The 72,089-nt window shown below is 38.9% G+C and overlaps 2 protein-coding genes and 1 long non-coding RNA gene across 6 annotated transcripts; all 3 read left to right on the forward strand.

Annotated features, from left to right (window-relative positions):
- The first annotated feature begins 21,463 nt into the window (after positions 1–21,463).
- Positions 21,464–22,460, forward strand: LOC133816385 (uncharacterized). Its single transcript, XR_009885201.1, has 2 exons — positions 21,464–21,545; positions 21,804–22,460. It is a non-coding gene; the product is annotated as an uncharacterized LOC133816385 (long non-coding RNA).
- A 3,139-nt stretch (positions 22,461–25,599) lies between these two features.
- LOC133818659 (SUPPRESSOR OF ABI3-5) lies at positions 25,600–42,580 on the forward strand. 4 transcript variants are annotated; one of them, XM_062251673.1, is made up of 17 exons: positions 25,600–25,770; positions 26,181–26,314; positions 26,524–26,564; positions 26,759–27,536; positions 27,621–27,692; positions 27,768–27,860; positions 27,955–28,034; positions 28,626–28,652; positions 30,037–30,184; positions 31,679–31,766; positions 31,853–31,944; positions 32,056–32,124; positions 38,637–38,816; positions 39,493–39,685; positions 40,324–41,268; positions 41,565–41,749; positions 42,182–42,580. In XM_062251673.1, the coding sequence occupies exons 2-17, from the start codon at positions 26,267–26,269 to the stop codon at positions 42,362–42,364; spliced, it is 3,222 nt and encodes a 1,073-aa protein (XP_062107657.1). In that variant the 5' UTR covers positions 25,600–25,770; positions 26,181–26,266; the 3' UTR covers positions 42,365–42,580. The 4 variants fall into 4 exon arrangements, with proteins under 4 accessions (XP_062107657.1, XP_062107658.1, XP_062107659.1 ...); XM_062251674.1 differs by lacking the exon at positions 28,626–28,652; XM_062251675.1 differs by lacking the exon at positions 28,626–28,652 and having other exon boundaries at positions 30,040–30,184.
- A 4,463-nt stretch (positions 42,581–47,043) lies between these two features.
- LOC133814884 (uncharacterized) lies at positions 47,044–49,330 on the forward strand. The gene is made up of 6 exons (XM_062247789.1): positions 47,044–47,281; positions 47,417–47,485; positions 47,569–48,019; positions 48,329–48,428; positions 48,767–48,829; positions 48,905–49,330. Exons 1-6 carry the CDS (start codon positions 47,044–47,046, stop codon positions 49,328–49,330), a joined length of 1,347 nt encoding a protein of 448 aa, XP_062103773.1.
- Positions 49,331–72,089: the final 22,759 nt, after the last annotated feature.

Here is a 72,089-nt window from a genome sequence, read left to right on the forward strand (position 1 = left end):
ATAAAAATCAAGAATTTTAATTCATCAAATAGAACAATAAATTAATTGACTGGTAATTGATAAATCAGTCCTTGAGGACGATACTTGGTTTTACCATTTTATTACGAGTTTGCGACTGTGTGCACTTGCATAGCTATAAATTTCGCAACAGCAGGCATGGACCCCGGAGACTTCTTTGCACACTACCAAGCTGCTGTCGAAGCTTCTGTCCCGAAGAAGGACAGCAAAAGAGCCCGTGGGGAAAGTAGCAGGGCCCCTTCGAAGAAGGCCCGAACAGAAGATGCTCCCACCGACGCCCCCTCCAAAGAGAACTTAACACATCCGCCTGCCCCCGAGCAGCAAACTCCCACGCCTGCCGATCCTCGGTCTTCCTCAAAGTCCGTAGACAAAGAGACCACGGACCACTTGTCTGAAGGCTCCCTGCCTAGCCACATAGTTGGCATGGCCAAGGAGAGATTATATCGGCTCTCCAAGCATAAGCGCTCTCAGGTCGCCATCACCGACACTGCCACGATGGACATTAACGAAATCATTAACAGAGGGCTGAACGAGATAGCCAGTGTAAGTCGTCTTTCGCTGCTTTGTCATTTATGCTAAATTTCCTTTCTTAACTCATTTTTTTTCAGGGGTTTTTGTCCTTGACTGCTAGCTGGCGCCGAGCTGGGGCGATGGTTTCTCGAGAGAGGAACTTTGACTCCAGGCTTGCCCAGGCTACGCAGGCGCTTAAGGATGAGAAGACCAAGCTGCTCGAGGAGAACCAGGAGCTGGTTAAACTGAACGAGCAGCTATGCGAGGATCAATCCACTCTTACCCGAGAGCTTCAGGAGAGTGAAGCGGCCCGGAACAAAGCTATCGACGAGCGGCACAAATGGAAGGAGAACTGCAAACTCAACACCCAAGAGTGCAAGCAGCTCACACTCGACCTGACCGCCAGCAGGGATGAGGTAAAGAAGCTTGAGGAACGGGTGCGCGAGCTCGAGGAGGACAGAGTTAAAACTCTGAAGAAGTATAAGGAAGCCACCTTCCTCTGCTTTTACGACTTCTGGAAGCACAATGGGAGGCAGACATTAGCTATCTCTCCGAGCAGTTGCAAGAGACGCTGATGACGCAGTGTGTTGCTCGGCTGGAAGCAAAAGATAAAGCCAAGGCCCAAACTCCTGCTGCTACTGCTGTGGCTAAACCTCCGGTTGATCAAAATGCTCCTAATCCAGAAGACCTTCCTGCCCCCCAGCAAAATTGATATTTTTTTTTCTTTTTTCGCTTTATGGCCCACGGGTCTTTTTGTAAAGAAAATCCCTTTTTTTTTTTTATTTATTGCTGCGAGGGCAGTTCTTTTGCTTATGCTTGAACAATTACATCCGAGCAGTACTGCTCGCGGTGTAAAGGTTTTTATTCCTTTTAATTCTATTTTTACATCCGAGCGCTAATGCTCGTGGTGTAAACGTTTTCCTTTGATATTATAATCTTTTATTATAATACCTGTTCGCATGACCGAACTTAGCATAATACTTTGGTTTGATTTAACAAAATCATAAATTTTGAAAAATACGCTAAGTACTATAGCATGCTTTCACTTATTTTGTTCATGTGTTTACATACCTTGTGGTATGCTTTGCTATCGATGTACTTTATATGCCCCCCAAGTGATCGAGGAGCTTTAGGTCCTTGGTCACTTGCCTTGACCACGACCTGTGCGAACATTACTGCTCGTTGCAAAATTTAACACTTGTAATACAGTAAAACAACACACGTAATGAACAAATACTTGTAAAAATAAATTTACAATAGTTGGCAAGAATGACTGGCTGCGCACAGTCCCTTATAATCTCGTATTAAAAATGGACTAAACATGTCTTTACGAGTGATCTTAAAAAAGATCTTACATTTATAAGCGATTAGCCATACAACGTGGCTAACCCTTTTTGCAAAACTTGTAAAAAGTGGAATTTAATACAAGCCAGTCCTTTAAAAAGGACTGTTCACTGATAATACTTGCGCAGGTGTTCTCCATTCCAATAAGGTGGAACGAGATCTCCGTTTAGGCGTGCAAGTTTGTAGGTGCATAGGTGAAGGACTTCTTCAATCTGGTAAGGTCCTTCCCAATTAGGTCCGAGTACTCCAGCAGTGGGGTCGCGGGTATTCAAGAAAACTCGTCGTAGCACCAAGTCACCAATGTTGAATTTTCTTTCTCTTACTTTTGAGTTAAAGTACCGGGCGACCTTTTGCTGGTATGCAGCAACTCAGAGTTGGGCTTTTTCCCGTATCTCATCAATTGAGTCTAGGGACTCCATCATCAGTTGGCTGTTTCGGTCCTGGTCGTATGTTAAGCGTCGATGTGAGGGGGGATCTAACTCGACAGGTAACATAGCCTCACATCCGTAGGCTAAGGAAAATGGGGTATGACTTGTCGCTGTTCGGTGAGACGTTCTATACGACCAGAGGACTTCAGGCAGCTGCTCTGGCCATGCTCCTTTAACGTCTTCAAGCCTCTTTTTCAGGGTGTCCTTAAGATTTTTATTCAGGGCCTCGACCTGCCCGTTTGCTTGGGGACGCGCAACTGAAGAAAAGCTTTTAATAACTCCGTGCCTTTGGTAGAAGTCAGAGAATAAGTCGCTGTCAAATTGGGTTCCATTTTCTGAAACTATCTTTCGGGGCAAACCATACCGACAAACAATGTTCTTGATGACAAAGTCAAGAACTTTCTTGGTCGTTATGGTAGCGAGTGGTTCAGCCTCGGCCCATTTGGTGAAGTAATCAACTGCCATGACTGCGTACTTTACTCCGCCTTTTCCCATTGGCAGGGATCCAATCAAATCTATCCCCCATACCGCAAAAGGCCACGGACTCTGCATCTGTTTCAACTCGTTTGGAGCTGCTCGTGGAATTTTGGAGAACCTTTGACATTTATCACATCTTCGTACAAATTCCATCGAATCCTCGTTCATAGTTGGCCAGAAGTAACCTTGCCTTAGAATCTTTTTTGCCAAACTCTGCCCCCCAACGTGATCTCCACAGAAGCCTTCATGCACCTCTTTCATTAGTTCCTTAGCTTTTTCTGGTGTAACGCATCTGAGTAGTGGCATTGAATACCCTCTCCGGTACATAACTCCATCGACCAATATGTACCTAGCGGCCTGCCTTTGTAGAGTTCTGGCTTTGTTTCTATCTGTTGGTAGCACACCATTTGTCAGATACTCCAAGTAAGGTGCCATCCATGTATCCTCCATTCGAATTTCCATACTGGCTTCAACCGCTTGTATGCTTGGCTCACTCAATCTTTATACTGGCACAATGTTCAAAGTGTCAGCATCTTTCGTGCTCGCGAGTTTGGCTAAGGCGTCTGCGTTTGAATTTTGATCCCACGGTATTTGTTGGAGGGTATACTTCGTGAGCTGGGCTAGCAGGTTTTTAGTTTTATTCAAGTAGGCCACCATTTTTAAGCCTCGCGCTTGATATTCCCCTAGAACTTGATTCACCACCAGCTGTGAATCGCTGTAAATATCAAGCGTCTTTATGCCCATGTCTTTGGCCATTCTCAGTCCAGCGAGGAGGGCTTCGTATTCTGCTTCATTATTTGACGCAGTGAAGTCGAACCTAATGGTGCAGTGAAATCGATGTTGGGGTTTTATGCCCTAATTAAAACCCAAATTCTTTGTAATCTCATTTTATTATCAATAAAAGAATAGAAATCATTTTTTGACTTGGTCAATCACTTTGCTCACATGTTTTATTTTCATGATTATTTATTTAATATAAACTTCTATTAAATCCCGAGCATATAGCTAATCTTATTTATAGTGACGTAATCACAGTGGAATATAAATATGATTATATGTTCAAAAATAAGTTAGTCCTAAGATTAGTCAGTGCACCGGATTTACACTGACTTGCCAATCTACGATATGATCTACTTACACATTACAGTGTTATGTTCTTTCTAGAACATTAGCAAAGTAGATAAGATCGGATGTATTTGTTACATCGGACAGGACCGATATTGACAGTTGATAAGATAAGTAAACATACCGTTATTATCTATTCTAGTCATATCATATAGTTGACCATAGGTCAATTCAATCTCAATTCTGAGTGGTTAGTATTCTAACTGATTGTATTATTTGAGTTCTTTGACTTGTTCGTTACCAGCTTACCCTACGGACTAGCCCATACTTACATCTTGGGAACTCGGTAGTATAATTGAGTGGGAGTGTTAATCATAGATATGAACATCTATAGCTTCTGATGAAGAAGTGAAACGATGGTTTCCTTTTAGTTTGGTTCAAGGTGTTAAATGATAGAGATCTCATTTCAGTAATTAAATTAGTTTACTGAAATATCATTTACAAGGAACTAAGTGTTTTAAGGATAAAATACAATGAGGGGTAAAACGGTATTTTAGTCCTATCTCATTGTAGACCGTCTATAGAGGATTGAGTGACAATTATGGTTGTAACAATAGATAATTAATAGTGTATCTATATTTGTTATAGAGCATTCTATGAATTCAAGAGTGCAATTCCAAGTCTATAGTGGAGTCACGAGGAATTAATAAGTTAGTAAATTTATTTGTTAGATTTATAATAACTTATTGGAGCTTGATTTCATAGGCCCATGGTCCCCATTGTACCTTGGATAAAATCATCTAGATAGTCTCAATTAATTGATTTAATCATCAATTAGAATTATCAAAGTTGACCAAGTCAATTTTGGATAGTTTCACAGAGTTGTGTAATTTTGAGAAGAAAAGAGAAATTATGGCAGATTTATTAATTAAGATAAATTGGTATCTAAATTAATAAATAAATTTAAATCAAGGTTCAAATTATAAATAATTAATTTGATAAAGGATTTAAATAATTATTTAATTAATTAAATCAATAGAAAATAATACAGGCCTTGATTTTAAGTCCAATGGGCTTATAATCAAATGGGAAATTTTACGGGCCTATAGCCCATGATAATTTCGACCTAGGGCTTCAAAATGGCTGCTATTATATTGATTTTTTAATTAAATTAAATGGCCTAATTGAGTCTATAAAAGGAGTGCTTATAGAGAAGTCAAAAAAAGAAGGGTTTTTTGATAAGTCAGATTTTCTGATAGTTTTATGTTCTCTCTAAACACAAGTCCTTTTCTAAGCCACTTTGTTATTTTCTCTTCTTCTCTCTATATCTATCTCATGTGTTGAGAATTTCCCACACTAGTCTAGGTGGTTCTAAGGATACATTGGAAGATCGTGAAGAAAATAGAAGATCGGTTCAGTTTCTTGATAATACTCTGCGACAGAGAGGATACAAGAGTTAGAGAAACTGAAGGAAGGACTCTTAATTCCGATGCGTATACTGTAAGTATTATATTATTTGTTTCTCTTTGAATTCAATTTTAGAAACATGTTTTAGGCTATCTCGTATTAATTTATTTAATATTATATATACATGAAAATAAATAAAGATCCTGTATAAGTTTTTCCTACAATCGATGCCCTTCCGGCGTTATCAATATCACTCCCGCTCCTGCGTGGGATTCATTGGATGACCCATCCATGAATAACTTCCATGAAGGAGCTTTCTCTTGAGGCTCAGGCGCACTATGATGTTCGCACTGTTCGCTGTCTGGGAGTTCGGTGAACTCTGCAATAAGGTCAGCCAAGACTTGTCCTTTTACTGCTGCTCGCGGTGAATATGTGATATCGAACTATCCTAGTTCGACTGCCCATTTTAATAAGCCCCCAGCCGCCTTTGGTTTTTGGAGGACTTGCCGAAGGGGCTGGTCTGTTAAAACTGTGATGGCATGGGCTTGGAAGTAAGGACGTAGCTTCCTTGAGGCCAGGATTAAGCAATATGCTAACCTTTCAATGGGTGGATATCTTAGTTCTGCCCCGATCAGCCTCTTGCTAACATAGTAGACCGCTTTTTGTACGCCTTCTTCCTCTCGTACTAATACCGCACTAGCAGCAACTTCAGTGATCGCCAGGTAAATGAACAAAGCTTCTCCTTCGATTGGCTTTGATAAAATGGGAGGTTATGCCATATGCGCCTTCAAGGCCTGAAAAGCTTGTTCGCAATCTCCTATCCATTCAAACTTCTTATTGCCCCTAAGTAGATTGAAAAAAGGGACACATTTGTCCATTGACTTCGAAATAAATCTACTCAGGGCTGCGATTCTCCCGGTTAAACTTTGTACATCTTTAATTCTCTCTGGCGATTTCATGTCGATCAGGGCTTTTATCTTGTCGGGGTTCGCCTCGATTCCTCTCAAATTTACAATGAACCCCAAAAACTTCCCTGATTCAACTCCGAAGGAACATTTGAGGGGATTTAACTTCATCTGGTATTTGTTCAATACATCAAAACATTCTTGTAAATCCTTCACATGTCCTTCGGCCTTTTTAGACTTTACCAGCATGTCGTCCACGTATACCTCTATGTTTACTCCGATCAGCTCTTTAAACATGTGGTTGACTAGCCGCTGGTAAGTCGCACCTGCATTTTTCAGTCCAAGGGCATCACTTTATAACAATATAAGCCCATATCGGTCCGAAAGCTGGTGTGATCCTCGTCAGGGGGATGCATGCTAATTTGATTGTAGCCCGAATATGCATCCATGAACGAGAGGATCTCGTGTCCTGCAGTAGCATCGACCAACTGGTCAATTCTTGGGAGTGGGAAGCAGTCTTTTAGGCAGGCTTTATTGAGGTCTGTAAAATCCACGCAGGTTCGCCATTTGCCGTTAGGCTTGGGAACCAGCACTGGATTGGAGACCCACGAAGGATAAAATGCCACCCTGATGAACCCATTCTCCTTTAATCTTTCGACTTCTTCTTTTAAGGCTCTCGACCGATCCTTATCGAGCAGCCTTCTTTTTTGTTGCACGGGTGGAAAAGTCCTATCTATGTTTAGGACAGGGCTGATAACTGCAGGGTCTATCCCAGCCATGTCTTTGTGCGACCAGGCAAAGACTTCCTGGTTCCTCCGCAAAAATTCCACAAGTGTATGCTTCGTGGTTGGTTCTAAGTTTTTCCCGACCTTCACGACTCTGGTCGAGTCTTTTTCGTCGAGTTGGACCTGTTCCAGGTACTCGACGGGTCCAACATTCTCTTCAAAATCCCCAAAGCGAGGATCTAGATCTCTATCCTCCCTTTGGGCAACACCCTATTTGGTGACCTCATCACCGGATTGGGCTTGTGTATCAATTGCCATTTACAACCTATCTGAGGAAGTGCTCTTTGATGTTCTCTTTTTCGCCTTCGTGACTGAGGCGTTGTAGCACTCTCTGGCTTCCCTCTGGTTCCCCAACACGCGTCCTACCCCTGCGTCTGTCGGGAACTTCATGGCTAAGTGCCACATAGAGATGACGACCCGTAGATCAACCAGTATAGGCCTCCCAATAACGGCATTGTACGCCAAAGGACAATCGACTACCACAAAAGTAGCGAGTAATGTCCTGGTAGCAGGCGTTGTACCTGTCGTCACTGGTAGTTTGATTGATCCGGCGGGGCAAGTCCCTCACCAGAGAAGTCGTATATTGTTTGGTTGCAAGGCTCCAGGTCCTTAACGAACAATTTCATGCGTTCCAACGAAGACTTATATAGGATATTCACCGAACTTCCTGTATCGACCAACACTCTCTTCACCATCATGTTGCCCATTTGGATATCCACGACCAGTGGATCGGAATGTGGGAACCGGACATGCTGGGCATCGCTATCAGAGAAGGTTATTTCGCCCTCTTCTGACCGAGTCTTTTTTGGTGCACGGTCCTCCACAGTCGTCATCTCGATGTCCTGGTCGTGGCGCAGAGTCCGAGCGTATCGTTCTCTGGCCTTGCCGCTATTTCCTGCGAGGTGCGGGCCTCCACAAATGGTTAACAGTGTGCCAGTCACGGGGGCAGGCTGCAAAGGTGGCGAGCGCTGGCGTATGGGCGCTTGCACGTTGCCACTTGGAGCTTCTCGTTGGGAATTTCCCGAGGCCTGTACGTATCTTCTCAAGTGTCCTTGTCTAATAAGGAACTTGATTTCATCCTTCAGCTGGTTGCATTCGTTGGTGTCATGTCAGTAGTCGTTATGATAACGACAGAACTTGGTAGTGTCTCTTTTCGAAATATCCTTTCGAATGGGGGCAGGCTTCTTATAAGGCACACTGGAACTCGTGGCCTGATAAACCTCTCCCCGAGACTCAACTAAGGTAGTGTAGTTAGTGAACCGAGGTTCATAACGGTTACCCTTGGCTCGTTTATTGTCGAAGGTGGAAGGCTCATTGTGTGGCCGTTTTCCACCATTCTTGCCATTGCCATTACCATTCCCATTGCCTTTGCCATTGCCGTTAGGTTTAGACCCATTGGCGGCTTTGGCGGGCTCGGCAGCCTTCTTATCCTTGCCTGAAGGCTTTCCATCGTCGATTATGGAATCTTTGAGCTTGATGTAACGATCAGCCCGATCCCAGAATTCCTGGGTGGTTCTAACCCCATCTTTGTGGAGACTTTTCCAGAGGGGGGAGCGACGCCTAACCCCTGCGGTTATGGCCATCATTTTGCCTTCGTCCCCCACTGTTTTAGCTCCAGCTGCTGCTCGCATAAAGCGCTGGATGTAGTCCTTCAGCGGTTCTCCATCTTGCTGGCGAATTTCAACCAGCTGGTTTGCCTCGGTCGGATGCACACGACCTGCATAGAACTGTCCGTAGAATTCTCTTACGAACATCTCCCAGGAAACTATGCTCGCAGGAGGGAATTTAAAAAACCACTCTTGTGCGGCATCAGAAAGTGTTGCAGGGAAGATCCTACACCGAGCATCTTCGGACACTTCCTTTATGTCCATTTGTATCTCAAACTTATTGACGTGAGATATCGGGTCACCGTACCCATCAAAGTTCGGAAGCGTAGGCATTTTAAACTTGCTAGGAGTCTCTGCCATAGCTATCCTCTGGATGAAAGGAGTGCATTTCCTTCTGTTGTGGTCGATATGAGATGTTCTTCCCCCGACCAGCTGTTGTACCGCCTGGTTGAGGGCATTTATCTGGGCCTGTACGGCGACAGGAATCATCGTGGCCTCTGTCGCTGGGGGGATGTTCTCGCCATGTCGCTCACGGCGATCGTTGAGTACATCTCTCAAGTCCTCATCTCTTCTCCGCTGCTCGCTAGCTCCAAGCCAGTTGAAGACATTATTTTGCCTGGGCTGCCCCCCAGCATCCCGTCTATTGGGTTGGTCATCGTGAGGTATCTGGCTCCTGCCTCCACCTCTTTCTTCATTCCTCCGACCGGCATTTCCTTTGCCTGAGTCGGCTTCATTATACCCATGGCCATCTCTGAATCTTGATTGGCTATGGTGGGATCGACTGTTCCCTCGATTTCCACCCTGGGCTAAAGCGTCCCGAGCGTTAGAGGGTGGCCTGCGCTGGTCGTTGTGTCCCCATGCATTGTCATGCCGTGGGGGACCCCGGACTGCAGATCCTAACTCTGAGTTCCTCCTATTACCAGGAGGATTCTGACCTCTGTTCAGAAGGTTCGGCTCGTCGCCCCTATGGCGTCTAGGACTACGAGGCTGACGCTCGGTCCTATTCTGCCTCTGATGCGGGGGATTGCCGCGATCAGCTTGGGATGGAGGCTATGCCTCTGGGTCTAGTGGGATATCGTCATGAGGCATCTGAGGCTGCTCGGGCCTTTGCGGGCTTGAAGGTTGGATTGGCGGGCTAGGATTGGGACCCCTGTGGGGTGGTCCATTCACAGGTTGATCAGGCTGCGAGACAGGTGCGGCCTGATTCCTAGCCAATTGCACTAGGGCTGCCATGGCTTCGCTCTGGCGACGGTCCATCTCCGCCTGCCTTTCGCTTAATTATGCACGCTGCCGTTCAATCTCTTGTTGTTGCCGCGACATGATTTCGGCAACACTTTCTTGACTGGCCCTCAGATTGGCCAGCTCTTCATGCAACTCCCCCAGAGTACTCTTTAGCGTCGCATCATCCATTTCTTCCTCCTCAAAGTCCAAATGTGGCTCATCCTCAGCCACGCTTGCAGGAGGAGGAGGCGGGTTTGATGGTGCAGCAGCAGCCGCCTGTCCAGTTTTCCTTGCAGTTTTCGCCATTGGTTTTTTCAACAGTGACAAATCAAGCTCTCAATGAAAGCACCAGAATGTTGACCCTGATTTTGGGCAACTGACACGGAGTCAAAATACGCTTGACGTGGATGAATGCATTGAAAAGAACGTAATAGCAAAAATAATAAGAACACGATATTTTATAGTGGTTTGGCCCCAGAATCTGGTAATAACCTACGTCCACTTAGATTGTTATTGATGTGAGAGTCAAAGGAGTGATCAAAGAACTAGGGTTCAATGAGTTTCACCAACCTTTGAAGAACAATAAAATGTGATTAATATGATAACTCTAAACTCCAGTGATTTAGAAGTTAGAAAAAGAGAAAAAGATCGGGGGTCCCCTTCCCTGAGCCCTCTTCTTCTATTTATAAGCTCAGGGAAGATTTACATGGATTTGTTACAGATATTATTTCCTAAATAATCGGATACTCAGGAAATCATGGGAGAGAATTTCGGATTCCATCATAACTACCTAAGATTTCCTCCGCGTGTTACGTGCGTACGACCAGACTGGTCGTATGAAGAGACCGATCGTGTAACTCCGAACATCCTCCTGGTCGATAGTCGAGCACAGGTTTTGCCAGGTGTCAGCCACGTGCAATTAATTCATGCCATGTCATTCACTTCTGATTTTTGGGATAACACATGTTTATATGCTTAAATGAATGGAAAGAAATATGAATGCTGATATCTGATTGATTAATAAGGAGCATGAGATATTGATAGGGCCTGGCCCTTGACTGTTGTGTGTTGATATCGAGGCATGCTTATTAGCATTGTTGTGTATGTGAATGAATATTTGAATAAACTGTTATATCTTGATTGCTTGTGAATGATTGAGTTCCAATGGTGGATTATGGAAGGATTATTACCCTGTCATCATAGTCTGACCGTTGAGTCGTTGATTGCAGATTAACTTGGATAGCTATGCATCTAAGATGATCTGTACGACTTACCGGTAGTAGGTTTGAGGCAAGGGATGATGACCAAGGCCAGACCCCTCCGCTAGTCCCTGAGAACTAGCAGCAGATTATGGCAGACATGCAAGCTCGGCTTTTGAGCCAGGAAGAGCAGATCTGACTTTTGAGACAGCAGGCTCCGTCAGGGAGTGCTGCCCCTATTGTGCCACCTGCAGTGGTACCAGTAGTACAACCAGCAGAGGTTGGGAATAGATGGGAGCCATTGTATGAGTGGTTCAAGAGACAGCATCCTCCAACTTTTGAAGGGGGACCAGATCCACTAAAAGTTGAACAGTGGATGAGCATGATCACCACTATCTTGGACTTTATGAAGGTAGAGGGTCATGACAGAGTGGCTTGTGCTGCATATATGTTGAGAAAGGATGCCTGCATCTGGTGGGAAGTGGCATCACAGACTATGGATGTTACTACTTTGAGTTGGGAAGGATTTAAGGATTTGTTCAGCCAGAAGTATTACAATGTTGCCACCAGGGTAGCGAAGGTTAATGAATTTGTGGTATTGGTTCAGGGCAATATGACATTACAGAATATGCCCTGAAGTTCGACAGACTTGCGAAGTTCGCACCAGATCTTGTGCCTACTGATGCAACTAGGCAGGACAAATTTATCAGAGGGCTTAATGCTATGATAGTTTGAGATGTGAGGATTACAATAGTTCCTGGGGGGGACAACTTATGCCCAGGCTGTTGAGAAGGCTCTTACCGCTGAGGAAGCACAGAACAAGATCTGGAGGGAGAGTGCGGCAAGGCGGGAGGGTCGCAGGGTAGTGCCTCCATACTCTAGATCTGGTAGGTGCGGAGGCCCCAGTGATCTGAAGAGGAAGACCCCTGATGCTTCGACCGCTCCTGGTCTTGATAGGAGAGGTCGGGGTACTCAGGGTGGCCGTCAGGGAGGCGGTGATTCATGGAGGAGCTATCCTGAGTGCACGAGGTGCAGAAGACGCCAGCCGGGTGAATGTCGGGCTAAGGCCTGTTATGTGTGCGGGGTGGTAGGACACCTCAAGAAAGACTACCCAACAATGAAGAAAGGGGAAGCAAGGAAGGTGAACAGCTTGACTCCAGCTCAAGTGTTCACCCTGACGCAGGCAAATGCCGAGGCTAGTCCCTTAGTGGTGACAGGTCAACTTTCTACCGCTGGCTCTCCTTTTACTGTATTGATTGATTCTGGTGCTACACATTCATTCGTTTCTAGTAAGGTGATTGATAGACTATGTAGACATGGTGAGTATCATACCGCGGGGTTTGGGACTATATTGCCTACAGGAGAACTGGTAGTTTCTAGGAGGTGGATTAGAGCACTGCCAGTGATGGTTGATGGTAGGGAATTGTCAGTAAACTTGATTGAGTTGGGTATGGAGGACTTTGACATAATTTTGGGGATGGATTAGTTGGTTATATACGGAGCTACTATTGACTGTAGGAAGACGATGGTGACTTTTGAACCAGAGGGCGAGGATCCCTTTGTTTTCGTGGGTACGTTATGTGGACCCGCATACCCATGATATCAGCGCTGAGAGCCAGGGACTTATTACAGGGAGGATGTATAGGCTTTCTGGCTAGTGTTGTGGATATTACAAGGATGTTGCCAGCAGGGCCAAAGGAGACTAGATTGGTTTGTGAATTCTTAGATATATTCCCTGAGGATTTACCAGGACTGCCACCGCACATGGAGATTCAGTTCGTCATTGAGTTGGCACCGGGAACAGAACCAGTGTCGAGAGCACCGTATAGAATGGCACCAGCAGAATTGAAGGAATTGAAGATACAGTTATAGGAGCTTTTAGATTTGGGGTTCATCAGGCCAAGCTACTCTCCATGGGGTGCTCCAGTGTTATTTGTGAAGAAGAAGGACGGGACTCTGAGGATGTGTATAGACTATAGGGAATTGAACAAGTTGACTATCAAGAACAAATATCCTTTACCAAGGACTGACAACTTGTTTGATCAGCTGCAGGGAAAGACGGTATTCTCGAAGATTGATCTTCGATCTAGTTATCACCAGATGAGGATCAAGGACGAGAATATACCGAAGACGGCCTTCCGAACGAGGTATGGGCACTATGAGTTTCTGGTCATGTCGTTTGGTTTGACCAATGCTCCACCAGCCTTCATGGACTTAATGAACAGGGTGTTCAAGGACTTCTTGGATCAGTTTGTTATTGTTTTCATCAATGACATTTTAGTGTACTCTAGTTCAGAGGCAGAGCACGAGTTTCACCTTCGATAGGTTCTACAAAGGTTGAGAGAGCATCAGTTGTACGCCGAGTTTAAGAAGTGTGAATTTTGGCTACCAGAAGTGACATTCCTTGGACATATTGTTGGTGTGGGTGGAATTAAGGTGGAGGGAGTTAAAGTTTGGCCGAGGCCAAGGAACGCCTCGGAGGTTCGGGGTTTTCTTAATTTAGCGGGTTACTATAGACAGTTTGTGGAAGGCTTCTCGAAGATTGCGGCACTGATGACAGAATTGACACGGAAGAATTTGAAGTTTGTCTGGTCAGACAAGTGTGAGAACAGTTTTCAAGAATTGAAGTGGCGACTTATTACTGCAACTGTGCTGAGTCTTCCTTCAGAGGAAGGAAAGTTTGTGGTTTATTGCGATGCGTCGAGGTTGGGTTTAGGCTGTGTCTTGATGTAGAACAAGAAGGTTATAGCCTATGCATCATGATAGCTGAAGGAGTATGAGCAGCGGTATCCTACCCATGATTTGGAGTTAACAGCGGTGGTATTTGCACTAAAGGTTTGGCGACATTATCTGTACGGGGAGAAGTGCGAGATATACACCGATCACAAGAGTTTGAAGTACTTCTTCACACAAAAGGACCTGAACATGAGACAAAGGCATTGGCTAGAGTTGGTAAAAGACTATGACTGTGACATTCTTTATCACCCAGGGAAAGCCAATGTAGTGGCAGATGCATTGAGCTGGAGGGGCCCGAGAAGTATTTGGGGCCGGACATGGTTCAGAAGACCAGTGAGGCTATTGAGAAGATCTGAGCTGGAATGCTCGCCTCACAGAGCAGGCATAAAAGCTACACTGACCCTAAGCGTAGGGACGTGGAGTTCCAGGTTGGATATCACGTGTTTCTGCGAGTCTCACCACTGCGAGGGTGAGGAGGTTTGGGAAGAAGGGCAAGTTGAGCCCTAGATTCATCAGACTTTTTGAGATCCTGGGAAGGATCGGACAAGTGGCTTACAGGTTAGCTTTGCCACCGTCGTTGTCAGGAGTTCATGACGTATTCCATGTTTCTATGCTCCAGAAGTACATCTCAAATACGACACATGTGTTGAAGTATGAAGACTTGTAATTGTAGACAGATTTTTCTTATGAGGAACGATCGGTTCAGATTTTAGACCGGAAGGATCAAGTTCTACGGAATAAGAAGATTCCTCTAGTTAAGGTATTATGGAGGAATAGTAGAGTCGAGGAGGCGACCTGGGAGCTTGAGTCAGCGATGCGAGATCAGTATCCCGAATTATTCAGGTAAATTTCGAGGACGAAATTCTCATTAGGAGGGGATAATTGTAACGACCCAAAATTACTATTAAGGCTTAAGAGCCTTGAATAGTGTGTCGAGAGGGCATAATTGGTTTATGTGTGATTTAAATGATTAAATGCATGATTATGTGATGAGCATGCTTAAATGATTATATGGACATATGAGATGCATGATTATGAGTATTAGTATTAGTATGCATGTAGACCCTGCTTAGCTTATAGGGGCATATTTGTAATTTTGGCCCGTTGAGGGCATAAATGTAATTATTTGTGATAAATTGTTGAGAACACATTACTATGTGGATATATTTGCAGCTGGTGACTCGAGGCGATCCTAGTGAGCGATTTAGCGAAATAGTCACAGCGGGGACTTATACCCGGCTCGGGGGAGCCTGGGGGTATTTCTGGGAACTTGGGAAATATATTGGAGACTATTTGACATTGAGGAAAATAATTGGTGATTAATTAAGTGATGGGGTTTAAGCGGTAATTATTAGGGACACTCAAGGAGTTAGCGGGAATTGGGAACACATGACCAAAATGCCCTTGGAATGTTTAAAGGCGTAGGTTTTAATGGGAGGGAAAAATGGTCTTTTGGATGGTTTAAAGAGGATAAGTGTTATTCTACCATTTATCCTTAGTGGAAGTTGTAGAAAATAGTAGAAACTGAAGGAAATAAAGAAAGAAGAAAAACAGGGACTCTTTGCTCTCCCACACAATTTCCTCTCCCTTCACCATTTCTTCTGGAATTTGAAGCTATAAACTCAGAGGAGGCTTAGGCTAGAGTTTGGAACTTGGGTCCTTGGTAAAGCTAGGAAGTTCTGCTTGAATTAAAGTTCAATTAAGGTAAAGCTTAAAGAGTTTGGTCTGAATTTTCTGACTTTGATGAGTTGTTTCTGAATTTGAGTTTTTGGATGGGAATTCAAGGATTTGAGCTTGGGGAATTGAGGAGCTAAAGGCTGGAAGGGTACTAAGGGCAACCTAGGATCGAATTCTCCATTAAAGGTAAGGATTTATGGGTTTGATCATTTGAATTTCTGGGTAGTTTCTGGTTTTTCTAATGAAGTTCTTGAGCTTCAAGCTCAACTCTTGTTTTTTTTTGTGTTTGATGGTGCATGTGGCCAAGTTTGATGTTGTTGGGCCATGTGGGGTGAGATGTAGTGGATGGTAGGCTTAATTTGAAGTGTGGTTGAGGTTTGGAGGGGTTTTAGGGAGTTTTGGCTCGGGAAAATTCGAAGGAAGAACCCAGAAAAATGTTGCATGCTGGTTGTAGCGCTAGCATTGGAGCGCTACAGCGCTAAGCCTCATTTCCGGGGGGTTTTTGTCTCTGTCTGTAGTTCTGTAGCGCCCACCTTATGGCGCTGTAGCGATACCCTGCCTTCAGAAATAGATTTTTGGGTATTTTCTTAGGGTTTTCGCCCGGGGGCTCGGGATTGGTCCCGAGGTTAGGTTACGAGATTGAATGCTAATGAGGGTTCTATGTTACGTTTGTGACTAGGTGTACACTAGGGCTCGGACGGGATCGTGCTCGAGGAGCATTTCAATTAAGCAAAGCACTCGGAATCAAAGGTAAGAAACTGCACCCAGTTATGTGGTTATGTTAGCACTAAGAGTTCCCTATATTTGTATGTGATGTCATGAGATGGTATTATGCCATGGGGACATGTGATAAACGATCTATGAGTGTTGGAATTAATATTTGCGCACAGGGCGCGGTTTTGCCACTGGTAGCTGAGGTTAAGTTTATAATCACTGAGCTCGGCCTAAGCGAGCCGGAGTCAGTGGGATAATCAGAGGGTGCGGCCTAAGGGCGTCGACCCTGGATATTATGTGATATATTTATTGTTGTTTAACTGATGATTGTGACAAGTTTGTTATCTGGATGACTGATTATTGGCTTGTAGGTTGGTATCATTGTTTATGTGAGCAATATGACCTGTTGTATATCTAATTGATGATTTGTGAATTATCTATCTGTTGGTTGTTGCTTATGCTATGCATTATAGTTTTCTTGCTGGACCTTGGCTCACTGGCGCTACGTGGTGTAGGTAAAGGCAAGGGCAAGGTGAACCAGTCCTGAGTAGGAGAGCTCTGGGGCTGAATGTACATATTCAGTTGATCGGCCGCCACGGCCGAGGATTGGAACAGGGACAAGAGGACCTAAAATGTCTATTTTTCCCTTAGAGTGGCAAGTAGTTATATATTTCCTGGAATTTTGTAAATTCTTCTTAAAATTTATTTCTTTTGGGATCCCATATATGAAATGTTTATTTAAATGAAAATGTATCTTTGACGACCAATATCTTTTAACCTTAGTCCAATTATAGTTTCAGTAACACGTTTCTAACTAAATGACTTGATTAGCAAGTCTTGCACCTTTATAAACACACAGTGTAACAGTCTTGGCTACCCAGGGCATTACAAATTAGATAAAATTGAATCCATCTCATTATTTATTGTCTCTTTCCAAAAGTTAGAGTCCCATGAAGATATCGATTCTTGGAAAGTTTTAGGATCATCCTCCACTTGAAGTACCATAGGATACTTCCAAGTGTCTCCCTTTTGGTTTCCCTGTACTAGGTAAAGACTCTCCACTTAAGAGGTTTTATTTTGTAATCTACAAAATGAAACATTTGGCTTCTTCTAGGCAATATCAGTTGCTTTACAACCCTTGAAGGTAACTCCTCTTGAGTTCCTTATAATGAGATCGGTTCTTGAGGCTTATTGTCGCTATACAACAAATTCTCAAAGAACTCAACTTCTCTTGATTCAATTATCAAATTAGACTCAAAGTCAAATAGCCTATAGGCCTTGCTATTTGAGGCAAATCCTACAAATACATATTTGATGGCTGTTGGACCCAACTTGGTCTTTTTAGGCTTTGTGCTCTTGCAATAAGCAAGACACCTCCATACTTTGAGATACCCTAAGTTGGGCCTCTTTCCTTTCCATATCTCATATGGTAAAATTTGATTATTCTTTAGAGGAATTCGGTTTAGAATATGACAAGCGGTAAGCAAGACTTCTCCCCATAACGCAAAACTCAAATTTGCATGTAATAACATAACATTGATCATTTCAACATACATTTTATTCTTTTTTTCTGCTATACCATTTTGTTGGGGTGTATAAGGGGTTGTACATTCATGTATTATACCATGCTTCTTACAAAACACATTGAATTCATTGAAAAAGTATTCACCACCCCTATCATTTCAAATCATTTAAAATTTCTTTTCCTATTGATTTTCAACTTCGACTTTATAGATTTTAAACATGCTAAATGATTATGTGAATCTAGAACAATCATCAATAAAGGTAATAAAATACATATGTCCACCTCTAGTAATTATTCCATTCAGTTCACATAAATCACTATCTCTCAAATCTAACAAGTTAGTTTTCCTTTCAACACTTGGAAAATATTTCTTTACCATCTTATATTTAACACATAATTCACATTTATCATGCTCAACATCACTGCATACAATTAAACCACATTTGATAACTCTTTTAATTGTACTATAGCCTATATGAGAAAGTTTATTATGCCACAAAATAATAGAATTAAAGTCAAGCATATAAGAGGAAGATGAGCATGCATTATTATCAAACACAATTGTCTTTGGTACACAACTTTATCATTCCATCACAAACATATCATTTCCCCACATGTAGTAGTTGCCCTTGGATAGAATTAGCTTGCCAGACTCAAACACCGCTTTGATGCCCGGTTTACTCAACAAATGCCCACTCACAAGATTCCTACTTATATCTAGAACATACAACGCATTGGTCAATAAAACCTTCTTTTCAGATGTGAAGCAAAGATCAAAATTCTCCTTGCCCAACACCTTGGATCTATGCTCATTTCCCATTTGGATCTCATTCCCATCTCTTGATTCTTCAAAAGTTTTGAAGACCTCTCTATCATAAGTTACATGAATGGTAGCACAAGTGTCATACCACCATCCTTGCACTTTCCCTTGGATGGAATTCACCTCACTCAAGGTAGCAACCAACTCTTCTTCGGTTGTGTTGACCTTGGATCCATGGTTGTGGGCTTTTGATACTTGCACTCCCTAGCCATGTGGCCACTCTTGCCACAAACAAAACAAAGACCTCTCACACCCTTGGATTTCCCTTCATTCTTCTTAGGGGCTAGGTAAGTATCCTTCTTTGATTGGGGCTTCTTGAAAGTCTTCCCTTTGGATTGAGAGGTTTTCTCTATGGCATTAGCCTTGGATGTCCCAACATTGGACTCTGCCATACACTTGCCTCTAGATGAGACTCATCTTCAATCCTTAGGTGCTTCAAGATCTCTTCCAAATATATCTCTTCATTCTTATGGAGGATCTTCTTTTTATAACTTCTCCAAGATGGAGGTAACTTAGCCATAATATCTCCCACAATGAAGGGCTCCAACAATATTATCTTAAGTGTTAAGAACTTATTCACAATAACTTGAAGCTCATGTACTTGGGGGAGTAAGAGTTTATCATCAAATAATTTAAATTTCATGTATTGAGTTATGAGGAATTTCTTGGTACCTTCTCTTTCGGTTTTGTACTTCTTGTTAAGAGTTTCTCATATCACCTTTGTCGATGTAGTGTTTGTGTAGATATCATAGAAACGATCCAATAGAGCATTGAGTATGTGACCTCTACAAATGTGTTCATCTTCTTCCCTAAACAACTCGCTTAACGAGTTAAGCACAACATTAAACATATAGGGTAACGACTCTGGCTTAGCAAAGCATTACAGAAACTATCAACCAAATTCCAAAAATAACTTTAGAATTAATTAACAAAAAATAAAGTTTTTTGCAGAAGAGTAACTGATCAGTATCTAATTGGTATCATAAGTAACCAAATGGTTGCTTTTGATTTCGGTGACGACGAGAGAACATGTGACTCACATCAAAATGATCACCTTGAAGAGTAGGTCACGATGATAACACTCTTGAGCCCAAATGACCAGTGATGTAACATGAACTTTATTTTTAAATTATGGAGAAGTGAGAAAAAAGAGAGAGAAATAAGTAATATAATGTTATATTGTTTGTAAAAAATAGTAAGAACAATAGTATTTTTGAAATTAAGATGAGTCAAGACATTTTTGGAATTAAAATGATAAAAAATATGTTAAATTTTTCTCTCTCTCTCTCAATATTTTTTTTTATATCTCTTTATCTTTATATAAAAAATGTGTAGATAATAGAGATTATTGGTTTTCACGATTTTTTGTTAACTTTAATGCAATATTCTAAATATTTAACGAAATATACCTTTAAAACTAATTAAAAATAGATATTTATTAATTATATTAATATAAATTCAAATTCAAATTTAAATGTTATAAAATATTATTATTATAATAATTGTTATCCAAAAACAGGCATGGATGACATGACAGACATTTGGTACACGTGGCTGACACCTGGCGAAAGTCTTGTTCAATCATCGACCAGAAAGATTTCCGTGGCACAACGCTCAACCATTATATAAGACCAGCTTGGTCGTATACTTGTTATATTTGGAGAAAATCTTATGCAGTTATGATCATATCCGAAATTATCTCCCATGATTTCCTGAGTATCCGATTATTTAGGAAAGAATATCTGTAACAAATTAGTGTAATCTTCCTTGAGCCTATAAATAGAGAAAAATAGCTCAAGGAATGGCCTCTTTTTTGAGACACTTTTGGCCTTCTAATTACTAGAGATTTAAGGATTTACAAGCGAATTAGAGCTATCACATTCGATATATTGTTTTGTTCTTCAGAGGTTGGTGAAACTCATTGAACCCTAGTTCTTTGATCACTCCTTTGAAATATTATATCAATAATAGTTCAAGTGGACGTAGGTTATTACCAGATTCTGGGGCCGAACCACTATAAATTCTTGTGTGCTTTACTGTTTTTATCATTATCTTCATTTCAACATATTTGTCCACATCAAGCATTTTTGACTCCGTGTCAGTTGACCAAAATCTGGGTCAACAATAATATATAATACAAGATTAGATTTTTAATAATTATATTAATATAAATTAAAATATTTTTATGATAATGATATATAATTCTAATTTTTTATTAAATATATTAATATGAATTCAAATATTATAAAATATTATAATTATAAAAATCTTTAATACAAGACTAAATGTCTAATAATTATATTAATATAAATTTAAATATTATAAAATATTATTTTAATAATATATAATACATAATCTTATTTTTTATTAAAAATTATTAATTATATTTAAAAAGAAAACATGTTTTTTTTAATTGATCTAGTTTATATAAATATATATATGAGAAATTACCCAACATACTGTTTTTTATCATTTATTTTCTATTTTTACGTTATTTTTTCATTCTTTTCATTTTTATAAATTTTGTACGACTTCCACTATAATCATATACTAACTTTTAATAAAAAAAAAATGTTGTGCAAATCACATTAAAGGAATAAATTACCCTTCCCTGACCCTTAACACTCGTTTGGACGACCGCCACTCAGCTCCACAATGTTGACGTCCTCCGTGTCCTAGCCACCGCCGCTCACCTCCGCAACGTCGACGTCCTCCGCCTATTTCTTTGAACTACTTTAGCTGGTTAAGATCCTAGTTGATTTGTCTAATGAAAAATAATGGTTGATTTGTTTGTCAAACTAGCGTACAGGGAGAACAACTTCTTGCAAAGCTATCCATCTTGTAGTTATATAGGCATATTTATATATATGATTAACTAATGTGTAATAAATACTGTTGTGATTGCCTTTGTTCAGAAGGTTGCTTAATACAATGTTATATCATTTATGAAAGTTTTTGATGATTTTCTTCTTCTCTTTTTTTTATTCCCTTATTGATGCAGAGTATGTGTTATAGTTGGGAACATTTCTCCTATTGATGTCATCACTCATGTTCCAATTTTGTGCGAAGAAATTGAAATTCCCTATGTTTACGTTCCCTCAAAAGAAGTAAGTTTATGAATAATACATTATTTTTTTCATTTTCATATTCGAGTTTGACATTTTGGGTTTTTCTTCCTTTCTTTGAGTGGTTTTTTAGAGTATGTTATGACTTTGTTCTAATTATGATATATAGATAGTACATTAGCTTGCCCAGATGATTGTTGTCTTTGTTAGACTCTCTCTAGGATGTGAAACCTCTCTGTTCTTCTAATTTCCACAGTCCACATTATGTATCTTTGTCTCTGATCAATGGTGTTTCTTCAGGATCTAGCAAATGCAGGGGCCACAAAGAGGCCAACTTGCTGTGTTTTGGTAATGACCAAGCCTGCCAAGGGAGAACTGAGCCCAAAGGAACTGGAAAAACGAAAGTCAGAATATGACTAGGTTAAAGCAGAGGTTTCAGAACTTGCAGCCACACTTTTCTAAGAGAAGTAATTTTGTTGCCCTTCTTGTACTCGTAGCTGTTTAACTTAGCTTCTTTTATGCTTCTTCCTTGATGTAATACTTTCAATTGCACTGTGGCTCAGTTTTGTATCATAATGTTTTCTTTCCCAGTCATCTTTATTTTATTTTTTATTGGAAACTTTGAATGTCTGTTTTAAGGGGTAGCGACTAGTGAATTTGCATATCCCAATTTTAGTAGGGACATCAATTTATACTACTGGCCAAAAGAATGAAATCATTATGGTAAAATTGTATGTTTAGTCATTATATGGGGTTTGACATTTTTTTCTCTTAATTGTCTATATGGTTTCCATTTGTGGCTCCATGTAAATGTTATGTCGAGTCATTTAGTGCATGTAATGTATGTATCAAAATCAAGACTAATTAATCTTGACTTATGTCTCATCAAAGAGGTGATCAGGATGTGATGGTCTTCAGAAATCCATTTGTGACCTTGAGTTTCTTGACACTTCTCAATCGCGTTTATGTTCAAGTCTCCGTGACTGATAAAGGAGTGGGGAACTCAGCTGATAAGGATCCGATCTACTTTCCAAGTGTCTTCGTTGCCAAGTGGGTATATAATTTCTTTGTAAGTTGCAACCATGGCTTCCTTGGTGTAATATGGAGAACAATATTGATAATGATCTTGATTCATTTCTTTAAAAACAGCAATTCCACGAGCACAAGGAAGTTGATCCATTTGAAACATGTTGAAACATATATAATATTATAAAAACAATTAAAGTAATTTCATTATTTAACCATAAAAAAAATCTAACCCTTCAAGCAACTTGTAAAGCAACATATAATGATGTTAAACCCTAATATTTAAGTATCATGTTAAACCTTAATCAATTTATTCAACAGCTCACAATCATTATTATAACCAAATTTAAACCAACTCACAAGCATCTTAAGCAACAAATAAATCAAATCTTGTGTAACCTATTTGGCAACTTCCAATATTTATAACCAACATATACAAAATCGTTACAAGCAATTTGTTTAGCAACTACCAATCATTATATGCAGCATATACATCAACTGTTACAACTTTTAAGCAATTATTAAGCAACTGACTGAGCAACTACCAGTCATTATAAACAACATATACAACAACATTTACATCTACTTAAGCAACCTATTTAGTAAGTACCAATCATTATAAGCAACATATACAACAACTGTTCCACCAACTTAAGCAACTCTTAAACAATTGGAACCAGCAACTACCAGTCATTACAAACAACATATACAGCAAGCATTACAACTACTTTAATCAATTCTTAAGCAACCTATTCAGCAACTTGCAACTTATCATTCCCAAAAACAACATATAAAACAATATTTTTAAGTAACTATTGTACTCTTAAGCAACTTTATAAAGCCCATAAACAACACATAAAGAAACATATTATCAATCTACAAACCAGGCTCCTTTCAAGCTACACCTAATTAAGCTACCAATTGTTCTAAGCAAAATATAAAATCACATTTACCTCCTTGCAATCGCTCCTCTTTAAATCCCAAGATATTGACAATTGCTTGTTCTCACACCTTCTTCCAATTGCTTGTTTTATGAATATGTTTGCAGCAACCTAAGCATTTACAACAACCCATTCAGATTCAACTAAATCAATAAAAAAAATATACAAAAAATATAGAAACTCTTAACCAGGCTCGTCAACAATCTTTATTACCTCTTAAGGAACTAGTCAGCAACCTAATCAGCAACCCAGAAATTCAGATTTACATCATTTCAAGAAATTGACAATCCATTGTTATTCAACTGACTCTCAATTGCTTGTTTGCAGCAACCTAAGCATTTACAAAAACCATTCAGATTCAACCAAATCAATAAAAAAAAAATACAAAAAATAGAGAAATTCTTAACCAGGCTCGTCAGCAACCTTTATTACCTCTTAATGAACTAGTTAGCAATCTAATCAGCAACCCAAAAATTCATATTTACATCATTTCAAGAAATTGACAATCCATTGTTATCCAATTGATTGTCACTTGCTTGTTTGTAGCAATATAAGCATTTACAACAACCCATTCAGATTCAATCAAATCAAAAAAAAAAATATATACATAAAATAGAGAAACTCTTAACCAGGCTCGTCAGCAACCTTTATTACCAATCAGCAACCCCGAATTCAGATTTACATCATTTCAAGAAATATACAAAACCCAGGAATCAACCTATTCAGCAACCCAAATCATTATAAGTAACATAAGCAACCCATAAGCAACATATACAACAACCTATTTAGAGCAACCTTTGAAACACCAAACGCAAAAATAAAGCAGCAAAAGTAATAATAGAGAAAATTAAGCTGCCAATTGATCTAAACAAAGTATAAAATTATATTTAACTCTTTTGAAGAACTCCCCCTTAAATCCCAATAACTTGGCAAATGTTTGTTCTTACACCTTCTTCCAATTGTTTATTTTATGAATATTATTGCAACAATCTAAGGATTTAAAGCAACTCATTTAGATTCAGCTAACTCAATAAATTAGTTTTGTTTCTTTTTCTTTTTTAGAAACAAAATTTCAATTGTGGGTAGCAGAATTCTATTCCACTTTACAACTATTTTGGAATACATTATATGCTATTCATTTAATTTAGTCGATTAAATCATATTTATAAGTGAATTGAATTTTAAAATTAAAACTTACTTGAAAGTTGCAGAGATTTTAATTGTTGAGTATGATTTTGAAGTCAAAATTCAAAGAGCTTTCAACCATAGAATCTAACAATATTGCCTAGTTTTTGAATTTTAATTTTAAACTTGGTTGATATGGTGTTTTGGATATGATGGAGCGTTTGTTTATGGAGATTGAAGCTCATATTTGCCCTAACAATGGCTGCCACAGGAGTTCCATGAGCTAAAGTTGCTAATTTTCATTATTTTTTTCTTTGAAATCATTGAAGTCATTATTTGTTGGAGATTGAATATCACATTTTCTCTAACAATGACTGCTACAAGAGTTCCATGAGCCAAAGTTGCCAATTTTCCTTATTCTTTTTTCTAAAATGGCTGGAGTCATTAATGGAGGCTGTTGACTTTTTTGTTGTTGAGGAAACCGTATAATTAGAAAGAAAAATTAGCTTTATCTATTTTTGCATTAATTTTGTAATTATCGTATATATTTAGGTATAATTAAAAAAATTCCTAATATATATTCATATTGAATAACAATAAATAATATAAATAAATAAGTGTCGTGTGTATATAAATAATATGACTGTATAACTATATAAGAAATTAAAATAATATTTATCTTCTATCAATCAAGAATAAAGAATAAACAAGATTATTCTCTAATTATTAATGTGTAATTTAAATAATATTATTTATATTTTGTACCTTAAATAAGATAATTTGTGATGTAAAAAGTTATCATATTAAAAAAAAATTATAAATAATGTTTTGGTTTAATTTTTTTTAACATGTTTATGGAATTCTTTTATATATAATATTATTTATTTATATAATAATTATATAAATTTAATAAAAATAATTAATAAATTTTATAAATAAAATATCTACTAAAATATAATATAATATAAGCCTTATTTTAACTAAACAAAATAAAATCATTCTTATTAAATTTAAATCAGATGTAGATACAAAAGTCGTTAGGAGTTCTTCGCCCTAAATAAAGAAGGAAACGTAAACAAGTGTGGACCGGGGCTAAGAAAAGCCCTAAGAAAGAAGAAAACAAGTGAAGAACGAAGAGGCTGTTTCACCGCTGATTGATTTCAATATCTCTTTGGGTATGTTTTGTTTTTCGTTTCTGATTTGTTTTTCCTATAGATTGAATTTCGTGAAATGGTAACTTGTTATATTTCATATGAGTTTGATAATTTAGGTTTTAGGGGGAAAGATTGTTACAGATGGTTCTGTACTATATAAAGATTTGTTGAAGATTATGTGTTGGTTTGTTGGAGGTTGTGTATAGATAGATTCTTATGGTGGGGTTTAGTTATTGTTTACTGTCAGAAATCGCGTATTTGATTTTGTGTGGTTATACTCGATGAAATCTATGGGATGTTTTGGAATTTCTGGAAAGGGTTTTGCAATGAATATGGAAAGGAAGCCAAATGGGGTCAGTCAAATCATGGGAATTATTGGTTATTGGTTCATCATTGCCATAACTCTGTCTGTGTTTGTCCATATTATACAGGAAAAGAAAAAGGAAAAGGTTTACCAACGTTTCATCTCCTGAAAGATCACCAACAAGCTTTGCAGGGCTGTTCTGACTAGCGAGAAATGGATCCGGGTCGCTATGGTCTTCAGCAAGGATGGGATAATAACAGCGTAATTGTGGTTTCCTCCTTAATAATCACCTATATCGGATGATAGTACAAGAAATTTTTAGGACCTTGAGATTGTCCATTTTTTTCTGGCATCTCATCCTTAAGATAAATGAGAAACCCATGGGCACTGAGGATGTGGATTGGATTTGCCTAACCCCTCATATGGTCATTGATTTGTTGCTGACATAGCTTATTCTCTTCAATCCACAGGCTCTGGAGGGGTATGGAGCAGTTCACGAGCCAAACTTTCGGTGAGTGCTTACTGTTGCTTTGCATCTGCTCGACGGTAAAATGGTTTATTAATGGCCACAAAATAAATTTCTTTGGCGTTTTCTGGTTCTTGCTTTGCTATTGTCATATATATATATTTTTTATGTTGTCACATCTTTTATGTTTTCTTTCTTGTTCCAATTTTATGTTTTTCGTTTTTTGTTTTTTTTTGCAGGATTGGTGGGTCATATGATGAGAGAAGGATTTTAGATGAAAGATATTCAAGGGATAACGTATATCCGAGAAATGCCTTTCATCGTGACATTATTGATAGGGATAATTACCCAACCCCACCCCCACCTCATCCTCATGTTGGTATTTGGCCACAATCAAGAAGGAGAAATTACGAAGAAGAATTCCCGATTGATAGGGAATCAAGGCGACATGAGAAACCTTACATTGACCCATATCATGAGATGGATACTTTTCATGAGCCTGAGCTTGATACTTTTAAGGAATTTGACAAATTTCGAGATGGCTATCGAAATATTGAAAACTATCGTGATCATGGATTTGACAAATCTACTAGGCTAGGGGGACGTGAACAGGATGAGTATACACATGATGATTATGATCATAGGTCTCGTGCTTCTCATCAGAGCAGTAGGGAGGATAGTCGTGAAAGAGACTATGACTATGGTCGGAATAGTTATGATTCTGATTATGATAGAGGTGGTAGGAAAGATGGTAATTGCAGGAGGCGTGAATCTCGTGATCGAGAAAGAGATCAAAGTCCTTACAGAAGGCATGATAGGGAAAGAGGTCACAGTCCGTATAGAAGGCATGAACGGTCTCGGTCTCGTGGACGTGATGACCATACTAGATCAAGATCTCCTCGAGGTCGTAGCCATGGTCGAAGTCATCGAGAGGACAGCTTTGATGATGCTAGACATGAAAGGTTTGAGAGAAGACGTGAGCGCGAAGAGAAGCGCCAGCGAGATCACTACTCTGTGGTATCTTTTATGCATTTTTTTTAAATATTATCTCATTGGCTACGTCACAACCTATAAATCTTGAATGATGTTGATCTTTTGTAGGCACCATCAGCTACTGTTGTTGTGAAGGGTCTCTCACAGAAAACAACTGAAGAAGATCTTTATCAGATCCTTGTAATGTTCAACGCATTTATCTGAAAATTATTACTTTATCTTTAATGCCTTCTAAGAATTAGATTTCTTCATCAGGCTGAATGGGGTCCTCTTCGTCATGTTCGAGTTATAAAGGAGCGAAATTCTGGCATATCACGAGGATTTGCTTTCATTGATTTCCCTTCTATGGTACTCTATTTTTATGGATCTGTATTTTTTTTTCTTTCTACTTCTCTTTGGTTTTTGTGAGAGTTCAAAAGAAAAGTACATTTGTGTAACACAGGGAGCTGCATGTGCTATGATGGAGAAGCTTGGAGATGATGGTCTTGTTGTTGATGGCAGGAAGCTTTTCTTCGAGTATAGGTTTATATCATTTTTCCTAATCATTCTCTGTTTGTTTTTGGTTTTATATAAATATAGTTTTTTTTTTGAAACAGAAACTTCTTTGTATTAATGAGAAGAAAATACAAAGAAAAGAGATCTAAGAGGATAACACCAACAAAGGACTGTACAAAAATTGTACAATAGAGAACAAAACAAAGAGAAAAAACTATTCGCATTACAGACAAGAGAAGGAAAAAAAATCACAAATTAATACATAAAACTCTCCCAATTTCTACTAGTCCAAAAATGATATTCCTTGGCTTTATAAACCCAGTGTTGCTACCCAGAGTTCAATCTTTTCCTAAAGATTATCTGCTGAATCTTTCTTGTCTTAAAATAATCCGCTATTTCTTTCAAGGCAAACTTTCCAAAAACCGGCAAGCAAGACCAAAATCCACTACTGATACTTTTTTGCCCCTTTTGGTTTGCACTCAAGTAACTGAATACTTGTCTGAGGCATACACCAATGAATTCCAAATTCGTGTAACAATCTTGACCATAGTTTCCGTGTGAACTTGTATTCCATGAAGTATGAACAGATGGCTAATGGTTTCCCCATTTTCCTTGCAGCTCACACACCAACCAGGATACAGACTGGTAAGGCTGTCTGTGTTGTACATTCTTATGCACACTCAACTTCCCCAACGCCAAAAGCCATCCAAAGACCTTAATCTTGGAAGGGACAATACTTTTCCAAATAGTTTTAGCCCATTTCAACTCACTAGCTTGTGACACTACACTGCCAAAAGCTAATTTGCATGAAGAGACCTCACTTTTATAGGGTAGCCTAAGTCTCCTATCCTCCACGACACCACAAAGAGGAAAGCGTTTAATCAGCTATAGTAATTCCATCAATTTTGTAATCTTCCTTTCATATAAATTGCTTCTGAAGGAAAAATCCTATCATATCTCACAGTTTGAGACCCCTATGATAGACCTTGGAAGGAATCACAGCACTTGAAAGAATACTTGCAAGGTATCTTATTGATATTCAGAGAGAGTTACAAAGTTTTCTGAGTATTCGAGACCTTGGATATCTCTGCACAAGAGTTTTACTCTTCCAAAATACACAAATAATCAGACGACTAATTTAGAGAGATTAAATACTATCTATATAGTAGGTCTCTCTCCTACTAGGACTTAACCAAATAACTACCCCACTAATTAAAAATACAACTCAGCTAATTAGGAATTACATGTCAGCAACAACTTCTAATTACGTGTGGCCTAATCTTGTGTCTAACTGTGTTAGCCATATTAGCAATGCTTTTCTTTCTACCCAAAGAGACTGCTGCTAGATCAGGGAACAACAATGTGAAAGTCCTATTCCCAATCCAAACATCCTCCCAAATCTGAATCTATTTCCCCTTCCAACCTTAAATTTTACCAATGAGAGAAACTCATCATACAAAGCAGCTATTCCTTTCCATGGGCTTCTAGCTGTCATCCTATATCCCTTTTTGGAGTCCCACCAGTTCACATCATACCTAAATATGCTCTTTATGACCTTATGCCACTATAATGGGGTTTCCATAGGAAATCTCTACAACCATTTCATGAGGAATGCTTTGTTCCTGTATTCTAAATTTCCAATTCCCAATCCACTTTGGAATAATGGTTTACATACCATATCTCAAGCCACCAAATGTTCCTTTCCTGCTAGGTCTCCTCCTTCCCATAAAAAGTCTCGTCATTTTTTCCAACAACTTAATGATAGATTTTGGAGTACTAAATAATGAGAGATAGTAAGTTGGTAGTGCTGCTAGTTAGTTATTTATTTATTGTATGATGGCAATAAGTGCATATTAGGTATAAATTGTTTGGAGCTCAGACGGTGAGACATCTTGATGAATATAAATTGTCGGATTGTGAGTAATTTTTTGAAATATTTCTAACCAGTGCTCTAGCAATGTTATGATGTAGTTTAGCTTGCTATTGGTCTATGTTTAATTTTTCCATTTTCAATTATGTTGTGCTGCAGTAGTAAGCCAACTGGAGGGGCTGGTGGAGCATTTGGTCAAGAAGGATCTGCAAAAGTGGGTAACCATAGAAGCATCACAGTGCCGTCTGATTGGATGTGTATTAGTTGTGGCTACATTAATTTTGCACGAAGGACATCCTGCTTTCAGGTTTGTTATTTATCTATTGTTGAAATCTTTCTTCATTTGTTTTTTTTTGAAACCCATGGGTATTTAGCCCCACCCCAACTAATCTCACTCCTCCAGGTCTCAGGAAACAATATAATTATAATAGCTAGCAAATGACATTTTAAACAATTACCAAATTTTTTCTTAGATTTTGATTTGTAAACACCTTTACTCGTGAAATTAATATTTAATAAAATTAAACAAATACAATTATTAATTACTAAGGTCAAATATAAATTTAAAAAATATAACAATACTCTTATTTTATTTTTAATATTATTATATTTCTTACTTTAAACTAAACTAGTGATATAAATAGCTTTACATATCAATTTTTTTTAAATAAACAAACATTACTTATTATTTTTTATAATTAAATATATATTTGTATTTATTTATAAGCTTCAAAAATAAAGTACAGTTATTTAACCTATAAGTTATTGGTTTTTTTTTTTTTTTTTTTTGAGTGTTTCACATTCCTAGGCATTTGAAAACTACCTATACCGGTGGATTTCACTTGAACCAAGAGAAAAGAAGAGTTAAATTCCTTGTAGTTCACTTTTTTAGGTATGAAAAAAAAATTCAAACCTAGTACCAACCATAGGAAAGTGTTTACATGCCTATTCCTGTCTCTAGATTCTTGCATACCAAACAGTCCACAGCCAAGTCCTAGGAGACAACATGGTCTTTAGTGTAGTGGCTGGGGTTCGAACTTGAGAGGTCTGCCTAAGTCAGACCTTACTCAAGGAACCCTTGCCACTACACCAATGCCCTAGGGGCTGCATTTGTTTTTGTTTTAATTTGGCTCATTGCTAAGTTTTTACATGGCAGAATGTTGGATCTAAAATGTGTAAACTGATGTGAATGGCTTGTTCTATGTGTGGAAATGATGATTCTACAGTGTCCCAGGAGACAACAGGGCCTTAGTGTAGTGGCTGGGGTTTGAACCTGAGAGGTCTTCCTAAGTCAGACCTTACTCAAGGAACCCTTGCCACCACCAATGTCCTGGGGCTTCATTTATTTTTTTTTAATTTGGCTCATTGCTAAGTTCTTACATGGCAAAATGTTGGATCTAAAATGAATGTAAACTGATGAGAATGGCTTGTTCTATGCGTGGAAATGATGATTCTACTGTGTGACCGTGTCCTATAATTTTGTGTCTGCTTCCAGCTTCATGATAATTGCAACCCCCAAAGAACACACACAACATAGTATTTGAAAATATGAAATTTAGAATTAGAAATGAGAGTTGTTCTGAGTTATTCTCACTTTTATTTAAGGATTGCTTTAACTAAATGGTAATTCCATGCCGGTCCTTTGTTGTACTAGTTGAAGCTTGTTGTACTAGTTGAAGCTCTTTCTTTTACATTTCTCTCTTATTTAAAAGAAGTGAACTCTTTCTTTTACTTTTAGTATAATTTCTCTCATATATGTACATATATATATATATATAAAAGCGATCTCTATTCTTTATAGTGTAATGAAGCACGATCTGAAGATTCCCCCCCAGCAGATGTTTCTCAGTCAAATCCAACACCTTTGGGAAAAAAAGGATTAGAAGCTGGTTGGTTTGTTTTACTAAGTTCAGCGTTCTTAAGTTTGGAATTAAATATAATATGTGGGTATGTAATTAAATATTTTTATACTTAGGTCCTACTCATGTATTGGTTGTTCGTGGACTGGATGAAAATGCCGATGAGGAAATGCTTCGTTATGAATTTTCCAAGCATGCTCCAATTAAGGTTTCTGAATTCTGAATTACTTTTCCTATATTTGTCTTTACTTTTACTGAGTTTTTTTTTGATAAAATTATTTTAGCATGTAAAAAGAGAGGCTTTAATGATTTTTTGCAGGACCTTCGCCTTGTTAGAGACAAATTTACTCATGTTTCAAGGGGGTTTGCATTTGTACACTTTCATTCGGTATGCAATTTGAATATTATTTCTAGATTTTGCAACCTCTTATTTATTTAGTTTTTGTCTATGTTGCCATGAATTTGATGTGTAGAATCTAGGGTATTATTTTAAAACATTAATTATTGTTTCTACTACTTTAATGTTTCAAAATAATTAAAATTTAAACCGAACTTAAAATTGAAAAAAGTTTTTAATATTTTTTTATTAATTATCTGAGGAATTGGCAAAGGGGTGGGTGAAAATGGCGGTGGTTGAGGAATTGGAGGCAGATTTGGTGGAGGAAATGGCAGAGGCAGCAGTGGTTCAAGATTGGTGGCGCCACTGTCGGTAGGTTTGGTGGAGGGGGTGGCATTGGATTTGGATGAGAAATAGGGAAAGGAAAAGGTGGTGGAGGAATTGGGGGAGGTTTTGGTGGTGGTGGAGGATTTGGTGGAGGTGGTGGTGGTAGCTTTGGTGGTGGTGGTGGTGGAGTAGGAGACAGTAGCGACTTTGGTGGTGGCAAAATTAGTGCGATTGAACCTAATATTAGTATCAATATTACAGCCTTTTTATCTGCCCTAAGCTCAAATGCAGTATCTAATATTGTTGTGCTTAGTACGGTGCTTTTTTATGTTCTATTATATTAATGTCAATGTTGTGCTATAAAAATGTTTTTGTAAAAGAAAAATTGAACATGCTAATGTCTAGCTTTTGAATTTATGTCATGATAACTACGTACAATTCTCTTGTGATTTCTTTAAAAAGTACTTTTTATCTTAAGATTAGTATTTGTTGTATATAACACCATTTACAAAGTTATTTTTTGCGGTCATATTTAACAGTGATCTTGGTTTTGACATTTAGAAATGTTTTCTAGGCACATTTTGTCGTATACAAGTGCTCAAGTTTTATGGTTTAAAAGAGTACATTTGTCGTATACAAGTACATTTTGTTGTATACAAGTGCTAGAGTTGGTATTAGCAAAAAAGGGAAACAGATGACACGTACAATTCTCTTGTGATCTCTTTAGAAAGTACTTTTTATCTTAAGATTAGTATTTGTTGTATATAACACCATTTACAAAGTTATTTTTTGCGGTCATATTTAACAGTGATCTTGGTTTTGACATTAAGAAATATTTTCTAGGCACATTTTGTCGTATACAAGTGCTCAAGTTTTATGGTTTAAAAGAGTACATTTGTCGTATACAAGTACATTTTGTTGTATACAAGTGCTAGAGTTGGTATTAGCAAAAAAGAGATTCAGACAAAAATGGAGGAGTTGGATGAGGGGTTGTTTGTCCTCTGTTTCCTACTGTCTTTATATATGGGAGACTTAGAGAAGTTTTATGGAACCAGGGGCCTAAGGCAGGGAGATCCTTTATCCCCTTCTTGTTCACTGTTGTGGTGGATGTATTAGGAAGAATGGTAGATAGTCGTTGAGTCGTTTCTTCTCAATGGATTTCTCATTGGGAAGGAGAAGGTCATAGTAAGTCATCTCCAATTTGCAGATGATACGGTTTTCTTTGTGAAAGACGAGAATTCAATTCAAAATTTGCTGGATATTTTAAAGGTGTTTTGCGCTCTGTCTGGGATGAAAATAAACTTGCACAAAAGTTGGTTACTAGGTTTGAATATGGATGTGGATTCAGTTGAATCTTTGGCTCGCGCTCTTGGTTGAGAAGAGGGTCAATGGCCTTTGAAATATTTGGGCTTACCCTTAGGTGGAAATTCTAAGAAGTAAGCACTCTGGGAGCCAGTTGTGGCTAAATGTGCAAGTAGGTTGATAGGCCTCTTTTGTCCTATGTGTATGCTCGTAAGAAGAAGAATGGTGAGGTGGCTGCCCAGACATTAGTTGGAAATAAGGAATCAGCAGGAATGCAAAGAGTGAGGGAGTTAGTTATATGGGTTGGGGTAATTTGTGTTGGGGGTACAGGAAATATGTGATGGACATCCATGAGATATTAATATTGGAGTCTAGTGAGAGTGGTGGGGTGTGGAATGTTGAGTAAATTGTATTTTGGAGAGACACAAGCTCTCGAAATCCTGTTAGTTCAATGAATTTCAATGAATTGCTCCCATTGTTTTTATTATTGCTCTATTTCTCTGGTTCTACAATATCAATTTGGCAGGTTTACCTTATCAATTGGTATTAGAGACAAACGATCCTCCATGGCTAAGAAACTTGAGGCAGTGGTTGATTCATGGGAAGGGCGATTTTTTGAGATGCAACAGGGAGTACAAGAAGAATTAGCTGCAATGAAGTTCGACATCTCATTATTGTAGGAAGGAATCTCTCGGATGCCAGCGGTGGAGAAGGCTGTAGAGCTGATAGCAGCTCAATTGAAATAACCCAATCGTAAAGAAACTGGTGACTCTTTAGCCATTACTGCCGATCAATCTTGTCGTGCTCTTGATGACGATGCCGCACTGAGAAATCGACCACCTACGTCGCAAGAACACAGGTTCGCTCCACTTCCTCCATCTTCTCAGTCAGATTCTTCGTTATTAGGCCCATGGTTTGGCCGTGACTACCGTCCTCGTATGGAGCTCCCTCTGTTTTCTGGCAACAACCGGGAGGGATGGATCTACAGAGTTGAACATTACTTTCTGCTCTCCCATATGATTGAAGCCCACATGTTATAAACAACAATCATTGGTCTCGAAGGTGACGCGCTCACTTGGTTCCAATGGGAGAACCATCGCCGTCCAATAACTTCATGGGCAACCCTCAGAAGTCGGCCACTCTCTTGGTTCCGTGCTCAACCGATTGGTTCATTATCTGAGGAATTCTTGTTGGTCCGGCAAGAGACCATCGTGAAGGACTACCGGATCAGCTGGGAGGCATTGGCGTCTCGGGTGCCAGATGTACCCGAGCATATCCTTGAGGGCAATTTTGTCAAGGGTTTGAAAGAAGAGATAAAAGGAGCCATTCATATTTTGAAGCCCATCGAGTTGGCCCAAGTAATGGACATGGCCCAGAGAATTGAAGAAGGCCATTAGATGTGGGGAGGCTCGACCCAAACCAAATGAACAACAACTTCAAAGACCTTGTTGAACCTGATTGTTCCCTCCCGTCCCTCTTCGTGGTCCAGCAAGCCATCTTCCACACAACTTCTCATTGACCCACAACTTCTTTTCATCGCATCAGCGATTCCACCTCAATCGGCGACGAACACGACCGTGGTTTCCAAGGCTCCTCCGGTGAAGCGCCTGTCTGAAGATGAGTACCAGGACCGCAAAGCTAGGGGAGTATTTTTCAAGTGTGAAAGGAAATGGAATAGGGGACATGAATGTGACCGGAAACAATTACAAGTGATGTTGATAATGGATGAAGAAGATAGTAGTCCTCAAATGAAGTCTCCACCACTTGCGCCAGAATCCTTGGATGATAGCTCAACTAAGGAGACATTGGCCACCTTATCTCTCAATTCCATGGTGGGTATTACTTCGACAAATACATTGAAATTGGCTGGCAAGATTGGGCAGCAACCGGTCTCGGTACTTATCGACAGTGGGGCAACACATATCCTCATCTCTATGGACATAGTTTTTGCTACCAATACACCAATTCTCCCAACCTCTTGCTATGGGGTTTTGTTGGGGACTGGAGGCAAGGTGCGCGCAGAGGAGATTTGTAGCGCAGTTGAGCTCGATTTGGGCACACTTAGAGTGGTCACTGATTTCTTACCATTGGAGTTGGGAGGAGCCGATGTTATTTTGGGGATTAAATGGCTAGAAACTCTTGGGAACATGCAGGTTAATCGACAGACAATGGTGATGAAGTTTGAAATGGGTGGTTCGGGGGTGACTTTACAAGGGGATCCTAGCCTTTACAAGTCACAAGTCTCGCTCAAGGCTATGATTCACACTGTTAAACAGGAAGGGGAGGGATTTTGGGTCGAATTTGGGGTAGTCTCAGTAGAAGCAGGACCGAGCACCACGCCTGTGCCACTGTCAGTTGAGAATATTCTGTAGAACTATGATTTCGTGTTTCATATGCGACAAGGATTTCCTCCAAAACGGGCAAGGGAGCATGCGATTTGCTTACAAGAAGGGGTTGGTCTAATAAGTGTGACGCCTTATTGTTACGCACAAGCACATAATGATGAGATTGAGCGGCTGACAGCAACGGAGTGTAGTCCATTTTCGAGTCCAGTGCTTTTGGTTAAGAAAAAAGTGGGAGTTGGCGCATTTGTGTTGACTATAGAGCACTAAATTGGGCAACAGGGGCTGATAAGTTCCCAATTCCAGTGATGGATGAGCTATTGGATGAGTTGCATGGAGCTACTATATTTTCGTAGCTCGATCTCAAGTTGGCCTATCACCAAATTCGAGTTTGTGCTAAGGATGTAGAGAAGACTTTCAAATCCATGAACACTGTGAATTTTTGGTCATGCCCTGCAACTTTTCAGGCACTCATGAATGGGGTATTCTGAGACTATTTACGCAAGTTTAACTTGGCCTTTTTTGATGGTATCTTGGTGTATAGCTCCACCTTACAAGATCATGCGAACCATTTGGGGTTGGTCCTTGATCGATTACACAAACACCAACTCTACGCTATCAGAGAGAAGTGTTTGTTCGCTTAAAGTCGTCTTGAGTATTTGGGTCATATTATTTTTGCGGAGGGTGTGTCGGCTGACCCAAATAAGCTCCCAGCAATGACCAATTGGCCAGTTCCTAAGACTCTACGAGACTTGCATGGGTTTTTGGGACTAACAGGGTACTACCAAAAGTTTGTTAAATGATATGGCCACATTGCTTGCCCACTAACTGACCAGTTGAAGAAGGATGTTTTTGGGTGGATAGCTGAAGCTTAAGAAACTTTCCTACGCCTTAAGGAGGCTATGTGTTCAGTACTAGTTTTGGCCGAGCTAGATTTTTCTATTCCATTTGTCCTAGAAGCTGATGCATCAGGCCATGGGTTAGGGGCTGTTAATGTAAAAACACCTATTGCTTTCTACAGCCAAGTTCTATCCCTCGCGCCCATACCAAGTCAGTCTACGAACGAGAATTATTGGCCATAGTATTGGGTATACAAAATTGGCGCCCTTATTTGCTAGGACGCAAGTTCTTGGTTTGTATCGACGAACACAGCCTCAAGTACTTATTGGAGTAGAGGTTGGTGGCTTCAGAACATCAAAAATGGCTCACCAAGTTATTGGGCTACGATTTTTACATTGTGTACCGACCTGGCCTTGAAAATAAAGCAGCTGATGCCCTTGGCAGCCATATCCACTCCAACACTCCTTTCTATTCCGAACTTGCAAGCTCATGTGGCAGCCGACCCAACCCCGTCTAAAGTGATTCAAGAGCTTAGTTTGGGCCGTGACAGTGGAGGGTACTCGATGGTGCACGGGTGCTTAAAGTTTAGGGGTCGTTTGGTTATTCCCTCTTCTTCACCATTTATCCCACTGCTACTCCAAGAATACCATAGCAGCAACATTGGGGGTTTTCAAAACATTTCAATGACTTGCAAGAGATTTGTAATGGTCAGGTATGAGGAAGGATGTTCAGAAATTTGTGAGGTGGTGGTCGAGGCTGAAGGCTTGTCGGCTTCTAATTGTGGGTGGAATCTCCATTTTCGAAGGATTTGAGAGACAAGGAGGTGTCAAATTTGGAATGTTAAAGGACTCAAAAGGATGGACCCCAGGATCCAGCGGGACATTTTCTTGAAGTCTGCCTTCCTAGAACTTGTATCAAATCAACCATTGGCAGAGGAAGGATGAGCTAAAATGGTGAGGAAAAGTTGTGATCCCTCCAAAGTCAAGGTATTTTGCTGGCTGGTAGCAGTGGAAAAGTGAATGTTCATGAGATTTTGCAAAAGAGAAGGCCTACAAGTCTTTGTCACCGGGATGATGTGTATGTTGCAAGAACAATGGGGAAACTCTTTCCCATTTATTCTTGGATTGCTCGTTTAGTCTGTCCCTATGGGGTCGATTGCTGAGAGAGTTTGGCATCCAGTGGTGTATTCCTCAAAATTGCAGACAGTTGCTGTCTTGCAAGCTATGAGGAGGTAGGTAGGATATTTGAAAACATAGAAAACAAAGTAGAGGACTTGTGGGAGAAGGTCAAATTCTGAGTTGCTCGTGGGTTTATAAAACCAAAGGTTTTGTTGACCTTTTCTTCCAAGATCTCAGCAGAGAGTGGGGCTGTCTTGCTCCAAGATACTAAACATTTGGCTTAGGAACTTTGATGTTTAATTGTATTAATTCATATATTGAAAGTCTTAAGTCTTATTTGTTATAGGAACCATTCTTATTGTATTAATCTTTTGTTACTACGGCTTTCCTCCGCCACAAGTGAGGCTCCCTAATAAATTTTTGGAGGACGTCAGTCTACAAGACATTTGACCTCTGTCTTTTTTTTTTAAAAAGTTCCCTGGTTTAAAAAAAAATAATAATAAAAAATAGAAAGCTAGTTAGTTTTTCCTCTGTTTTTAGGCTTCCAATTTTGAAACAGCAAACAAAAAAGCATTGCATGCTATTGTTGATTAAAAATGTTTAATTGGACCTATATCTCCATGTTTTCTTGCAGGTGGAAGATGCTACAAACGCTCTAGAAGCAACAAATGGGACAACACTCGAAAAGAATGGCCAGATTCTGAGAGTAGCGTATGCAAAAAGCATTCTCGGTCCAGGATCAGGAACATCAGGACATTCTCAGTCAAGTAGTCTTGCTGCTGCGGCAATTGAGGCAGCGACATTTTCTCAGCAGGTCCCTTGCTCCAACTCTAATAGAACTCTTCGTTTTTTCTTTTGTAACATGCAATATATATATTTCGTTAAATTTATCTGATTTCATAGGAAGGATTGGAGTTTGTAAAGGAATTTGGAAATTGTCACGTAGTTTGTTCACACTGACTAAAAACTGTGGATGTTAACGATTATTAAGGCTAGCTACATTATAACTTGCGATTGTAGGAATAATTTGCAGAAGGGTAAGCTAACTATAAAGGTTAAGACCTATTATGATTTCTAGGCTCCATGCAATTGTAACTGGAGGAGGTGGAATTGGACATACCAGGATGGAATGACAAAGCTTGGCTTTTTTATTTTTCTTTTACACGACGGATGCATATTTTTGTTTATATTATTAATGATAGAACTTTTTTCCCCGTGTCAATTGACTTCTATTTCCCTTCACGCATATATATATTTCAAACAAAACGACTTGTATTAAATATTGATGAAATAATAGTAGCAAAAGTTGTTGAGAACACCCACTCTTGTTTGAATGTCCTGTATGTGTTACACTTTTAGCATAAGCAAAAATATTTTTTCCATGAAATAATAAATATTTCTTTTGTTGTATTATTTAATATAATTCTTGCTTCTTGTTGTTGTTGTTTTATTTTTTATTTAATTAGTTTATTATAATTATTTAAGTATAGTATGATGCTGTTGGATGGGCACCAAAAGAATACAATCCAGATGACAAACAATCTGTTGGAGGACAGGGGCAAAGCGGTGGGGATATTGTAGTCCAAAAAGAGGGCTTGGCTCCACAATCTGGTTTTGTGTGGGATGAAGCATCTGGTTATTATTACGATGCTGCTTCTGGCTTCTACTATGATGGAAATACAGGTTCTCTTTCCTTTGTCTTTGTATTTTTTTTTTCTAATAATTATTTCTGTTTCTTATTCACCAAAAAAAGAAAAAGAAATCCACTGATTTTGCACTTGGATCATGGAATAAGGCTCAAGGTATTTTAAGATGTACCAATGAGGAAGAGAGATTTAAAACTTTTTGTTTTCATTTTATGTAGTTTTATGTCTTATCTTATACTTAACAGCCTCTATGTGGTTGTCTAACTAATACAGAGACTTCCCATATGATCTCTTTTCAATTAAAGTAATTAAGAAGTAATAACTATTAAATGGATAGAGAACAAATATTCTACTTCTGTCTTTAAAATTCTTGCCAACTTTTCCAGCAATATTTTCTTTTTGCCTGTTTTGCCTATCCTTTTTCCTTTAACCTTCTCTCTCTGTTTTCTTTCTTATATAGCTGGTGGCTGTGATGCATCTACACTATCTTTAATAACCTATTTTCACTTTTCAACAGAGTTTCTATCATAACTTCAAGCTTCAGAAAATAAATCTTTCCAGTCTATCGTTTATTTATTTTGGCTTTGTTAATTAGGAACATTAAAATAAACTTTTTTTTTAAATGTTAAAAAAAACCTATTATATCATTATCTTATTCGATTGTGCAATTTACAGGTCTTTATTATGATAGTAATAATGGGGTTTGGTATTCGTATGATGACCAAGCACAGCAGTACATCCCTTGCACAGATCAAAATGACAACAAAACGACGACCAGCCAATCTGAGCTTTCCAAAGTATCAGATGGTTCTAAAGACAGGAAAGTAGTGATTTCTGCTCCAGCTACTACCTCAACATCAGAGAAAGGATCATCATTACCGGATGTTGTCCAGGCTGCTGCAACAGCAGCAATAGCAGCGGAAAAAAAAGAGAAAGAAAAGTTAAAAGAGATTAAGCTGGCCTCAAAAAGCAGTATTCTAGCAAACAAAAAGAAAATGAATAATGTATTATCAATGTGGAAGCAGAGGAGTCATGAAGGCCAAACAACTCGTGTGGCTTTGGATGACAGCCAGCCAACTGTATCAGCTGAAGATAGAGCTCTTCATGGTGGACAAGCCTCAAAGAACAAGTTTAAGAGTGAAGTGTTGAGTGTGAAAGAGAATGTAACGACAAGTACAGGACTTCCTACAACTGTTTTTTCTTCCCAGAATTCAAGGCCCGTGAGTAACAGTTTGGGTGGGAGTCTGATGGGTGTCATAAGGGGTTCTGGAAGAGGAGTGACAAAATCAGATCCTTCATTTTATGGATTGTCAACTGGAGTCTCTACCTCTTTAGTTTCCACTGCAAATGTGGCTGGATCAGCTCCGTTGGCTAATCAAGAGATACCACATGTTGTGACATCTTTTAAAATAGATGCATCTGCGTTGGGGTCTTATACACCACCTGTTTCTGCTGGGAGTGGAAAAAGAAGGTTCTCTGAAATGCCTCTTCCTGTAGCTTCTGGTCAAAAGGAACAATTTCAGACGACTTATAGAGATCGTGCAGCTGAGAGGAGGAGCCTCTATGGCTCGTCACTTTCTGTAGGAGATAATTTATCTGACCTTGGTTTTGGGGATGCGAGTAAGGTTTCTTGAACGTTGTGTTTGTCGATTTGTTTTGTTTATATTTTTTAACCTTTAGAATAGCTTGTCTCTTTGTCTGTTACTTGTATTAGAAGCTTATGAAATTGAAATGCTTAATTCTGTGATATAAATTTTGTTTGTTCTGCATTGGTTCTGCAGTTTATGGTTTGCTCTGGGATGTGTAAATCATTAGTTGTTTGAAAAGCTAGATTGCGCAAGTTATGGTTCCGTTTCTTTTCTTAATGCTGTTTTAACTTGTGAGAAATCATGTGTTTACAATCTTGAACTTTCAAGCTCGAGATTTTGTTCCAAGGAAGGGTTCATTGGATCCAATGCCTTTTCCTCCTGGTGTTGGTGGAGGACGTCCTGCTGGAGATGCAATGTTAAGCAGCTATGAGGTGATCACAACAGAAAAAGCAATTGATGAAAGTAATGTAGGCAATCGAATGCTTCGCAGCATGGGATGGCAAGAGGGACTGGTAAGAGTGACTTCTTGCTGCTTTCATTTGTGTAGCTGTATACATGGCTGCACTTCTATCTAAGTGTTGCTTTCACTAGTTACATGATTTAACTTCCTTGTTAATGGACAGAAATATATTTTTGTCCCTACATTGGGTGATGTTTTTTGTTTTCGTTAACTCCCTTTGTTTTCTTGAATACATATTCACCTTTTTAAAAAGTGATCTTCTCAAGTTTGAGAAAGGTACATTTTCTTCCTCAATTTTATTTAGATATGATGCCTTCCTGCCTGTCCTCGGTGAATTAATGAAGTTTCATTCCGTACTTGTTTGATTGTTGGTTCCTAGAGACTAGAGATTTTCGTCTTGTCTGATGTACGCTAACCAATAGTATTGGCATTTCTAATATTTCCAGTGTCGGTATCTTTTTTCTTTTTTCAATATTATGCACAGGGGTTAGGGAAAGATGGAAGTGGAATGAAAGAGCCAGTGCAGGCACAAGCGGTGGAAAGTAGAGCAGGACTTGGGAGTAGTAGGCAGAAGAAGTTGGATCCTAGCCTTGAGGTGCAGGCTGGGGATAGTTACAAAACTCTCATTCACAAGAAGGCTCTTGCTAGGTTTAGGGAGATGTCTTAGATGATATACATATATATATATATATATTTATTGTCAGTAGAACTGTTTATTCAAGTGAACTGGGCAAGAATTGGATGTAGAAAGGGGTCATTCAACACTGTAGAGATGGTTTTATAATTTTGCGATTGAATTTTATTATTTTGTTATTGATAATTAAGATGGTATTTGCGATTGAAATTTTTATGATATTAAGATGGAATTTTTTTTTTACTAATATATCAAGTAGTTGATTTTTCATGATATATTTTTATGAAGCGGCTGAGCTTTAATGATAATGATTTCTAATATTTAAAGTATCATATGGTTAGTTTTCAATGGCAACAGAAATGGAGGGCGAGGTGATTGATTGGTCTTTAGAGAACTCATAACTTTTCGTAAAGTTTATTAGTTTATGTAATAATTATATGTGCATTTTAAATTTTGGCTTAGAGTGAATTTGGAATTGTGGTGATTCTTTAGTAATTTTGGTTAAATGAGCGTACAACGTATCTTTGTTAAGTGATCATGTTATGCATAGTTCTAGAACTTTACTTTTTGATTAGGCGCAAGTACTATGTTCACACCCTTGACTTTGAACACATACAAACCATCAAAACCATTTCTTCAAAGAGCCCTAGAGACCTTGAACCTTTTCTTCCCTAGCAATGGCCGAACACCTCACCTTTCCTTTCTCTCGGTCTCTTCTCTTTTCTTTTTCCTAATATTGTGCTGTTTTGGTCCTCTCACTCACACTCTTGACTGAAATGAGACGAGGAAAAAGAAAGTTTTTTTTCCCTGCTTAACTCTCTTTTTCCAAATTGGTAAATGCCTCATCAAAATCATTGACTCACCTTATTTCCACTCTCGCTCACCCTCACCTCATAACTTCAAAATCACACTAAATCAAGCCTCCCTGCACACCCCAATCAAGCATAGATACAACTCTCATCTAGCCATCATCTTGACTAAGTTCAAGCGCCACATCCTACTGTCTAAGCATAGACAAATTCTTCTCTCTATTCTCCATTTTGCCGAATAATTCATGCCCTTTTTACTTCAAATTTCCTCTCTTTCTATAAAGCCATCACATTATTTACATTCTCCCTTTTTCCATATTTATAACTCCCTCTTATTAAGATATAAAGTAAAATCAACATAAGTCCCATGGTAATTGATCCATCCACACCATCACAACTTAAAATTATAAAACCACACTAACAAATTAAAATGATAAAACACATACAAGTAGTCAAACAAAAGTCAACTAAACATGAGAGTCGGATACTACATAAATAGTGTGCTGTTTCACTAGAGAAGTGGTAGTTCATGAATGGATTAATTAAGAGGTGTCGTAGTCAATCTTTTCTTCAGTTCTCTGAAAGCTTCTTCACAACTTTCATTCCACACGAACTTTAAATCATTTCTTGTCAGCTTTGTCAAAGGCATAGCAATTTGAGAGAAATTCTCCACAAAACGACGATAGTAGCTTGCTAACCCAAGTAAACTCCGAACCTCAACAACATTCTTCGGTCTTTCCCACTGCAAGATAGAGTTTATGTTTGCAGGATCCATAGTGATGCCTTCTTGAGAGATTACATGCCCTAAGAATTCGATAGCTTTGTCAAAGGCATAGCGATTTGAGAGAAATTCTCCACAAAACGACGATAGTAGCTTGCTAACCCAAGTAAACTCCGAACCTCAACAACATTCTTCAGTCTTTCCCACTGCAAGATAGAGTTTATGTTTGCAGGATCCATAGTGATGCCTTCTTGAGAGATTACATGCCCTAAGAATTCGACATCGGTCATCCAAAAGTCACATTTTTCTTTCTTATCCCTCAAAGTCTGCAACACTATTGTCAAGTGTTCAACATGGTCCTCACATATCTTGGAATACATCAGAATATCATCAATGAATACTACCACAAATTTATCCAAATAGGGTCTAAATATTCTATTCATAAGGTAATGTTGCAGGTGCATTCGTTAATCCAAACAACATCACCAAAAAATTAAAGTGTCCATAAAACGTCCTAAAAGCACTATTAAGAACATCCTCTTCCTTTATCCTCGATTAATGATAGCTTGATCTCAAATCAATCTTTGGAAATAACGTTGATCCCCCAAGCTGATCAAACAATTTATCTATCCTTGGTAAGGGATACTTGTTTTTGTTGAGGGAGAGGGAGATTACACCACCAAAATAATATGAATCTACACTCAATTATCTTTGACAGATACAAATAAAAGATTGAGTTAGATGATACAAACCCTAGTAGTAGACCAAAGTTCTTCAACCTTCTTGGAGCTACAAAACCCTTGCTTGAGAAAACCACTTTGAACTTCTTATTCAATGCAAAAAAAAAAAAAAAACACAACCAAAGACTTATACACGAGGTGTATCGCTGTCATAATTCACTATTTCCTAGCCCTTCCATTGATGCTTGTGGCTTTTCTAAGAGGAAATAGGAATTTGGATTGAACAAGCCTTTAAACTCACAAAGTCAAGCATTTTCTTTATGAGTTTCTCGGAGAAAACTTGAGATCTTGAAAGCTAGAAACAAGTTAGAGAGAGTGATCAAGTCTTCCAAAACTTTAATAGAACCTTTTTATAGTATAGACACCATCATTAAGTCTAACCAATAGGATTAGTGTAACCACCAGTAAAAATGATTAACATAATTTCGGAAAACATACATCATTTGCGGAAAACATCTTACTTTTCATTTAATTAAAAGGCCAAAAAATCCTTATGATATATTTTTTTTAAATACTTACTTAGTTTAGAAGCATGCACATGCTTAAAATAAGATTACAATATTTGAAACTTGATAACAACTTAAACATAAACGATAAAAAGTTTTTACACAAAATAAAACTTGACAAAAGCGTAGCGACTTCCACAGTCGGGCCACATGTACATTCCGCATGACAGACTCTAGCGCTCACTGATCCATCTTGCATTTTTGCTTACCTACAACATGAAACAACTAGGTAAGCGAAACACTTAAGGGGCGTTTGGTATGGGGTAATCTTAAGGTGGGAATGGGAAAGTGGAGACAAACCCATGTTTGGTATGTCATTTTTGACATTTTTAGCTGAGGGTTTAATTTTCCCGTGGGATTCACGTGACCTTATTTGGGGGTAATATCATTACTTAAAAATACTAGAGTTTTATTTTACTGCAATCTCAACCTCTTCTCTTCTTCATTTCGTGAAGCCCTAGAACTGCCTCTTCTCTTCATCTCCTTCACTGAACCAAGTAAGTAATCTCTCTCTCTCTGATTTTGATTTTTTGTCTATGATCTGTACTAGTTGAACTTTGTGTTTTCTTGGTCTGTTTTCCATGGGAAGTTATTGATGATGGTAGAGTTGAAATCTAGAGATGGGTTTAGGTTTTTAAGGTTAGATGGGGGTAAGAATGATACGAGGCTCTGTTTGGCTTTTTTGTTTATGTGTCTTTGCCTTTAATGATCTTGATTTTTTTTTTTCCATGTAATAAGAAGATCATGAACTGAACTGAGTTCCTCCATCTACCATGTGATTTTTTTTTCTTCTTTCAAAAACACTTTTACTTAAAAATTTCAAACCGTTTTCTGTAAGCTCTAGGATAGGATAGGATATATATATATATATATATTGATAACTAGGCAAAATATTCTTTCTCAAAATCCTAAAGAAATCTCCAAAAGCTTAAACTTCAAAGCCTCATCAATTCTGAGCAGTCTGTGACCATTGGGTCCAAAAGTAATATATATATATAATATTATATATAGTAATATATATATATAATATTACTTCATGTAGTAATATTATTTTCATTAGTTACTTTTATTTGACATAGCTTGTAGTAAGAAAAAAAACCGCTAAATATCACAAGTAAAAGTAATGATGATTATTGGGTTTTCAACATATTAAATATTTGATTTGATAGATGTGATGAAAGTGTAGTTTCTAATATAAATTTTTTGATTTGATATAGAAAAAGGAATTAATATATATATATATACATAATGATAAACTAAAAATTAGTACCTTCTAGTGAGAAGGAGAAATAAGGAGAAATATATATATGACAAAGCTTTAAAAGAAAAAAGAGGGTGTTCAGAAGAAAATTTAAGGAAAGTGATTGACAAATTAAGAAGGAAAACGATAAGACTGGTAGCCAGTTGCCTCACTTGTCTACTATATATAATTAAGTGAATAAGGTCCATATAGCTAGGAGAAGATATAGTATATTTATATATATGCATAATGCTTTTGTGTGGACTCTGTAGAATACGATTCTAGGCTTTGATTAGTCAAACGTTCTAAAGTCATTATTAATTAATTAATTAATGAACCTAGAGTTGATCATATGCAACTAATTATTTCAAACTTCATGCAGATATGACTCGTCTTTCATTGGTTGCAAAGAAAAAAAGAATTGTAGCAATTTTGCTTCAGTATATGGAGATATTAAATAATATGATACTTTTGTTCATACTCAAAATATTTTTCGTTATTTGTAAGAGGCGTATAAGTACAAATAGGTTTCTTGAAAGTTCCTTTCATAGACACAAAATACGTCAACTAAATAGTTTTAGAATGATACATGCTAGTGACTTAGCATGAGTAGAAAATACTCGCATGGATAGGAGAACATTTGCCATTTTGTGTCACCACCTTAGAACTATTGGGGGTTTGAAAAAAACCAAAAATATGGATGTTGAAGAAATGATTGCTATGTTTTTACATATTGTATCTCATGACATTAAGAATAGAATTATGAGACGACAATTTGCACGTTCTGGTGAAACAGTTAGTAGACAATTTAATGCGGTTTTAAATGCTGTGTTGCGCCTTCATGAGTTATTGTTAAAAAAACCTGAACCAATTCTTGGTAGTTCAACTGATGAGAGATGGAAGTGGTTTAAGAATTGTTTGGAAGCACTAGATGGTACATACATTAAAGTCAATGTGTCCGCCTTAGATAGGCCTAGGTACCGGACTAGAAAGGGCGAAATTGCTACTAATGTATTAGGTGTAGTCTCATAAGATATGCAATTTATTTATGTCTTACCTGGATGGGAAGGATCAGCTGCCGACTCTAGAGTGTTACGAGATGCCATATCTAGGACAAATGGGTTGAAAGTTCCACAAGGTATATATTTCTCTCATATGTAGTATCATACATATACAAGTTAATTTCATAATAGGTTCACAATATTGTTAATTAATTTACAGGACATTACTACTTATGTGATGCTGGATATCCCAATGGTGAAGGCTTCTTAGCACCATATAGAGGACAACGATATCACTTGAATGATTGGGATATCCCACCTAATACACCTACTGAATTTTTCAATATGAAACATTCTTCAGCTGGAAATATAGTAGAGAGAGCATTTGGCCTATTGAAGGGGCGATGGGAAATTCTTAGAGGTAGATCATACTATCCTGTCAAAATTCAATGTCGAATTATTTTGGCATGTTGCCTTCTTCACAACTTGATTAGAAGAGAAATGCCTATCGATCCTCTAGAACAAGCAATAGGGGAAAGTGAGGAGGACAATTGTGATGAAGATGAAAGTGTAGGCAATGATCATTATACACATATTGAAATATCTAACGCTTGGACTTCTTGGAGAGACAACTTAGCTAGAGAGATGTTTAACCAATGGAGCAACATGAGGCATACATAAATTGTATTTCTTTGCATTATTTGTGTTTGATTTTGTTTGAAACAATTTTATCATTATGTGTTGGATGTCTCCAAATAATATGGATTTTATTTGATTTGCTTTGTAAATTCTTGGAATTGTTATGGAAATTTATAATGTTGGCAGTTTATGCTATCAATTTTATATCTATGTTCTTAGTTCAATTTTATATCCATGGCAATGCTATCATATTATATCGATGTTCTTAGTTCAATTTTATATGTTAATATATTATTGCTATACTTTTGTTATAAGTAGATGTGAGATACATGTATGCTTAGAAAAATGGATGCTCTGGAGCAATCAACATCAATTCCTGGAAAAAAGCATCAGTGGACTTCAATTGAGGATTCAAAGTTGGTTGAGTGTTTGTTGGAGTTGGTAAATAGTGGAAAATGGAAAGCAGACAATGGGACCTTCAAACCTGGCTATTTATAGCAATTGGAAAAATGGATATGTGAGAAAATTCCTCATTGTGGATTGAAAGCACAACCCCACATTGATTCTCGTATCAAGATACTAAAGAAACAATTTCATGCAATTTCTGAAATGTTGGGACCTTCAACAAGTGGTTTTGGTTAGAATGAGGAACTAAAGTGTGTTGTTGCTGAAAAAGTGTGTTTGATGCCTGGATTAAGGTAAGTGTCACCTTATTGTTGAATTTAATTTAGAACTTAATCACATATTAATTCTTTCTCTATTACTTTTAACTATTACAGAGCCATCCGAATGCAAAAGGCTTAAGGAATAGACCATTTCCTCATTATGAAGACTTAGTTACTGTATTTGGGAAGGATCGTGCAAATGGGCAAGGAGCTATGGGATTTTTTGAAACGGTTGATGAGATTGATAAATAGGTAGACAATGACGCAAATTCTGAGTTTGATCATTTATCTCCAATAGATGATCTTATTGGTAATGCAACCAATAGTCATACAAACACGGCGACAACTTCAGCACAGTCAAGTAAGAAAAGTAGAAAGAGATTTAGGAATGAAGATCCATTGGTTGAGGTATTGACTGACATAGTGAAAAAATTTGGTGACATACAAGCTGTTGCTGGTGATAGTATTCGAAGAATTGCTGATTGTTTCCAGTTTGAGACAGAAGGTGCTACTAGAAGGATGAAAGTGTTTGATGAACTGAAGCAAATTGATGGGCTGACAAATGAACAACGAGTCAAAGCTGGAAAACTTCTTGTCCAAAACCAAGCCTACATAGATTTTTTATTCACATTGGATGATGAATTCAAGTTGGGATTCATACTTGGGCTCTTTGAATGAGGTGAGATCTAATATTTGATAGTATTTTGGAAAATAGTACTGGTGAGATGGCTTTGAGAAATGTATGTCTTTTCACTTTTAGATGAAACTTTTGAAAAAAGAGTATGTCACATTTTGGTTGAAACTTTTGGCAAGGTAATATGCCACCTTTTGGAAGAAACTTTTTGTAAGATAATATTTCATCTTTTGGATGATACTTTTGGCAATATAATATGCCATTTTCGGATTATGTTTTGAGAACTTATGTTTGTATTTTACTCATTGGAATGAAACTTTGACAAATATAATTTGAAAATATGCTATTATGTTATATTTTGTTTTTATTTTTTTATTATTTAATAATATATATTTTTTATTGTTTTTATACATACAACATTGATAATAAAAATAGTTACAAAAATATTTTTAATATTTGAAAAAAAATTTAAAGACAAACTGATTCATTTGTATTTTACAAAATAATTTAATTATTCCAAAAAAAAAGATGAATAATTTGAAAATATGCTATTATGTTATATTTTATTTTTATTTTTTATTATTTAATAATATAATTATTTTTATTCTTTTTATACATACAACATTGATAATAAAAATAGTTACAAAAATATTTTTAATATTTGGAAATTTTTTTTAAAGAAAAACAGATTTATTTGTATTTTTCAAAAAAATTAATTATTAAAAAAAAGATGAATAAATCACATTCCATTCCTATGTGCAACCAAACAAGGTAATATCAATATTCCTTGGAATCATAATAATATTCCCAGGGGCAACCAAATATAGAAATGTTGCTTTCCTATGGTTTAACATTCCCTTCTTCAATTTCCAAGGAATGTTGAACATATTCCCATCAAGTCAAACCCATGTACCAAACGCCCCCTTAGTAAGAACAACTTAACATACATAGACTAAAGAAGACAAACAGGAAGCCCAAACAATTATCATATAGATATTCAACCATAAATATTTCGGAATGACCGAACCCTAACATACAATTCAAGAACGTGTGAATGTCCTGACAAACTTATGGTCATGCCCAATAACCAGATTCCGTAACTAAGTAATCCTGGACGCAGAAAATCCCAGAGCAAGTGTATATACATATGATCTTAACTCATAACCTACTTGTCATACTTAACATGCATATCATACATATCGTCTTATCATACTTAACTTGCATATCATACATATCATCTTATTATACTTAACACGTATATCATACATATCGTACTTATCATCTTATCATACTTAACATGCATATCATACTTATCGTACTTATCATCTTCTCAGACTTAACATGCATATCATAACTATCATTTTATCATTCTTAACTTACTTAACTTACTCAGCACAAACACAGGTGTATACTTAAAATACACCGGTTACTAAGACTCCTAGGATAATTCAACATACTCTCATAATCTTAATAGTTTGCTTCCGGAATCATCTTACATATATGTGTCATGGAGTTTAACCAGACTCTTATGTCATGTGCTTTAAAATAGGACATCTTACTTATATGTCACGGAGTTTAACCAGACTCTTATGTCACGGGTGTTAAACCAGACATCTTACTTATATGTCACGGAGTTTAACCGGACTCTTATGTCACGAGTGTTAAACCGGACGTCTTACTTATATGTCATGGAGTTTAACTGAGCTCTTATGTTACGGGTGTTAAACCAGACGTCTTACTTAATGGTGGCCAACCAAGCTTACTTACAAAGTCACCGAAGGCGTCCGATGCTTGCTTACTTACTTATCAGGAGCTACCTAGTTCTTACTTGCTTGATACTGGTAGCTAGCCGGGTGTCATTATCATAACTACTTACCTTACTTATGAGTATGTGAACCCCCTTGAGACAACGGTCTTAAGTAACTTTCTAGAACTAGTTTCTATCAGTACACTTAAGCCTTAATATTTAAAAATTAGTCATATCATGTTGTAGCCAAACATTCATAAGTTGTCTTACCAGTTGTCCTTAGTGGATAAGCGGGATTCTTGAGTCCAGAAATGAGCTTTCCCATGCAAATAACACTGTAACAGAATTCATACAGTGACTCAGATTAATTATGGCGTTTGATTAATTAAGTTTATGTGTTTAAGTTGAGCGATTAGGGAAGAACCTAACTTAACTAATTTTCAATACTTTAAAAGCATTTGTTCTTAAGTCTTAAAGCTTAGACTAAACCTTTGAAATTTATAGCCTTATCACATTATTCAGAAAAACATGTCTACAAATAATGGTGCCAGAAATTTGGAAATAAATTCTCAATTGCATAAAGAGACCACATTCTTAAGACTAAAGAAAACTTCAATTAATGCTTTCTTATTCCTTATAAAATAAAAGTATTAAACGCTATCTCCCAATTTATTAAAATTGTAAAAGAAAACGTTCTGAAACTAGAATTACTAAGTTTGAAAAATAGAATTTTATTTTACTATTCTTTTATTTAAAAAAAGTTTATTTTCAATAAATTAAGAAATCCATAAGTTTTATTATCCAATTTTTTTTTATTTTCTCAAATAACCAAATAAACAAATTTTAATCCTAAGTGATAATTATTTTTGTGAAAAAATAAAGTCCTAACTCATACTATCTTAAGATTTTTCAATAAAATATAAAACCTCATTATATTTTAAGCCACTTAAATCTTAACCCTTAACCCATAGAAATTTATCTTCTATTTAATTTAAGAAAAAACATGATTTGACTAGTGAATTATAATTTAAAGTTTAAAATCCAAATCTGTCCAAAACATAATTTGATTTGACAATATTTTTAGAAAAATCAAAACTCACAATCTATATAGGGTATTTCTTAGCCAACCTTTGCAGGGATTTTAATTAATTTAAAAAGAGTCTAAATAAATAAAACCAGCTAAAAATGTTGATATTAAACTTGCTAAAAAGTTGTTCAAACATGCTCTCCACAAGCTGTCGTTTTTCACTCCAGCTTGCACATCAATCACAAAAAACTTATAACTTGACCAAGACATAACATTTTTGAGTGTTTCAAAATGCTAAAATTAAGTACTCTTCCTAAATAATGAAATTATTAAAGTCCTATTTGAAAATTTTACCAACAACCTAAGGTTTGGCCCGTTGGAAGACATTGTAACAACACTATCTTGACAGTAAACAGTTTTGAGCATCTAAGTTAGAAAATTCATAATTCCCAAAATATAGTGAATTTTTAAAAACTGTTTACTTGATTTAATATTAAATATACCAAGAATGTCAAGTTAAACTTTCAGTCACAAATAATTAGTTTAACCCATTCAAATCATTCCTCAAAGTCTCAGTATTAAATCTGCCGGTCAACATTTCAGATTGCACATGCAATCCCAAAATGTTCATTACTTGAGTTATACAAAACATTTTTCAGTGGTTCAAAAGCCTAAAATTATATAATCTTCCCATATTTAACAGTGGTGAAAACCGTTTTATGAGAACCGATTGTAAAATTAGGGTTTGACTCGTTGGAAGTCACCCATAAAATCTGGCAGCAAGAAATTTTTATAAACTTCAATGGAAACTTTGGATTTCCACTAAAAGATCAACATAGCACAGATGCATGCATCGTCTAATGTTATCACACACCTTATTACAACATAAACAAGAGATCAAAACTTTCCAGGCATCTCAAAAATACAGATTGGAAGATTAAACATAAACTATAGCCAAAACACAAGATTTTTACCTTTGAAGTTATAGGTTTTGTTTCTCTTGGGTCCTTGAGCTTTTTGAACCACTCCTCTATCCTCTTAGCACCTTTACACTCATCACAAAGTCCCCATGATCAGATTCATACAATTCTTAGAATAAAGAAGAAAGTGGAGAGATATTGAAACCCTAAAGCTTACCTTGAAATCTTAGAATAAGACTTGCATGCATAAGCTTTTAGCTCCTCTTCCTACTTGAAATGGATTTCTACTCTTTCAACATACATGATCTGAGTTAGATAGAGCTCCAACTCAAAAAAAAAAAAAAAAAAAAAACAAACAAAATGAGAAAGCACCCAAGGGTGCTCAGCCAAGAGAAGGGAGGAAGAGCAAGAATGTTCATGAGAAACTTACCTCTTTGATGAGCTCAAGCTTGGAGGTGCTCTAATGGAGTTCTTGCGAGGAGAGAGGGAGATTTCTTGTTCACATTTTAGTGAGATGGGAGAGCTTTCTTTCTGAAATGGTGAAGAGAAAGAAGAAAAAAAGAAAGAGGGGAGAGAGAGAGAGAGAGAGAGAGAGAGAGAGAGAGAGAGAGAGAGAGAGAGAGAGAGAGAGACTAGGTATGTAGAGATGAAAGGAAATTGTAACGCCCTGGTTACCCCAGAACAGTTACGGTGATCGGTGAACCGGAAATTTGACCCGCTACCCGAGTCCTTTGGTTAAAAACGTGTTCTAAGTGTTATTAACAGGTTAAGGTGAAAAACAATAAAGAGGAAATGATATATTTTATTAAGTATATAAACTGCTCATGAGCTATTTAAAACATTTACAAGTTGTTCACAACTCAAAATGGCCACTACTGTTTCAAATTTACAACCCCGTCAGCCTAAGCAGCAAAAATAGGGTAAACCCCCTAGCTCCTCCGAGAACTCCTTGGCCGTGGTGGTCAAGTGGCCGCATATGTACACATCACCACCTAAGCTCTCCACTCAAGGCTGGGTGAGCTTTTCTTTCCCTTTACCTGCACCATACAACACCCATGAGCCAAGGCCCAGCAAGAAAACACAATAAAGCATGATATAATATCAACAATGATCATAATAATCATTCAGGACCATCAGTTCAAAACAGATAGGTGACAGTCGCAAAAGTCCCTAAATTGGGAATAACTCCCTTCAGCCTTGTGACGATAGGGTCACTGGGCTCAACAGGTAAGTAAACCTTTCATTAGCTTAAGTAGGATAGGTGCATGGTGACTGGTCACCAACATAACCTTCCTCATGACCATAGAGTCATAACCCTAGAACATCGTCCCTTAGCCATGTGACAAGCAGTCACCTGGGCCTTATGCCCTGGCTCTCAGTAACTAGTCTTAGACTAGTCAAGCGCTTATAAGTTCATCGACCTTAGGGTCGGTCCAGTGTTAATGCCTTAGAGCCATTCAACACTGATATCGATTAGATCTAATCTTCATTCGGCCCTGCGTTTAGGACGCTTATGCCGTTTCTGACTCTTAGGTCAGTGTCCCTGACTAATTAGTGCCATATACAAGTAATCAACATTCACTAGCATTTAATATGAAATCCATGTACACATTCATCAACCAACATGCCTCAATAATAATCACGCATGTCATATATACACAGGGTGCAGTTTTCTTACCTCAAGTTCGAGCGAGAAATATTATAAGGACAACCCCTGAGAACGATAGATCTTTTAGTTCCTTAGCGGTTACCTAATCACAACAAATTATAACCTCCATTAATGAGAATCCACATATATAGGTCTTAACCTAAGCACCACTCCCGGGACCTCGAAACATGCCCACACGGTGAGTAGATTCGATCCCGGGCCTTAAGGATTGAAACCCCAAGTCATAGGCCCAATAAAACACTCAAAACAGGACTTTGAAGGAACAGGGTGTAACGCCCTGGCTACCCCAGAACAGTTACGGTGAACGGTGGACCGGAAATTTGACTCGTTGCCTGAGTCCTTTGGTAAAAAACGTGCTCTAAGTGTAATTAACAGGTTAAGGTATTTAACCAATAAAAAGGAAATGGAGATTTTATAACAAACTGCTCTGCAGAGCTAAACAAAACGTTTACAAGTTGTTCTCAGTACAAAATGGTCACTACTGTTTAAAATTTACAATCCCGCCGACCTAAGCGGCAAAAATAGGGTAAACCCCCTAGTTCCTCTGAGAACTCCTTGGCCGTGGTGGCCAAGCGGCCGCATATGTACACACCACCACATCAGCTCTCCACTCAAGGCTAGGTGAGCTTCTCTTTCCCTTTACCTGCACCACATAGCACCCATGAGCCAAAGCCCAGCAAGAAAACATAACACTTTGCATAAACATTATCAAATGATTATCATTATAATCATACTGAGCATAAAGCTTTCAGACAAATGAGTGAACATCACATGAGGTCCTGATAAACCATACTGAGTGACTGACAAGCATGCCACTAATTCAAGTGGGAGAGTGGCTGCTAGGTAAGCCACTAGCCTCCAAGCGCTTATTTCATTCATCGACCCTCGGGGTCGGTCTGGCATTAATGCTCTTTGAGCCATTCAATGATGATAGTTGATTAGATCTAATCTCGTTGGCTTGCGTTAACACGCTAAGGCCGTCCTGACTAACGAGCCAGCTCAATGTGACCAGTGCCCAATACCACTGCCGAACCTGACTAATAAGTCACAGCTTCACAGTTGATACTAGCACCTTTGCCAAATCTGACTAATGAATCAGTACCATGCGCAAGTGAGCAACATATGCTAAACATTCTTAATTCAATCCAAGTCCATATTAACACAACCAACATGCCTCATGAATCTCCATGCATGTCACACTTGGGGTGCATTTTTCTTACCTTTGGTTCGAGCTAGAATGTGTAAAAGAACGACCCTTGAGAACGATCAACCTTTAGATTCCTTAGCGGTTACCTAATCATAACCAATTATAATCCATTAATAAAATAAATTAATAAATGGTTCACAATATAAAATCACACTCCCAGGATCAATCCCCCACTCTCGGGGTGCTTAAAATACTCAAACGGGGCAAAGGAACCAAACCCCGAACCTTAAGGATCATTCCGAGCCCTAAAATGTGTTTGCTGAAAAATGGACTAGCGATGCAGCCCCATCAGATGGCGCTGCAGCCCTGTGAGTGGCGCTGCAGCCCTAATGAATGGCGCTGCAGCCCTATTTCCAAATCAGAGAGCCCATCTCTGAGCCCTGAATAGCGCTGCTGCGCCCTAAGTGGCGCTGCTGCGCCAATAACAGACCAGAAACTTCCTGGTTCATCTTCTTTGCGATTTCTCTTGAAACCAAACCCTCCAAACCAATCCAAAACCTTACCAAACACCCAATTCAACCCCTAAACCTCATCTACATCATACCCTCATCAAAAACCAATCAATCTTACACAAAAACTCCCATTGATTCCTACTATCCACACCAAAACTATAAGCTGAAAACTATAAAGTAAAACAGAGTATGGCTTGTTTTCCATGGATGAATTCTTACCTCAAATGGAATTAAAGTCCTTTTCAATGGATGAACCGAGTCTACAACTTCCAAGCTTTGATTTCCTAGCTTGTATCTTCAAATTGGGACCAAAAACTTCAAAGGAAGAAAGAGAGAAATGGATGTACGGGAAGGGTAATTCTTGCTCTGTTTTTGCTCTGTTCTGTACGGTTTCTACAGCCATCCAAACTTCACATATATCCAAACCCAAATGACTAAAATACCCCTAGGTCTTTAAAAGTTTCTAAAGCCTTCTCAAGGGCAAAGTTGGTACTTCCGAACCTATACCGTTAATCATAATTAACGCTTCCCAATTCTCGCTATTCTCAAAATTCCCAAACACCAATAATTCATGTCCCGTTACCCTTTTTACTCCCGGCAACGTTCTAATCATTAAAACATCCCGAGACTCACCCCGAGCCTCGAACTTATTCCCGTTATGACTAAACCGCTACTTTAACACTTAAAGATCGTCTCATGCCGAATAGCTCGAACAAATCCACATTATAATGTGGCCTTAAAACATATCACCAACATGCATCCAAATAAACAATTTACCCTCAACGGGCCAAATTACCATCACACCCCTGTAATTAAGAATATGGACTCACATGCATGCATTTCACATCATATCATAATATAATCAACATATACATGCATTTTATCAATTATTAACACAATTAAGCAAGTATGGCCCTCCCGGCCTACTATTCACACCGTTAAACACATCGGAGAATTCGGGGCATTACAACTATCCCCTCCTTACTGAAATTTCGTCCTCGAAATTACTTGAACAGCTCGGGATACTGACTCTGCATACCTGACTCCAGCTCCCAGGTCGCCTCCTCGACCTTGCTGTTCCTCCACAATACCTTAACCAAAGGTATTGTCTTATTCTTGAGGACCTTGTCCTTCCTGTCAAGTATCTGAACTGGCTGCTCCTCAAAGGAGAGATCTGGCTCAAGCTCCAGATCTTCATTACTCAGAATATGGCCCACGTCAAATACATATCTTCGAAGGATTGATACATGGAACACATTATGCACGACAGACAACGCCGGAGGCAAAGCCAATCTGTAAGCCACCTGACCAATCCTCTCCAGGATCTCAAATGGACCTACAAATCTAGGACTCAGTTTGCCTTTCTTCCCAAACCTTCTCACCCCTTTCCATGGTGAGACCCTGAGGAAAACATAGTCTCCTACCTGGAACTCCACGTTCCTGCGCTTGGGATCTGCATAGCTCTTCTGTCTACTCTGAGAAGCAAGCATTTGAGCTCTAATCTTCTCAATAGCCTCACTGGTCCTCTGAACTGCATCAGGACCTAGGTATCTCCTTTCTCCTGTCTCATCCCAATGAATGGGAGATCTGCACTTCCTACCACACAACATCTCATAAGGTGCTACTCCAATGGTAGATTGGTAACTATTGTTGTAGGAGAATTCTATCAAAGGCAGATACTTACTCCAAGAACCACCGAAATCCAGTACACATGCTCTCAGCATGTCCTCCAAAATCTGGATCGTCCTATCAGATTGCCCATCTGTCTGAGGATGATAAGCTGTACTGAACTTCAATGTTGTCCCCATGGCTTTCTGCAAACTCCCCCAAAACTTGGAAGTAAAGGTGGGGTCCCGATCTGACACGATCGACCTAGGTGCACCATGGAGCCGCACGATCTCTCGCACATAGAGATCTGCATACTGATCAACTGTATATGTAGCCTCACTGGCAGAAAGTGAGCTGACTTGGTGTAGCGATCCACTATCACCCAAATAGAATCATGCTGACCAGTAGTCCTGGGTAAGCCCACCACAAAGTCCATTGTGATGTCTTCCCACTTCCACTCTGGAATATCCAGAGGCTGCAGTGACCCTGCCGGCCTCTGATGCTCAGCCTTGACCTGTTGACATGTCAAGCACTTAGCCACATACTCTACTACATCTCTCTTCATCCCTGGCCACCAATATAACGATCTCACATCCTGGTACATCTTCGTGGTGCCTGGATGCAAAGAGTAAGGTGTAGTATGAGATTCATCCAGAATCTCTCGCCTCAATGCAGTGTCTAACGGAACACATATCCGCCCCTTGTATCTCAACAAGCCTACCTCAGACACTGTATAATCCCTGGATGCTCCAGCCAGAACATCCTCCCTGATCCTAATCAGTTGAGGATCACTCAACTGACCCTCTTTGATCCTCTCCAACAATGTAGACTGTAGCGTAATATTAGCCAACTGGCCCACCAGCAACTCTATACCAGCTCTGGTCATATCATCTGCTAACTCTCTGGCTATCAGCCTCATACCATGAATCTGTCCCGGACCTTTCCGGCTCAAAGCATCAGCTACCACGTTGGCTTTATCTGGGTGATACAAAATCTCACAATCATAGTCTTTTACTAACTCCAGCCAACGCCTTTGCCTCATGTTCAGATCCTTCTGGGTGAAGAAGTACTTCAGGCTCTTGTGGTCTGTATAGACCTCACACTTCTCTCCATAAAGATAGTGCCTCCATATCTTTAAGGCAAAAACCACAGCCGCCAACTCCAGATCATGTGTAGGATACCTCTTCTCATACTCCTTCAACTGACGAGAAGCATAGGCAATAACTCTCTCTGATTGCATCAAAACACAGCCCAAACCCTGATGAGAGGCATCACAGTAAACCACAAACTTCTCCTGGTCTGTCGGAAGACTCAGAATTGGAGCTGTAATCAACCTCTGCTTCAATTCCTGGAAGCTGTTCTCACACTTATTTGACCACACAAATTTCTGGCTCTTGCGTGTCAGTTCAGTCAAAGCACTAGCAATCCTCGAGAACCCTTCCACGAACCGCCTGTAATAACCTGCCAATCCAAGGAAACTCCTAACCTCGGAAGCATTCTTTGGCCTTGGCCAATCTCTGACCGCTTCGATCTTTCCTGGATCTACCTTAATCCCCTCCTTACTGACAATGTGTCCAAGAAAGGATACCTGAGACAACCAGAACTCACACTTCTTGAACTTTGCAAACAGTCTGTGTTTTCTTAGTCTCTGTAGAACCAACCTCAGATGCTGCTCATGCTCTATCTCAGTCTGAGAATATACCAGAATATCATCGATGAAGACGATCACAAACTGGTCTAAATAATCCTTGAACACTCTGTTCATCATATCCATGAAAGCAGCTGGGGCATTAGTCAACCCAAATGACATAACAAGAAACTCATAATGCCCATACCTGGTACGAAAGGCAGTCTTTGGTATATCTCCCTCCTTGACCCTCAACTGATGATAACCAGAACGAAGGTCGATCTTAGAGAATACCTTCATACCTTGCAGCTGATCGAACATGTCATCTATCCTTGGCAAAGGATACCTATTCTTAATTGTCAACTTATTCAGTTCCCTGTAATCTATACACATCCTCAGAGTACCGTCTTTCTTCTTTACAAACAGAACTGGCGCACCCCAGGGTGAGAAACTAGGTCTAATGAAACCCATATCCAGCAGCTATTGCAACTGCACTTTCAATTCTTTCAACTCAGCTGGGGCCATTCTATACGATGCTCTAGACACTGGCTCTGTCCCTGGTGCCAGTTCTATAACGAACTCAATCTCTCTGTGTGGTGACAACCCAGGAAAATCTTCTGGAAACACATCCAGAAACTCACATACAAGTCTAGTATCCTCTGGTCTCACTGGCATGACCTGAGTGGCGTCAACCACACTGGCTAAGAATCCAATGCATCCTCTCTGCAAAAGATCCCTAGCCCTCAACACAGAAATCATAGGAACGCGAGGTCCATGCACAGTACCAACAAACACAAAAGGATCCTCACCCTCAGGCTCAAAGGTGACCATCTTTCTTCTGCAGTCAATAGTTGCCCCATACTTTGCCAACCAATCCATACCCAGTATCATATCAAAGTCAGTCATGACTAACTCTATCAAGTCCATTGACAACTCACTGCCCTCTACTGTCACTGGCAAAGATCTGACCCATCTTCTAGATACCACTATCTCTCCAGTGGGTAACAAAGTACCAAACCCCACAGCATAGAAATCACAAGGTCTACACAACCTATCAATAATGCTACTAGCAACAAAGGAATGTGTAGCACCAGAATCAATTAACACATGATAAGGAGTTCCTACACTAAGAAGCTGACCTGTAACAACTGAGGGGGAAGCCTCAGCTTCTGCTTGAGTCAATGTGAACACTCGAGTTGGGGCCGAGCTGTCCACCTTTCTGGGTTCTTCTTTCCCTATCTGAGGGCAATCTTTCTTAAGTTGTAATGCCCTGGCTACCCCAGAACAGTTACGGTGAACGGTGGACCGAAAATTTGACTCGTTGCCTGAGCCCTTTGGTAAAAAACGTGCTCTAAGTGTAATTAACAGGTTAAGGTATTTAACCAATAAAAAGGAAATGGAGATTTTATAACAAAATGCTCTGCAGAGCTAAACAAAACGTTTACAAGTTGTTCTCAGTACAAAATGGTCACTACTGTTTAAAATTTACAATCCCGCCGACCTAAGCGGCAAAAATAGGGTAAACCCCCTAGTTCCTCTGAGAACTCCTTGGCCGTGGTGGCCAAGCGGCCGCATATGTACACACCACCACATCAGCTCTCCACTCAAGGCTAGGTGAGCTTCTCTTTCCCTTTACCTGCACCACATAGCACCCATGAGCCAAATCCCAGCAAGAAAACATAACACTTTGCATAAACATTATCAAATGATTATCATTATAATCATACTGAGCATAAAGCTTTCAGACAAATAAGTGAACATCACATGAGGTCCTGATAAACCATACTGAGTGACTGACAAGCATGTCACTAATTCAAGTGGGAGAGTGGCTGCTAGGTAAGCCACTAGCCTCCAAGCGCTTATTTCATTCATCGACCCTCGGGGTCGGTCTGGCATTAATGCTCTTTGAGCCATTCAATGCTGATAGTTGATTAGATCTAATCTCGTTGGCTTGCGTTAACACGCTAAGGCCGTCCTGACTAACGAGCCAGCTCAATGTGACCAGTGCCCAATACCACTGCCGAACCTGACTAATAAGTCACAGCTTCACAGTTGATACTAGCACCTTTGCCAAATCTGACTAATGAATCAGTACCATGCGCAAGTGAGCAACATATGCTAAACATTCTTAATTCAATCCAAGTCCATATTAACACAACCAACATGCCTCATGAATCTCCATGCATGTCACACTTGGGGTGCATTTTTCTTACCTTTGGTTCGAGCTAGAATGTGTAAAAGAACGACCCTTGAGAACGATCAACCTTTAGATTCCTTAGCGGTTACCTAATCATAACCAATTATAATCCATTAATAAAATAAATTAATAAATGGTTCACAATATAAAATCACACTCCCAGGATCAATCCCCCACTCTCGGGGTGCTTAAAATACTCAAACGGGGCAAAGGAACCAAACCCCGAACCTTAAGGATCATTCCGAGCCCTAAAATGTGTTTGCTGAAAAATGGACTAGCGATGCAGCCCCATCAGATGGCGCTGCAGCCCTGTGAGTGGCGCTGCAGCCCTAATGAATGGCGCTGCAGCCCTATTTCCAAATCAGAGAGCCCATCTCTGAGCCCTGAATAGCGCTGCTGCGCCCTAAGTGGCGCTGCTGCGCCAATAACAGACCAGAAACTTCCTGGTTCATCTTCTTTGCGATTTCTCTTGAAACCAAACCCTCCAAACCAATCCAAAACCTTACCAAACACCCAATTCAACCCCTAAACCTCATCTACATCATACCCTCATCAAAACCCAATCAATCTTACACAAAAACTCCCATTGATTCCTACTATCCACACCAAAACTATAAGCTGAAAACTATAAAGTAAAACAGAGTATGGCTTGTTTTCCATGGATGAATTCTTACCTCAAATGGAATTAAAGTCCTTTTCAATGGATGAACCGAGTCTACAACTTCCAAGCTTTGATTTCCTAGCTTGTATCTTCAAATTGGGACCAAAAACTTCAAAGGAAGAAAGAGAGAAATGGATGTACGGGAAGGGTAATTCTTGCTCTGTTTTTGCTCTGTTCTGTACGGTTTCTACAGCCATCCAAACTTCACATATATCCAAACCCAAATGACTAAAATACCCCTAGGTCTTTAAAAGTTTCTAAAGCCTTCCCAAGGGCAAAGTTGGTACTTCCGAACCTATACCGTTAATCATAATTAACGCTTCCCAATTCTCGCTATTCTCAAAATTCCCAAACACCAATAATTCATGTCCCGTTACCCTTTTTACTCCCGGCAACGTTCTAATCATTAAAACATCCCGAGACTCACCCCGAGCCTCGAACTTATTCCCGTTATGACTAAACCGCTACTTTATCACTTAAAGATTGTCTCATGCCGAATAGCTCGAACAAATCCACATTATAATGTGGCCTTAAAACATATCACCAACATGCATCCAAATAAACAATTTACCCTCAACGGGCCAAATTACCATCACACCCCTGTAATTAAGAATATGGACTCACATGCATGCATTTCACATCATATCATAATATAATCAACATATACATGCATTTTATCAATTATTAACACAATTAAGCAAGTATGGCCCTCCCGGCCTACTATTCACACCGTTAAACACATCGGAGAATTCGGGGCATTACACAGGGTAGCGCTACAACGCTGACCCCTAGCACCCCAACGCTATTCTCAGAACCTCCAACATGCCCACAAGCCTCCTGAGTAGCGCTGTAGTGCCCTAAGATGGGCGCTATAGCGCTACCTCTAGACCAGAACTCCCCTGAACCGACCTTCTTCATCTCCTTCGATTCCAACCTGATTCCAAAGCTTCCAAAACCTATTTTTGATGCTAAATGAACCGAAAAACCATCTCAACATTCCCCAAACATCCCAACCATAGGAACCCTAGCCAAAACTCCCAACAAAACCAAGATCTCAAACTAGAAATCACAACTGCAAAACAGAACTAAAACAGGGCAAACCAGAGAATTCTATGGTTAGAAACTTACCCAAAGCTCAGCTTATGATGCTCTTCAAGGATGGAACACACTCCCAAACTCCCAAGGCTTGCTTCCCAAGCTTGAATCCTCAAGAATGGTTCAAAAATCTCAAAGTAAGTGAAGGAGAAAGAAGATACGGGAAGACTTAGAAACTTACTCTGTTTTTACCTCCTTCTCAGCCAACAATGGTTATATCTATCCTAGGGGTGAAATGACCATTTTACCCCTAGGTCAATTTAAAGTTTCTAAAGGCTCCCAAGGGCGAAATTAGTATTTTCCACCTATCTCGTTAATCATAATTAACACTCTCCAATTCCCGCTATTCTCGATAATCCCAAACACCAATAATTTATATCCCGTTACCCTTTAATTCCCGGTAACGCTCTAATCATTAAAATCACCCTGAGACTCAACCCGAGCCCCGCACTTAAACCTGTTGTGACTAGACTGCTAATCAATATTCCAAGATCGTCTCATGTCGAATAGCTCGAACAAACCCACATTATAATGTGGTCTCAACAACATATCACCGACATGCACACAAATATACAATTATACCCTCAACGGGCCATTACCATCACACCCCTGTAATTAAAAATGTGGACCCACATGCATGCATTTAATATCATATTATAATATAATTCACATATACATGCATAATAACAATTAATGGCGTAATTAAGCAAGTATGACCCTCCCGGCCTACTAATCCCGCCATTAAACCACATCGGAGAATTCAGGGCATTACAGAAATAGGAAGAGTGAGTGGTTGGTTTTGCTCTTAGATACTTTAGTATAAGACTTGAACTGACTATAGGAATATGATGACTCTCTTACCTCTCACATGCCGCCAACCCCTTTAAATGACACTTATGCCCTCCTATTTTCTTTTATTTTTAGATAAAGCTATTTATTCCCCAAGGCTAGAGTGATACTTATTGTAAGAATATAATTTTCTATAGTTTTCAACTAAAGGAACTTAGAATTTTTAATTTAATTGAATGTCATACCAAAAATATTTGATGTCATTATTCTTACTTAAAAAAAATATTACATAATTTTACTTGTTTTCCCTTATCCATAATTATTTTATGCTCAAATTAATTTTTCTTTAGTCATAATTATTGGAGAATATTTTAGTTCCGAAATTTTCATCCGATTATGGATTTTGACTTGGTATGCGACCACAACCAAACTTATTGTATAATAACCAATATTTAAACACATAACTTACATACAAGACTTACCATATTTCCTACAAGTATCAAATACTTGGAAATAAAATTTCCAGTAAACCTGAATTTTACCCGGTGCCCAAAACGCGAGGCGTTACAATACCTACAATTTATGCAAGTTTCATCCTCAAAACTAACAATTGCGACTTTAATTCTTTCATCTTCCCATCGGTTTCTCAGATTGCTTCTTTTACTCCATGGTTGCACCACTATACCTTAACCAAGGGAATAGTCTTATTGCTTAACACCTTGTCTTTCCAATCCAAAATCATAATTGGCTTTTCCTCGTAGGATAGGTTTGGATCTACATCCAATTGTTCGTAACTGAGTACATGAGTAGGATCTTCCACATATTTCCTTAACATAGATACATGAAATACGTCATGCACTTGAGCCAAAGCGGGTGGAAGAGCTAATCAGTAAGCTACTTCTCTGATTCTTTCCAGTATTTTGAATGGTCAATGAATCTCGGACTTAGTTTCCCTTTCTTTCCAAACCGCAAGGCTCCCCTTAAAGGGAATACCTCCAGGAATACTTTATCTCCAACCTCAAACACTAAAGGTCTTCGACATCGATCATCATATTTGTGTTGTCGGTCAACTAAGGCCTGTAATCTTTCTTGTATCCTCTTGATGTCCTTCGTAACATGATATACTTCGTCCGGTCCCAAGAATAGTCTCTCACCCACTTCGTGCCAATGAATTGGGGATCGACACTTTCTCCTGTATAGAGCTTCACATGGCGCCATCTTAATGGAGTCATGGTAACTGTTGTTATAAGCAAACTCCATCAATGGAAGATTTGCATTCCATGATCCTAAAAAATTGAGCACACATGCTCTTAGCATATCTTCCAATGTTTGGATAGTTCGTTCGCTTTGACTGTCAGTTTGGGGATGAAAGGCGGTACTAAACTTAAGTTGGGTCCCCAATCCTTAGTGCATCCTTTTCCAAAATACCAATGTAAATCTTCTGTCTCGGTTCGATACTATAGATGTGGGTACTCCATGTAATCGCACGATCTCTGTAGTATAAAAATCTGCTAGTTTATCTACAGACTAAGAAATCTTAATTGGCAGGAAGTGTGCCGACTTGGTCAGTCTATCGACAATGACCCAAATGGTATCTTTCCCCTTTGAGGTCGTGTGCAGGCCAGTGATAAAGTCCATCGTGACCATCTCACATTTCCATTATAGAATATCTAATGGTTGTAGCAACCCTGTTGGTCGTTGATGCTCCACCATTGTTTGTTGACACGTTAGGCAATGCGCCATGTATTTCGCCACTTCTTTCTTCATTTTCAGCCACCAGAAGTACTTTTTAAGATCCTGGTACATCTTCGTGGTGCCAGGGTGCATTGCGTAGGGGGCATCATGCGCTTCATAGAAGGTTTGCTTCTTGATTTCTGCATCATTGGGAACACAAATTCTGCCATTAAACCATAACACCCCATTTTCCGATATGTGGAACCCTAGCTTGCACATATTGAATTTTCGAGGAAAATTCATTAAAAATTATTTGTTTTCCTTTATTCATTATTATTTTATACTCAACTTAATTTTTCTTTTGCCATAATTATTGGAGAATATTTTAGATCCGAGATTTTCACCCGATTAGGGATTTTGACTTGGTCCGCGACCACAGTCTTAGTTTGATTGGATAACAAAAATTATTGTATAATAACCAATATTTAAACACATAACTTACATAGAAGGCATACCATATTTTTTACAAGCATCAAAATACTTGGAAATAAAATTTCCAAGAATAAAATTTCCTGTAAACCTGAATTTTACCAAGTGTCCTAAATACAAGGCGTTACAATTAGAGCTTTGAACATATCATTTGAGGCTTAATTGACATATCCGCATGGACACGCCAGACGATGCATCACCTACTATAATGCCCTACTAATCCAAGGTCATTACACCGTGTGTTTAAAATAGTGCTTAACTCCTTAAGTAAGTTATTTGGACTCAAAAGTGTAAGTAAAGCTAATTAAAGGTTTAGGTATTAAAATTTTTGTCAATGAAATTAAACTTTTCATTAAAAGGTTTGAATATATACACGGGATCCCAAAAGTTTATGTACAAAAGATAGTTATATTGAACATTACAAAAATAGCCGACCTAAGCGAAAAAACAGAACTAATGTTCTAAGTTCGTCAAAATAACTTGACCGTGATGGCCAAGCAGGCCAAATATGTACACGCCGCTCCAAAGCCCTCCAAATTATGGCTAGATCAACTCTAGATTGCCTTTACCTGCACCATAAAGCACCTGTGAGCCAAGGCCCAGCAAGAAAACCCCACATGGCATAATAATAATCCAAATATTTATAAGTAATAAACACATGCTTCACAGATACAAAGTGCATTTATTCCAATCATATAAATCGTAAACATGTTTCACAGTTCACAAGTATATTTATTTCAATCACATGAATCATTTACACGACCCAAGAAAATAGCCTTGTCGAATGACCAAACCAAGCGAGGTGGATACTCTGGCGCCAAGCCTACGGTCCATGCTGGGCGAGTGGGGACTGCACCTTTAAACTGAATTTGCCTTCACGTCCCATGTTACGCACGATGGCCGACCGACCCACGTTACACATGATGGCCAAATGTCAATTGCACCAATCATTCACAGATGATTCAATGCTAATATGCACGACAACCAATATGCTCTATGTGCATATTCAATTTTCTTACCTTGGGTATTGTGCTGAAGACGGAGCGACCTTGAGTAAGATCCCTTTCCCGAGCCTTGCAGAAACCCTAGTCACAACGAAGGTGTACACTTATCAGGAATCAAATCTAGATACTTAGTTCCAATCCAAACCCTAACTCTTAGAACCATTATGTTTATATGCTTAAATGAATGGAAAGAAATATGAATGTTGATATTTGATTGATTAATAGGGAGCATGAGATACTGATAGGGCCTGGCCCTTGACTGCTGTGTGATGATATTGAGGCATGCTTATTAGAATTGCTGTGTATGTGAATGAATATTTGAATAAAATGTTATATCTTGATTGCTTGTGAATGATTGAGTTCCAATGGTGGATTATTGAAGGATTATTACCCTGTCATCATAGTCTGACCACCGAGTCGTTGATTGTAGATTAACTTGGATAGTTATTTGTCCAAGACGATCTGTACGACTCACCGGCAGTAGGTCTGAGGCAAGGGATGATGACCAGGGCCAGAATCATCTGCCAGTCCCTGAGAACTGACAGCAGATTATGGCAGATATGCAAGTCCAACTTCTGAGCTAGGAAGAGCAGATCCGACTTTTGAGAAAGCAGGCTCCGTAAGGGAGTGCTGCCCCTATTGTGCCACCTGCAGTGGCACCAGTACTACAGCCAGCAGAGGTTGGGAACAGATGGGAGTCGTTGTATGAGCGGTTCAGGAGACAGCATCCTCCAACTTTTGAAGGGGGACCAGATCCATTGAAAGCTGAACAGTGGATGAGTATGATCACTGCTATCTTAGACTTTATGAAGGTAGAGGGTCATGACAGAGTGGCTTGTGCTACATATATGTTGAGAGAGGATGCCCGCATCGGGTGGGATGTGGCATCACAGACCAGGGATGTTACTACTTTGAGTTAGAAAGGATTTAAGGATTTGTTCAGTCAGAAGTGTTACAATGTTGCCATCAGGGCAATGAATGTTAATGAATTTGTGGGATTGGTTCAGGGCAATATGACAGTTACAGAGTATGCCCTGAAGTTCGACAGACTTGTGAAGTTGGCACCAGATCTTGTGCCTACTGATGCAGCTAGGCAGGACATATTTATCAGAGGGCCTAATGTTATGATAGCCTGAGATGTGAGGATTACAACATTTCCTGGGGGGACAACTTATGCCCAGGCTGTTGAGAAGACTCTTACCGCTAAAGAAGCAGAGAACAAGATCCGGAGGGAGAGTGCGGCAAGACGGGAGGGCTGTAGGGCGGTGCCTCCATACTTAGGGTCTGGTAGGGGCAGAGGCCCCAGGGATCTGAAGAGAAAAACCCCTGATGCTTCGACCGCTCCTGGTCCTGATAGGAGAGGTTGGGGTACTCAAGGTGGCCGTCAGGGAGGCGATTATACATGGAGGAGCTATCCTGAGTGCACAAGGTGCAGAAGACGCCATCCAGGCGAATGTCGGGCTAATGCTTGTTATGTGTGCGGGGTTGTAGGAAACCTCAAGAAAGATTGCCCAACAATGAAGAAAGAGGAAGCAGGGAAGGTGGAAAACTTGACTCCAGCTCGAGTGTTCACCCTGACGTAGGCAGAGGCCGAGGCTAGTCCCTCGGTAGTGACAGGTCAGCTTTCTATTGCTGGCTCTCCTTTAACTGTATTGATTGTCTCTAGTGCTACACATTCACTTGTTTCTAGTAAGGTGATTGATAGACTGTGTAGGCCTAGTGAGTATTATACTGTGGGGTTCGGGATTATATTGCCTACAGGGGAACTGGTAGTTTCTAGGAGGTGGATTAGAGCACTGCCAGTAATAGTTGATGGTAGGGAATTATCAGTAGACTTGATTGAGTTGGGTATGGAAGACTTTGACATGATTTTGGGGATTGATTGGATGGTCTGATATGGAGCTACTATTGATTGTAGGAAGAAGATGGTGACCTTTGAGCCAGAGGGCGAGGATCCATTTATTTTTGTGGGAACAGTGTGTGGACTCCGCGTACCCATGATATCAGTGCTGAGAGCCAGAGATTTATTACAGGGAGGATGTATAGGCTTTCTGGCTAGTGTTGTGGATACTACCAGGATGTTGCCAGCAGGGCCGGAGGAGACTAGATTGGTTTGTGAGTTCTTGGATGTATTCCCTGAGGATTTACCAGGATTGTCGCCGCATAGGGAGATTCAGTTTGTTATCGAGTTAGCGCCAGGGACAGAGCCAGTGTCGAGGGCACCATATAGAATGGCATCGGCAAAACTGAAGGAATTGAAGATACAATTACAGGAGCTTCTGGATTTGGGGTTTATCAGGCCTAGCTACTCGTCATGGGGTGCTCCAGTCTTGTTTGTGAAGAAGAAGGATGGGACTCTGAGGATGTGTATAGATTACAGAGAGTTGAACAAGTTGACTATCAAGAATAAGTATCCTCTACCAAGGATTGATGACTTGTTCGATCAGCTGCAGGGAAAGACGGTGTTCTCGAAGATTGATCTTTGATCTGGTTATCACCAGCTGAGGATCAAAGATGAGGACATACCGAAGACGGCCTTCCGAACGAGGTATGGACACTATGAATTTCTGGTCATGTCGTTTGGTTTGACCAATGCTCCAGTAGCCTTCATGGACCTAATGAACAGGGTGTTCCAGGACTTTTTGGATCAGTTCGTTATTGTCTTCATCGACGACATTTTGGTGTACTCCAGACCAAAGGCAGAGCACGAATTACACCTTCAACAGGTATTGTAGAGGTTGAGAGAGCATCAGTTGTACGCTAAGTTTGCGAGTTTTGGCTACCAGAAGTGACATTCCTTGGACATATTGTTGGTGCAGATCGGATTAAGGTGGATCCATCTAAGGTGGAGGCAGTTAGAGATTGGCTGAGGCCAAGGAACGCCTTGAAGGTTCGAAGTTTTCTCGGTTTAGCGGGTTACTACAAACGGTTTGTGAAAGGCTTCTTGATATATTGGCGAAAAGGTTTGGATTTGAAGCCTCTAACAATGAGACGAAGTATGAGGTACTCCTGGATGGCTTGGGTCTGACCATAGAGATTAAGGTAACCTGTTGACATGGTTTTTCGTCAACAGTGAATTATGAAAATATATCTGGGATGGATTAGTGCTTAATGGTAAACCGTAATAAGAAAATGATACTTGAAACACTAGGAACGAAATATCAAGAACACTCGTCCCTTTTTACGTGGTTCGGAGGTTAAAATCCCCCTAGTCCACGAGTCTGTATTATTACTGTTTATCTCTCTCTATTTTGACAGAGTTTTTGCATTTCAAAAAAAAAAAAAACCCACCCATTTTCCTATCTAAGGTCTAAGTATTTATAGAGAAAATCCCTGGATAGGCATTGGGGTCATCACGTGAATCCAAATCCCTCGTGTGACCTGTCTCACACTAAATATAAATATTACAATTTATATTAAGGTATAGTCTAATCATTAAGTGAAACTGATCATGGGTCAACAAGGATAATTGGACATGTGATGTCTGATCATGCACGATTATATTACGTGTCCGGGATTTTAGGGATTTACTGACATGTAATGTCTCTCCACGCACGTCTATATAACATACCCAGGTTTATAAAGATTCAGGGAAATGGCAGATCTCTATCGTACCTCGAGCTGAATGTAGCGTCAGATCGTGTCTCAGATGCTATGCTTCATAAGTGTTTCCAGCTCGTGCATATTGTTTTGTATTCACTAGCTTGTGATATTGACCTGGGGAATTGTGATGCCTTCACAGAGGAAATATGGTTTCGTGGATCATCTCTTACAGTTCTGGACTAGCCAGCTGTATCCGAGCTGACTAAAAAACTTGTGCTGAATTTTAGGACGTACATTTGCCCCTCAAGTCTCTGCTTGTGTTCTATGATGTCATTTTCTGACTTACACGGTGGGGACTTTTGACCTTCTATCGCGATTATCCATGTTTGTCCATTTACTTGAGTATTGGATACGTGGAATGCCATGATTGGCGTCTGTTCGGGTTTCGAGGAATGCATTAATGGTCTGGCCAATTTTTTTTCACCGTTTCATCTTTCGAAACACCATCCTCGGATCTTGTACTAGTTTGATCGGACGGTCTACGTCGCTTTATGCCTTTTACGTATAAATAATATTGGCAATTTCTAGGATTCGCCACCTTTCATTCGAAATCTTTCCACCTCTTCTCCCTTCTGCATCTTCAAACCTTTCTTCCTTCTCATAAAAATGCAAAAACCATCTGTTGCAAGAACCCTCAGAAACCCAGTTACTTAGCTACTCAGGAGTCTTCCAAGAACTCTCCCCTGCAAAGTCTACTTCTTTTATTAAAGAACACACTGTAAGTCTTTTGGTTTCGAAGAAACTTTTCTTTTACTGGTTTCTGTGTTGTTTTGTTTATCATGCTCACCCGCACTTCATCGTAGTCAATATTAGGTTGTTCTCCAAATATTTTTGGCACATAGGCTTCGACTTAGGTTTACTAAGTAGGTCTTAAAATATTCCTAGAACTATGATATTCATAAACAGGGTAATTTCTGGGTAAACCTGGGCAATTTATGGTGATTTTAGGAAATACCCATTCAGGATATAGAAGATGAGATGTTTTTAGGGTTCGAAACCAGGTTGCTTAGGGACTATGCTTCTTGGGTGGTTTT

This window comes from Humulus lupulus, chromosome 2, assembly GCF_963169125.1.
Source record: "Humulus lupulus chromosome 2, drHumLupu1.1, whole genome shotgun sequence".
NCBI classification, from domain to species: Eukaryota; Viridiplantae; Streptophyta; class Magnoliopsida; order Rosales; family Cannabaceae; genus Humulus; species Humulus lupulus.

Bases quoted from the DNA above. Each gene is read 5' to 3' on its own strand.
- LOC133818659 (XM_062251673.1), top strand. From the start codon at position 26,267: ATGGATCCGGGTCGCTATGGTCTTCAGCAAGGATGGGATAATAACAGC. The intron at 28,035-28,625 runs GTTTATATCATT...TTTTCCTTGCAG, and splicing joins AAGCTTTTCTTCGAGTATAG to CTCACACACCAACCAGGATA. The intron at 32,125-38,636 runs GTATGCAATTTG...GTTTTCTTGCAG, and splicing joins CATTTGTACACTTTCATTCG to GTGGAAGATGCTACAAACGC.
- LOC133814884 (XM_062247789.1), top strand. From the start codon at position 47,044: ATGGATGTTGAAGAAATGATTGCTATGTTTTTACATATTGTATCTCAT. The intron at 48,020-48,328 runs GCATACATAAAT...ATGTATGCTTAG, and splicing joins AACCAATGGAGCAACATGAG to AAAAATGGATGCTCTGGAGC. The intron at 48,830-48,904 runs GTATTTGGGAAG...ATTGATAAATAG, and splicing joins ATTATGAAGACTTAGTTACT to GTAGACAATGACGCAAATTC.